This window comes from Toxorhynchites rutilus, chromosome 1 (genome assembly GCF_029784135.1).
Source record: "Toxorhynchites rutilus septentrionalis strain SRP chromosome 1, ASM2978413v1, whole genome shotgun sequence".
Lineage (NCBI taxonomy): Eukaryota > Metazoa > Arthropoda > Insecta > Diptera > Culicidae > Toxorhynchites > Toxorhynchites rutilus.
This window is the reverse complement of record NC_073744.1, coordinates 94,177,189-94,239,232: the sequence shown is the minus strand read 5'-3', so window position 1 is coordinate 94,239,232 and position 62,044 is coordinate 94,177,189. Positions and strand designations below refer to the sequence as shown.

The 62,044-nt window shown below is 39.3% G+C and overlaps 1 protein-coding gene and 1 long non-coding RNA gene across 3 annotated transcripts; both read right to left on the bottom strand.

Moving 5' to 3' along the window:
- Nucleotides 1-2,429: 2,429 nt before the first annotated feature.
- LOC129771523 (contactin) lies at nucleotides 2,430-54,451 on the bottom strand. Of its 2 annotated transcripts, none has more exons than XM_055775276.1 (6): nucleotides 54,228-54,451; nucleotides 53,124-54,160; nucleotides 39,234-41,500; nucleotides 38,765-39,167; nucleotides 3,228-3,321; nucleotides 2,430-3,079 (listed from the first exon to the last, which is right to left on the bottom strand). In XM_055775276.1, exons 2-5 carry the CDS (start codon nucleotides 54,148-54,150, stop codon nucleotides 3,230-3,232), a joined length of 3,789 nt encoding a protein of 1,262 aa, XP_055631251.1. In that variant the 5' UTR covers nucleotides 54,151-54,160; nucleotides 54,228-54,451; the 3' UTR covers nucleotides 2,430-3,079; nucleotides 3,228-3,229. The 2 variants fall into 2 exon arrangements, with proteins under 2 accessions (XP_055631251.1, XP_055631243.1); XM_055775268.1 differs by having other exon boundaries at nucleotides 3,238-3,321; nucleotides 54,228-54,450.
- A 5,652-nt stretch (nucleotides 54,452-60,103) lies between these two features.
- On the bottom strand, nucleotides 60,104-61,487 carry LOC129776301 (uncharacterized). The gene is made up of 3 exons (XR_008743086.1): nucleotides 60,968-61,487; nucleotides 60,646-60,901; nucleotides 60,104-60,585 (listed from the first exon to the last, which is right to left on the bottom strand). It is a non-coding gene; the product is annotated as an uncharacterized LOC129776301 (long non-coding RNA).
- Between the last annotated feature and the right edge of the window lie 557 nt (nucleotides 61,488-62,044).

Sequence of the window (62,044 nt, the reverse complement as noted above, 5' to 3'; positions counted from 1 at the left end):
ATCACTCATGCTATGTCATTCAAGTATCTTGGGGTCTGGTTCGACTCCAAATGTACTTGGGGGGCCCATATTAGGTATCTGAGTAAAAAATGCCAACAAAGAATAAATTTTCTCCGTACAATTACCGGCACCTGGTGGGGAGCCCATCCCGAAGATCTTATAATGTTGTATAGAACAACTATTCTCTCAGTGATGGAGTATGGCAGTTTCTGTTTTCAATCAGCTGCCAAAACACACTTAATTAAACTCGAGCGAATTCAGTATCTTTGTCTCCGTATTGCGTTGGGATGTATGCCCTCAACGCATACCATGAGTCTCGAGGTTTTGGCTGGCCTACTCCCACTAAAAGATCGCTTCAATTTATTATCTCTTCGGTTCTTCATCCGGTGTAAGGTCATGAACACATTGGTGATCGGAAATTTTGAGCGGCTGATCGAGCTAAATTTTCACTCCGGATTCATGAGTTCATATCATGAATTCATCTCCATGCAGGTTGATCCTTCTTCGTATATTCCCAACCGTGTTTGTTTCCCTGACTACATCAATTCCTCTGTGCATTTTGATCTGTCCATGAAGCAAGATATCCATGGATATTCAGATTACCAACGATCGAGGATCGCTCCAACGATCTTCGATGAAAAATATAGGGGTATCAATTGTGATAATATGTACTTTACTGATGGGTCCACTATAAATGAGTCCACAGGATTTGGAGTGTTCAACGAATTTTTTAGCACCTCACACAATCTTCAGAATCCTTGCTCAGTGTATATTGCTGAATTGGCAGCAATTCATTGGGCGCTGGACAGCGTCGCCTCACGACCTGTTGAACACTATTACATTGTAACGGATAGTCTTAGCTCTGTCGAAGCTATCCGTTCAGTGAGGCCGGAAAAGCACTCGCCGTACTTCCTTGAGAGAATACGAAAAATTTTGAGTGCTTTATCCAGACGCTGTTATGTCATTACCTTTGTGTGGGTCCCTTCTCATTGCTCAGTTCCGGGTAATGAGAGGGCTGACTCATTAGCAAAGGTAGGTGCGATTGAAGGCGATATTTATCAGCGTCAAATCGCCTTCAATGAATTTTACTCTTTAGTCCGCAAAAATACCATCGCTATCTGGCAACGCAAAAGGAACGAAGATGAATTGGGCCGGTGGCTTCACTCGATTATCCCTAAGGTTAGCCTCAAACCATGGTTCAAAAGTCTGGACTTGAGTCGGGACTTTATTCGCACCTTCTCCCGACTCATGTCCAATCACTGTTCGTTAGACGCGCTACTCTTTCGTTTCGGTCTGGCCGGCAGCAATATCTGCGTTTGTGGCCGAGGTTACCACGACATCGAACACGTTGTTTGGTCGTGTGAGGTGTATCTTGTTGCCAGATCGAATTTAGAGAACTCCCTTCGGGCTAGAGGAAGGCAGCCCAATGTGCCGGTGAGAGATGTGTTGGCTCGGTTAGACCTTGATTACATGTCCCAAATATATGTTTTCCTTAAATCTATCGATGTTCGTGTGTGATAATCCTTATATCCTTATACCCTCCATTTCTTCCTTTTGGGAAATTGGTCCGCTTGCTATAAACAGGAGAATGAAATGTAAATTCACAACAGATGTACGAATAGATTTAAGAATTGAGTGTGTGTGATTATCAACATTGTAATAATTTCCTTATACCCCATCCTTTTCCTGAGAAAAATATGTCACCCTTTTAATCTCGAGTCCACCGCGAGTAATCGGTTTCCCACATTACTAACCATAGATTTGAGAAAATTGTTCATATATATAGTTTTAAAAATGTATTTAAGATTTCGGCTCCTTTAAACTTATGTAACTGAGCCTGTAAAAATAAACGAATTTATAAAAAAAAAGATGACATATATAAGACTAATTGATCTATATGCTTTGGGAGTCGTCCTGTCACGTTTACCAGCATTGGGAATAAATAAAATGTAGATACTTACGATAAATAATAAAAGACAATAGTCGATTCAATTAATCTTATAATCACACCACTTACCTCATTGGATTCTAATAAACCCATTGATGATAATCGCAAAGAGAAGCGCACCATAAAAGCGAGCCTCCTGGCCGCGAATATCACACTAACATTTATTCCCTTCCCCTGGTGACTGTAAGAACATGACTAGCGGGGTTATTGACTATTAAAGCTCGAATCACCGAAAATTGCTCAATGAGAAAGATTTGTTAATCCTAAGCGACATTCAGTGTGTTCTGTGTGTAATTTCGCTGGTTCAAGTCTATCACGAAGAGCAACTACGAAGAGTATGGTCTACTCAAGCTCCAGCTCTAGCTCAAAAAACAGATGCAAAGTTGCATAGACGGACACATGCTTCGACAATGATACTTTTTTCCTTTTTTTCCTTCGAATAAATCAAGGGCATTCTTCTAATAAAGCAAAAGACAAATAATCAGGTCGTTTTTGTGTTTTGTACTATTAATCTTACGACGATTCATTTATGGTTACAAGATGTCAATGATTGAAAAAGATGTACAAAATATTTTGGACGAACGTAAATCGTAACAAATTGATCCCGCTATGTTTCGAAGCGAATGGTCAACTTAATAACCTAATTTATAATACTAAGCTCTCCTTCCCGGTTAACCTGTTAACAGGGTGAATAATACTTCAGTGGGTATGACGGTAATTTTAGTCACAATAATTATCTGTAATATTTTGACCGTATGACGTAGTATATTGAACGTACTCTGCGTGCAACAGGTTGAAAACGATTTCTTAAACACAAAATTGAGTTTTGATAACAACTTTACCATTTGAAGGAAGAAAAGCAGCATTATAAAAAAATATTCACTGCCCAGTTAACAGGTTAACTATATATAATAAAAATAAACTATTTCTACATTGCTTAAAATGGATGGAATGTATCTTGAGATTCTCTTCTTGAACAAAATTTCGGTAATAAATGTTGCTGCTGTTGAGATTCAAATCATGATCTTCTGGAGCGTACAAAAATAATTGTTGCTACCAATATGAGTATCCAATACAGTGCTGCTTCCGCTCTCAAGTTGTTCGATGCATTGTAAGGCGTTTGCGTGATGCCTGAAACGAAACGTAATTCGCGGTTTAATATTCGTAATAGAAGTAATTGTTTTTTTCTTGTTCTTATTTTACAATTTGCATAATATGACAACTTATATATGGTTGTGAGATGTCCAATCCTTAAACATAATGTTAACACATTACGTACATTTACATACCCATTTGAAATTTAATAGGTGGACTTGACATTCTTCCATCGCCGCCATTGCTGAAAGCTAGAACGCGAAGATTGTATAATTTTCCTGAAATGAGAAATGAAGAATGTGTCATTAAATAAACTAATAATTTTTCGGCGAATCTCTGTTGAAGATATATATGTAGATTTTTATTAAAATTTTTGATGAATTCAATTTACGTTTCCATTTTTTTCGGTGCGAAACCGCACGAAGTTTCATCACTAGGTCCGGCATATGCCGAGTAGCATATTTGACCACAAACCCGCCAGGACGAAACCATCGAAAATATTTTCCAAGATTGAACCGAATTTTGGAAGCGTGAGGTCTCGAAGCCATGCATTCCACCCCCTGCTAGCGAAACTGCAGAAACTTGAAGCGGATGGATGATTCTGTTCTGTTCCACTAGCGGATGTCTTCAAGATGAAAGCTGTTTTTCTTCTTCTTGAATGGCGTTAACGTTCCCTGTGGAACTTTTGCCGTCTCAACGTATGCATTAACTAGCGTCATTTATTAATACTTAGATGAGTTTTCTTAAGCCAAATAACACGCCTTGAATGTATTCCGAAGGGCAAGCTCTTGAATACGCGTGACCACAGTGCAAGTCGAAGTAAATTCCTTTCACGAAAAATCCTCCGGCCTGAACGGGAATCGAACCCGAACACCCGGCATGATAATGTGAGACGCTAACCACTCGGTCATGGGTGCACACAAAGCTGTTTTTGGAATGACAAAATTCAACACAGGTGTGGCAGCCAAATATTTAACAATGACAGCGGAAATACGCCCACCCAAACCATCAAGAAATAATTTCAGGAGATCAAGTGCTGTATAACCATTGCAAGTTCGTAAGAAAGGAAAAAATACTCGTGAAGCAAAAAGGAATTGCGCAGCTTGTAAATTTAAATCTTCCCGCTGAACCTTTTTAATTTTTTTTAAGTTGGTATTTCTGTCAGTGGTCCTAATGTCAATTTTCAGCGCGATACGCCATTTTGTTTGTTGACAGCGTCATTAAAGCGTCCCATAGACGTTCAATATTATTGCGCAATATATTTGGTTTGTGCAATATAATTGTTCGTCTAGGGGCTTCAATATTGCCAATATTGTTCTGAGGGGGCCCATAAGAATAAGTTAAGTGTGACTCAACTATGTCGAAAACACGGGTGTATGAATGGTATTAGACACTCAAAGGCGAAAGAATGAAGAAGAGATGAACGATTTGCCACGTCAAGGACGACCATCCACCTCTTCAACTTATGAAAACATCGACAAAATAAAAGAAATGGTGCTCGGAAATCGTTATTCAAGTTTGATAGAGCTAGCCCGTAAATTAAATATCTCTCTTAAGACCGTTCGTCGAATTTTGGTTGATGTTTTGGGCATGAGAAAAGTCACAGCACGAATAGTGCCAAAAGATTTCATCGCAATCAAGTGGCTGAAGACATGCTTGAGCGATCAAATTCTGATCCCACGTTCATCCAACACATGATTACTAGAGACAAGACATGGGTATGACTTTTTCCTATTTCCGAAACTCAAATTACCGCCCGTTTTGACAGCATTGAAGACATAGAAACGATTTCACTGCGTAAACGGAAAGCAATTGCTGAATTTAAAAAAAATATTCCTGAAAATTAAACGAGTTTCGAGTTTTGATCCGTCGCTTCATTCCTTTGCCTCAAAAATGCCGGCAACATCAACCGAGAAGACCTGGCCCGCGAATTTCTTGCTGGAAATCAGCCCATCATAAAGTTGTTCCAAAAGCTCTTACCATAAATAACAAAGTACCATGCCGAAGAGCTCGATTCGGTTTGTTCGATTTGATTAATTCATGGAAACTGACCGCTTTATTTTTTATACTCGGTTAATACAAAATATGCAATAGTGAAGATCCCAACATTTTTACTTCCCCCCTTTTATATAATGCTAATAATGATATAGAAAATAAAGAAAATACATTTTAGTTAAAGAAGGAATCCAAATATTCTTCTTCTTCTTCAATGGCACTAACGTTCCTAGAGGAACTTCGCCGTCTCAACGTAGTATTACTTGCGTCATTTTGACGTAGAACTACGTCTTTCATTTCTATACCGGGGTGTAAAATCAAAGTTTCGAAAACGAAAGCGTTACGCCGGAGACCGAGATTTTGAGCGTTAATAGCTCCAAAACAACTGAACGAAATGGTATGATAAACACTTCATTCGAAAGATAAAATGTCTACGGTTTTATACTTGTTACTTTCTGATCCAAAAACTTGTTTCAATAGTCTTAAAATTGCTTTCAAAACAGGCTATTGAAATCACCAATCGGTATATAAGCGAGGGCCGCTCAGAAATCCACTCAGTTCAAATTGAACAGCGATTGGAGCATGTTGAGGCTGTTGTGGTGAAGCTTTTCGTTTATCATGAAAGCGCGGATGAACGGTGTCACCAAGAGCCTGTTTGTGCACCTTAGGCCAGAAGGGAATCCATCAGGAGGAGAGTGATGCCACAAACGGTTCCCCGGGAAGATCTCGAAGCAGCCGCTACACACACACACATACACGCGCGGAATTCTTTCCGTTTGGATGCCATTCAGCATCGAGAAAGATCCGGAAAATAATCTGCCAGTTCCTCTGGGAATTTAAAAATACATTCATGTGAAAGAGTTTATTTCAATGTTTTCTATCCATATAACACTGTGACCAAATATGTTTCAATCAAGTGCTATTAACAGATGGTTATCGAGTTAGCATTAACCACTGGTGGGCTTCCAGTATCGAGGAAAATGTGGAAATATCTAATCGTTACTGAAAATAAACTGCCAGTTCCTCTGGGAATTCAAAATTACATTCATGTGAAAGAGTTTAGTTTAATGTTTTCTATCCATGTAACACTGTGACCAAATACATTTGGTTTTGTGATTTTTCAATCAATCGCAATTACCAGGATAGCTCCTGAAGATTATTCTTCCCCATCAGTAGGATATTTCCGTATCCAAATTTGTATGCGCCAGCAATCGATTATTGATCAGTCGCCGAAAATTCCGAGCTCAGAGAGTTCATTCCCCTCTAGTTTGCCTTCCAAATTGCCATCGTAAACCAAGCCTTCTCTCGATTCAATCACGCACAAAAAGCATACTTAAGCGATATTCTGGTGGTGAGACGCATTCATTTTTCGTGAGGACATCGACAAAACAACATCGTTGCTGAGGGTGCTGGTCGGCGAAGGATCGAGATCTGCCCTGAAACGCAAGCAGTTTGTTTGAAACTGTAAGAAGCACAGAGAAGCCGATCCTTCAGGAGAAGAGAAGGTGACCATCGAAGCAGCCGCTACACACACACATACACGCACGGAATTCTTTCCGTTTGGATGCCATTCAACATCGAGAAAGATCCGGAAAATAATCTGCCAGTTCCTCTGGGAATTTAAAAAGCCATTCATGTGAAAGAGTTTTTTTTTGAATGTTTTCTATCCATGTAACACTGTGACCAAATATGTTTCAATCAAGTGCTATTAACAGATGGTTATCGAGTTAGCATTAACCACTGGTGAGCTTCCAGTATCGAGGAAAATGTGGAAATATCTAATCGTTATTGAAAATAATCTGCCAGTTTCTCTGGGAATTTAAAATTACATTCATGTGAAAGAGTTTATTTTAATGTTTTCTATCCATGTAACACTGTGACCAAATACATTTGGTTTTGTGATTTTTCAATCAATCGCAATTAACAGGATAACTTCTGAAGATTATTCTTCCCCATCAGTAGGATATTTCCGTATCCAATATTGGATGCATAAAACCTTGTGCCTCCAACGTAACGCTCTCGTTGTCGAAGTCCCCCAAATATTCATTCATTCAGAATGAATCCAGATTCAACTTCAAACAAATGATCTCTAAATCAACGATAGTCCTACGTCACCTTTGCGGTTATACCATAGATATAACCCACTTCCTGTTTTTATTAGTACTAGGGGCTTAGTTGAGATTTCTATGCCAAATAACACAACACGCCTTGAATGCATTCTGAGTGGCAAGCTCTAGAATACGCGTGATCACAGTGCAAGTCGGAGGAAATTTCTTTGACGAAAAATTCCCCCGACCAGAACGGGAATCGAACCCGAACACCCGGCATGTTAGTTATGACGCTAACCACTCGGCCAAGGGAGCACCCCCAGGTATCCAAATATAGTAGAGTTATATTAAGAAGAGATAAGGCGAACATCTCACAAATCTAGTCTCTTGGGTGGTTTGATTTCACGATTCTTTGAGTTTTCGAAACTTGTAAAAACCGCTGAAGGAAGGAATTCTGGTATGTTCTTCAAAAATATTTCCTCCTCTTGCTCAGATTTCTGCGTTTGTTGACAAATCTTGCACTTTCCCACATAGTCGCAGATTGCTTTTGTCATTTCCGGCCAAACACAAAATCGCGAGCTCTTCTGATCGAAGCTTGAATTCCACAATGCATCTCGTGTATGACTTTTAGCATACACGAGATGCATTGTGGAATTTTTTTTTTCGGTCTCGGGAACAAGTTTTTCGCCTTCAAAGACCAAACCATCTAATTCCGACAACTGCTCACGAAACGAAAATTAATCGCGAATATTTTTTTACCTGTTAGTCATTACTGGGCCACCCACCGTATATATACCCTAAAAATTCCTGTAGAATACGATCTTCCGCAGTGGCTTTCTTGTAAATGCATCAGCAACAGGAATGTATTTGCCTCTTCGATACACAATCAAGGGTGCATAAGGTTTCACATCGTACAGAATTCATTTTAGTCTCGGAGGTACAGCTACCAAGATACTCTCCAAGGGTTTATGATATGTTCTCAATCGACAAAGAAGCAACCGACAGACTTCTCGTTGCATAAGCCACGGGAAGGTTATTCTGTAACAAAGCAGCTCCATATACTTTCAATGAACTGTCGACCGAAAGCTCTACTGGTTCTCCAACATTGAAATATTGCAGAACTGGAGCTTCAACCAATCTGCTTTCAATCAATTCAAATGTCTCCTGCTGGTTCGATTGTCATGGGTACACTACCTCCTTCTTCAGTAGTTGTTTTAGTAATTCCGTAAGTTGTGATAAATCTGGTATGAACTTGGCCAAATATGTAATCATTACGATGAATATTTGGAGATCTTGTTTGTTCCTCGGAGCGTTCATTCGCGTAAAAGCTTCGACTTTTTCCGGACAGACTTTTAATCCCTCGGATGTAATCAAATGTCCTAAAAAATGTACTTCTTTTCTGCTGAAATACACTTATCAGAATTCAACTTCATACCGTTTTCGTTCAATCTCCTGATGACCTCCTTCGTAGTATTCTGGAGCATTTCTTCATTTTTCGCATGGATAAGTATATCGTCCATGGAAATTTTCAACCCCGCAATGTTTGAGAGCAACCTCGTTATTATCTGTTGAAACATCTCAGGGGCAGATGCCAATCCGAACAGGAGACGTTTGCAGGAATAGCGACCCCACGATGTACTGAATATGCAAAGCTTTGCGAACCTCTTTGTCAAGGCCACCTGCCAGAAAACCTTTCTGCAGTTTAATATAGTGAAAAATTTGCTACCTGACAATCGACTGGCAATTTCTTCTAACGTCACTAATGGAAAACGTCGCCTTTTAACAGTTTTTAACGAGCGAACGTATGACGCGGAGCGTTCACCTTACAGTACATTACGCAGACTGTGAGACTCAACTTTCCACCACTCAGTGAACTCAATACAGCGTTTTTCTGCTCGGAGTGGTTTTCGTTCTTGCGATGCAGGCTTCGGCCGCCTCCATAATGGTTTTGTTGAAAGTGAAAATGGTCGGATTGTCTCTAGATTCCGGCAGACCGTTGAAGTTGATGGTTATCGGATGAAGATCATTGCCATGAAAGTCGTCGACATTGTTCCACCCTAGCCTACCCTCAAAATAGAGACTACCTGTTGAAATATCAATGGCTGTGTCACTGACACCTCTACGGAAAGTATCCGATATCCGTCATTTAAGACCGAGAGCTCCAGTATCTCCAAGAGATCGGCGACGATGTTCACCCCTGACGTTTGGAGTTTGCTTTCCCCAGTTGCGTCGTGAGCATTGAAGTCCCCCGGGATCGGTTCATCTGTCACCAGCCTATGTGTGGAGTTTCAAGACATTTCGTTTATTCATTCACAAACTACAGTTGTTGAGCATTCGTATAGAAAATGGAAAAAGAGGAAAATCTCCTCAACAATCAATGCAGTGGTTGAGGAAATATTATTCCATTTCTGCTCCTTCGAGAACAATAGTTTATCGGCGGTTTAGTGCATTCGAAATGGGCCGTACAAGCAACGTAGATGCACCTCGCTCTGTAAGGCCAAAAGAGGATACAAATCCAGAAATCGTAGAACAAGTGACTCATTTTGAACGATCGTAAAATGAAGTTACGCGAGTTAGCTGAGGCCATAGGTATTTTCAGAGAACGAGTGGAATACATTTTGCACAACATATTGGACATGAAAAAACTATCCGCGTGATGAGTACCGCATTTGCTGGCCGTCGACCAAAAATAGCGACACGTTGATGATTCAACAGCCGGTTTGGCGTTGTCGAAGCGTAATCGAGTGGACTTCTTCCAACATTTTGTAACAATGGATGGAACATGGATCCATTATCACACTCCCGAGTCCAATAGGCAGTCTGCAGAGTGGAACTGAGGCATATTTCAAAGATTTAGACATTTCGCACTATGTTGAGGAATAAATACAGCTTTGCCCAAAAAACGATTGTTTTCATTAAAAATCCCCGAACTTTTCAGCCCATGTATTATTGATGGGTGAACAGTAGAGATGGACAAAAAGTTCACGAAGGGTACGAAAGAACTAGTTCGCCGAAAAGAGTGAACGAACGGTCGATCTTTTTCAAAGAACGGTAGCTCTCCCCATGAAGGATGGTTTGCGAGTGAACTGTTTGAGGGTGAACTGATGGAGAGTGAACTATTTGTGAACGAAATGGTTCAGAACGAACTGTTTGCGAGTGAACATAATGGGAAAGAACTGATTGAGAGTGAACTATTTGGGAACTAACTGTTTGAGAACGAAATGTTTGTGGGCGAACTGTTTGCGAACAAACTATTGCAGCTGAACTGATTTGCGCTGGACGGAATGGATAAATATAACGAGAACGCTTGTAAGGAAAATAAAACGATATTGTCATTTATGAGCAAAATGCATGTAACGCAGGGTTTTGTTTGTTAATGTACACTCAATTTTGAGTTAAAAATTAAATAAGATTTTCGTAGTTTCAAAAGCAAAACTATATATTTTCGGGGGTCTCCGTAGCCAAATTGGTTGCGCGTTCGCTTGGTAAGCGATCGATCGTGATTTCAAAACTCAGGGCCCTCATTGACCATCTTTGTGTTGATACAGAATAACTACGTCAACGCAACAATCATCAGCGATGGAGATCGATCCACGGTCGAAATAAGATCGATTCATCCATACAACTACTCTGCTCTGCAAGACACATCGGGCTGCTGTTCTATAAATAACCCAACAATGATCAATCAACTGTCTCCGCTGTCCGGTCTAACTGGATAATGGAAGAACAGAAGGAAAACTCTTACGCCTAAATGGCTTCTGTCTAAATGTGTACCATATGCAATGGTATAGAAGAGAATACTCTAACGCCGAAAAATAGCAACTGTATAATGTGCTAATTATAGATATGATAAACATGTGACATGTACCCGATCAAAATTCGGCTCTGTTACAGCTAAAATGCTAATGAGCCTAAAATAAACAAAAAGGGATAAAAAAATATATATATTTTCAATTTCATGTATTCTTTCAATTCCGCGTAACATTTATATATTTCCTGATTATCAGACACAAATCTGAGGGAAGCTGGGGCGATTCATGGATTAGGTACACATCAAATCTTATAGTGAGGGCATGTTGAGAAAAAAGTTTTTTCGTTGCTTTCAATTCATTGTTTGGCATATTGCGTGTACGTGTTTTTTTTTTTTATCCAAAATATATATTTTATTAAGGCTCATATGGCGTCAGCCTAACGGGGCCGGGAGTTCAATATTTTGACAATGTTTACTTACAACTATGTTAGTAATATGTAACCGATTACTCGCGGTTGACTCGAGGTTAGTATTACAAGTGTTCTCATAATTGGTATGTCGCAGTCTTCGATGCTCTGTACGTGTGCCCGACACGGGATACTTCCTATTGGGATGCAGCTGACCATTAATCAGCAACGCCCCCCTAGTCTGTACCCCATATCTAGCGTGGTGCGTCTTTCTCGACTCGAGGAATCCAGGATAGAATGGTCACTAGCCGGCGCAATCATCAGCTCGTGTAGAGTTGTCATGAGCGGTACAACCTTTGGCTATTGTTGAATGATCAGTGGACTGCACAACCTTCGGCCCGTGCATCTGTAAAGAGTGTGTGTATGTATTGCCGCGACTAAGTAAAAGTTTATCGATCGGATAGGAGGGATATGAAACGAGGACATAACGAAGGAAACATCATTAAACGTTGACATCGGCGTTTCTGAGGAACAGGTATAGATGAAGCAGAAGATCAGGATCCCGGCTACCTAAGATATCCCGGACGGGAATATCCGATTGTCTGCCTTGTGCTCTCAGTGCTCTAGAGAGCTGAGAGCGAGCAGCATGGAACCGGATACACGACCAGACAGCATGCTCGATGTCGTGGTAGCCATCGCCACAATCACAAAGATTGTTTGCTGCGAGCCCAATGCGATAGAGATGCGCGTTTAGGCTGTAGTGATTGGACATAAGCCGAGATATCACGCGAATGAAATCACGACCTACATTCAATCCCTTGAACCATGCACTCGTCGAGACCTTAGGGATAATCGTGTGTAACCAACGACCGAACTCATCACCACTCCACATGCGTTGCCAACTTACGAGCGTATACTGACGAGGAATGTGGAAAAAATCATTATAAGCAATTTGCCTTTCAAAAAGTGTGCCTTCTAAAGTGCCCACCTTAGCTAGCGAGTCCGCTTTCTCATTCCCCGGAATCGAGCAATGAGAGGGAACCCATGCTAAGGTAATCTTGAATAATTTTTCGAACAAAACACTCAATAGTTGTCTTATTCTTGTTAGGAAATAAGATGAGCGTTTATCAACTTTCATTGAGCGGATTGCCTCTATTGAGCTTAGACTGTCTGAAAAAATAAAATAGTGGTCGATGGGCAATGTTTCAATGATCCCTTATGCGTAATATATCGCACCCAGTTCAGCGACATACACGGAACAAGGATCTTTGAGTTTGAAAGAGGCACAGGAATTTTCATTGAAGATGCCGAAGCCAGTGGACCCGTTTATGAATGAACCGTCAGTAAAGAACATTTTATCAGATCTAACTTTCCCATATTCTGCCGAAAATATCGGCGGAATAGAATCGGAGCGTAGGTGATCTGGGATTCCATGGATTTTTTGTCGCATGGACAGATCAAAAATGACAGAGGAATTGCAGAAGTATGGGAAGCAAACTTGGTTGGAAATGCCTGGTGAAGGGTGCACGTCGTGGGTAAGATACTCATGGTATAAAGACATAAAACTTGACTGAGGAGTCAATTGGAGTAGATTTTCGAAGTTATCAATCACCAATGGATTCATGATCTTGCAACGGATGAGAAATCTGTAGGATAATTCTATGAACCGAAGAGTAAGCGGGGGTACTCCTGCCAAAACTTCGAGACTCATCGTATGTGTCGAATGCAAACACCCCATGGCTATACGCAAGCAACGATATTGTATTCTCTCCAGCTTGAGAATATGAATCCTGGCAGCTGATCGGAAGCAAAAACTGCCATATTCTAACACTGATAATATCGTTGTTTTGTATAACTGAATGAGGTCTCCTGGATGGGCACCCCACCATGTTCCGGTAATTGTTTGGAGAAAACTGATTCTTTGCTGGCATTTCTGTTTCAAATACGCAATGTGTCTTCCCCAGGTACACTTAGAATCAAAATATACACCCAGGTATTTGAAAAACATAGAGTGTTGGATCGTTTTGCCGGATAGGTGAAGCTGGAATTGGGCGGGTTCGTGCTTCCTAGAAAAAACGACCATTTCACTTTTCTCCGTAGAGAATTCGATACCCAACTTGAGGGCCCACGTGAACAGATTGTTCAGGGTATCTTGCAACGACTTTTGCAGAACGACGGGATTAGTACCCGTGATGGAAATAACTCCATCGTCTGCAAGTTGTCTCAGCGTGCAATCATCCATATCATTGACGTAAAAACTGTACAAGAGGGGGCTTAGGCAGGAGCCTTGTGGTAGGCCCATAAAACTGTAACGAGAAGATTTCGAGCTGCCATGAGAGAAAATCATGTGTTTTTCTGACAGTAAATTGTACAGGAAATTGTTAAGAATTGGTGAAAGTCCACGATTATGAAGCTTCTCTGAGAGAATTTCCATGGAAACTGAATCAAATGCCCCTTTGATATTGAGAAAAACGGAAGCCATTTGTTCTTTGCGAGTAAATGCGATTCGGATTTCAGAAGATAGCAGCGCGAGACAATCATTTGTCCCTTTACCTCGGCGGAAGCCAAACTGCGTATTTGACAGCAAATTGTTCGTTTCGACCCACTTGTCCAAACGAAGTAGAATCATTTTCTCCAACAATTTACGAATACAGGATATCATTGCAATCGGCCTATACGAGCTGTGATCGCAAGCCGGCTTGTTGGGTTTCCGTATGGCTATCACTCTCACTTGTCTCCAGTCATGCGGGACAATATTCAGCTCCAGAAACTTGTTGAACAAGTTCAGCAAACGCTGTTTTGCCAAGTCGGGAAGATTCTTCAACAAGTTGAATTTAATCTTGTCCGACCCCGGAGCTGAATTGTTACATGAGAGAAGGGCAATTGAGAATTCCACCATCGAAAAATTCTCATAATCGCTTTGAAGTGGAATGTCGCGTACGACGTTTTGTGCAGGAACGGTGTCGGGGCAAACCTTCCTTGCAAAGTTAAAAATCCAACGGTCAGAGTATTCCTCACTTTCGTTTGTATGGTTCCAGCCACGCATTTTCCTAGCCGTATTCCAAAGAGTGCTCATAGCGGTCTCCCTTGACAAACCATTGACGAACTTCCGCGAATATCCACGCTTTTTTGCTTTAATCAAACCTTTTAGTTTGGCTTCTAGAGCTTGGTACTTCAGAAACCATTCCACTAATCCAGTTTTCCTGAATTTTTTGAAAGCAGATGATTTTTCAAGGTAGACCTTTGAACATTCCTTGTCCCACCAAAGTGATGGAGGACGACGTCGGAAAGTGGTAGCCGGTACACGTTTCTTTTGAGCTTGAAGTGCGCTTTCGTAAATCAAACTCGATATAAAGTTATACTCTTCGAGTGGAGGAAGTTCATGCATTGAAACAATTGCTTCAGATATTATTTCCGCAAATGTTCTCCAGTCAATATTCTTCGTGAGGTCATACGAAATATTGACTGACTCACGAGAGCTTGATTCATTAGCGATCGATAAAATTATTGGTAGGTGATCACTACCGTGGGGATCTTGGATTACCTTCCACATGCAATCCAGGGATAACGAAGAAGAGCATAGAGATATGTCTAGCATGCTTGCCCGTGCAGGAGGGTTGGCTATTCTGGTTGCTTCCCCAGTATTCAAAACTGTCAATTTGAAGTTGTCGCACAGATAATAAATCAAAGTGGCACGGTTGTCATCGTAGAGTGATCCCCATGCTGTTCCATGGGAGTTAAAATCACCTAAGATTACCCGCGGCTCCGGCATTGCCTCGATAGTATCAAAGAACTGATGGCGGCCTACCGTAGTTCTGGGAGGGATATATATCGAAGCAATGCAGAGGTCTTTGCCATTGATTTGTGTCTGGCAAGCAACAACTTCAATGCCTATTCTGTTTCAATAGAGGTTTTGTCAGACAAATTACACTCTCAGGGTCTGCCGCCTCTATTGAATAATATGTTATATAACTTGCTTTGTGATAAACATTTGAACTTTTCTCACGGAGATTCGGCAGTAAGTCGGGTCTCTTACATGGGCCTCCCCCAGGGCTCATGTTTAAGCCCCCTTTTGTAAAACTTCTACGTAAGCGACATTGACAATTGCCTTACACAAAATTGCAGCCTAAGACAACTTGCAGATGATGGAGTGGTGTCTGTCGTAGGATCAAACGAATCCGACCTGCAAGAACCCTTACAAGATACGTTGAACAATTTTTCAACCTGGGCCATTGGGCTAGGGATCGAATTCTCCACGGAGAAAACAGAGATGGTGGTTTTTTCTAGGAAGCATAAGCCAGCAAAACCAAAGCTTCAACTTTTGGGTAAACCGATCACTCATGCTATGTCATTCAAGTATCTTGGGGTCTGGTTCGACTCCAAATGTACTTGGGGGGCCCATATTAGGTATCTGAGTAAAAAATGTCAACAAAGAATAAACTTTCTCCGTACAATTACCGGCACCTGGTGGGGAGCCCATCCCGAAGATCTTATAATGTTGTATCGAACAACTATGATGGAGTGATGGAGTATGGCAGTTTCTGTTTTCAATCAGCTGCCAAAACACACCTCATTAAACTCGAGCGAATTCAGTATCTTTGTCTCCGTGTTGCGTTGGGATGTATGCCCTCAACTCATACCATGAGTCTCGAGGTTTTGGCAGGCGTACTCCCACTAAAAGATCGCTTCAAATTATTATCTCTTCGGTTCTTCATCCGGTGTAAGGTTATGAACCCATTGGTGATCGGAAATTTTGAGCGGCTGATCGAGCTAAATTTTCACTCCGGATTCATGAGTTCATATCATGAATTCATCTCCATGCAGGTTGATCCTTCTTCGTATATTCCCAACCGTGTTTGTTTTCCTGACTACATCAATTCCTCTGTGCATTTTGATCTGTCCATGAAGCAGGATATCCATGGATATTCAGATTATTAACGATCGAGGATCGCTCCAACGATCTTCGATTCAAAGTATGGGGGTATCAATTGTGATAATATGTACTTTACTGATGGGTCCTCTATGAATGAGTCCACAGGATTTGGAGTGTTCAACGAAATTTTTAGCACCTCCCACAGTCTTCAGAATCCTTGCTCAGTGTATATTGCTGAATTGGCAGCGATACACTGGACGCTGGACAGCGTCGCCTCACGACCTGTTGAACACTATTACATTGTAACGGATAGTCTTAGCTCTGTCGAAGCTATCCGTTCAGTGAGGCCGGAAAAGCACTCGCCGTACTTCCTTGAGAGAATACGAGAAATTTTGAGTGCTTTATCCAGACGCTGTTATGTCATTACCTTTGTCTGGGTCCCTTCACATTGCTCAATTCCGGGTAATGAGAGGGCTGACTCATTAGCAAAGGTAGATGCGATTGAAGGCGACATTTACCAGCGTCAAATCGCCTTCAATGAATTTTTTTCTTTAGTCCGTAAAAATACCATCGCTAACTGGCAACGCAAATGGAACGAAGATGAATTGGGCCGGTGGTTTCACTCGATTATCCCTAAGGTTAGCCTCAAACCGTGGTTCAAAAGTCTGGACTTGAGTCGGGACTTTATTCGCACCTTCTCCCGACTCATGTCCAATCACTGTTCGTTAGATGCGCTTCTCTTTCGTTTCAATCTTGCCAGCAACAATCTCTGCGTCTGTGGTCAAGGTTATCACGACATCGAGCATGTTGTTTGGTCGTGCGAGGTGTATCTTGTCGCCAGATCGAATTTAGAAAATTCCCTTCGGGCCCGAGGAAGACAGCCCAATGTGCCGGTGAGAGATGTGTTGGCTCGGTTAGACCTTGATTACATGACCCAAATATATGTTTTCCTTAAAGCTATCGATCTTCCGACACTGAACTTCACTCGTCAAGAGTTGGATAGCGAATGATTTTTTTTTTTATTTGGTTGTTGGGTATTGTTTGTTCACTCCACCAGTGTTTACCGAGTGATGATGATAGAAGGATGGTAAACAGTCGTTGGATGATGCGTATCAAATAAAAGATACAGAAGTAGAACGAGATATGATGAAAAACCGCCCTCTGTGTGTGATTGTACCTATGTCCTTATACCCTCCTTTTCATCCATTGCGAGCGATTGGCCCCCTTGGTATAAACAGTAAAATAAGTTGAAATGTAAATATACAATAGATATACGAATAGATTTAAGAATCGAGTGTGATCGTCAACATTGTAACAATTCCCTTATATCCCATCCCTTTCCTGAAAGATGTCACCCTCTAAACTCGAGTAAACCGCGAGTAATCGGTTTTCCACCTTACTAACCATAGTGTTAGGAAAATTATTTATATATAGTTTTAAAACATATATTTAAGAATTCGGCTCCTTTAAACTAATGTAACTGAGCCTGTAAAAATAAACGATTTATATAAAAAAAAAAAACTTCAATGCCTGTCATCGGTGGGAGAGTGACTCTATAGAAGGAGTGACATTTTGACGTAGGATTACGTCTTTCGGGAACATATTGGGGTACAAATTGAAAATCGAAAATCGAGCACATCGTGAAAATTGTCCAATTTCAAACGCTTATTGCTCAGCCATTTCATGATGGATTGATGAAATTTTTGCGGCAATCGAATTCGGTACTCCATAACAATTTTTTATATTGAAGAAAATAATATATGTCATGAAACTAACTTTCGAAAAATTGAATAATCTCAACCCCTATCCTAATGGGAATACCCACTTCCGATTGGTCGAAATTGACGACAAATGCGGCGGGTCCCTAACAGAGACATTAAAACCAAGCTAACTGGGAGAAATCGACATTGCAAATCAATGGATGTAGGGGAACTTCTGCTCCAACCGAAATGTGTTTCCTAACAGAGACATCTAAACCAAGCTACCTGGGGGAAATCGACACTGAAAATACATGAAAGTAGGGGGAACTTTTGCTCTCACCGAAATGTGTTCCCTAACAGAAACTCAAAACCAAGGTGCCCGGGGGAAATCGGCATTGCAAGTAGATGAAAGTCGGGGGCATTTTTATATTGCAAGAGTGAATTAAATTTGAATTTGGAACTTAAATGTCTGTTTTGTTGTGTTCATTTTCTTCCAAGGAAAGTTTATACGGCGAGAGAAATTGGAAAAGTGAACAAATATTAGAAAAAGTGATTTCCCATATGCGCTAAATATAGTATTAGTTGCTGTTAGTCCAATTAAAATTCGCATTAGGTTGAATAAACATTTAGAAAGTAAAAATTATAAAAGAAAATTACCTTTTCCATTTCAAATATGTTTTCTCTATATTGAAGTAACATGTTTTCACTGATGAGAATAATTGATAATTGTGTTTGGTATTGGTAATTATCTTATATTACATTGGTGAGTGTTTTTTTCTTTAGTTCATCCATAAATAATAAAGGAGGCATCTCGTCTAGTATCACAGAGGGCGGTTTTTCATCATATCTCGTTCTACTTCTGTATCTTTTATTTGATACGCATCATCCAACGACTGTTTACCATCCTTCTATCATCATCACTCGGTAAACACTGGTGGAGTGAACAAACAATACCCAACAACCAAATAAAAAAAAAAAATCATTCGCTATCCAACTCTTGACGAGTGAAGTTCAGTGTCGGTATTGTGCGTTGCCACTTTTGCTATTGTACTATCGGTACGAGTGAATCGTGTACGAGTGAAGGTCATTGCTGTCCGCTTTCGACCTGACCATTTGTTAAGTGGAACGAAGGAACAAAGGAACCAGCGCTCTTGCAGCGAGCCGGATTGCGGCTGTTGAACTGATTCGGCATAACGGGATCGACATCGCGTGACTGTCGCAAACGGGATTCATCACCACGTGGCTCCGTAAGCTATTCTTGCGCTATTGTGTTGTCTCCGTAGCGCGTAGCCTATGTCTCTCCCTGATTAGGGCAGTAGAGCGCATTATTGGAACAACTTTTATATTAAGGTACACATATTTATTATTAATATTATTATTCAATTCATTTGTTCATTGTTTAATATTATTATCAATTATTATCATTTTTTTTTTTTTTGCTATTTTTTTTTGAGATTATTGTTAAAATCAATAATAAATTAAAAATAAGACAGAAATCTTTGTAAAATGGAGTATAGTGGAGGATCTCCAGAGATGGAGATCTCCGATAATGAATCTCATACAAGAACTGGGAAAAAACATAAACGAGTCCCTCATAAGGAAGATAATTCTTCTGGGGACGAATCCGCTCATCCTACCAAGCCCCCCTCTAAGAAAATTGCAAGCCTCCCTTCTCAACCCACTGTTACTTCCACTCCCCCTCTCCCATCATCGATTTCGCTTCCCCCTTCTGATGCTTCCGATCCAACCCAATCGTCGTCCTCGTCCTCATCCTCATCCTCGTCCTCGTCCTCGTCCTCGTCTTCCCCCTCTGTTGTCGCCGCTCCACGTGTCAGAGTTTATCCAGAAGATGCACCTGGAACTGGCCCGTGGGTTGTTTTCCTCCGGCCAAAACCGAAAGGAAAAAACCTTAACGTGATTCAGATCATGAAAGATCTGGCCAGATACACTTCTGTATCTGAAATTCGCAGGGTTAGACCGAACAAATTGCGAGTTGTCGTGAATGACCGGAAACACGCAAACGAGATTGTTGCTGATCAACATTTCACTCTCGAATATCGAACATTTATACCCTCCCATAACGTAGAAATTGAGGGGGTGATAACTGAAACGGGTCTGACGAGCGAACAAATAAAAGCAGAAGGAAAAGGCAAGTTCAAGAAGCTCCCCTCAATGGAAGTGAAAATCTTAGACTGTCGCCAACTCGGGAAACTTTCCCATGATGGGGACCAAACTAAATTTACGCCGTCCGACTCGTTTCGAGTCACCTTTGCTGGTGCCGCCCTCCCTGACTACGTTATGGTGGACAAATTGAGACTACCTGTGCGACTCTTCGTGCCAAAGCCCATGACTTGCAACAAATGCAAGTCAGTTGGTCACACTTCGGATTATTGTGCCAACAAGGAGCGCTGTGCCACTTGCGGAGAGCAACATGAGGGGAAATCCTGCAGTGCGACTGAGCATAAATGTCCATATTGCGGGGGATCCCCACACGAGCTCTCAGTTTGTGAAACTTACAAGAGTCGCTGGAAGAAACAGAAGCGCTCTTTAAAGGAACGCTCGAAGCGCACATTTGCGGAAATTTTAAAGGGCGCTTCGCCACTGACCCAACAACAAGAACAACCAATCTCAACACACAATACCTTTTCCACGTTGCCAGTTGATGAAATGGAAGCGGACACAGCTAGCGGGGGCACACCGTTTATTTTCAAAGGGAATCCCCGGCGCAAAAATGTGACCACTCCCAAAGTTCAAGAACAAGTCCCCACGGTTATATCCTCTGTTAGCTTGCCTAAAAAATCGAGTGCAGCGGACAAGCAAAACCAGGTTCCTCCTGGCTTCCGTGGGAATATTTCATCTTCGAACGACCCAGCACTCGAGGGGACATCAAAAACCCCAACTGTCCCTATTTTTCCGTCCAGTTCAACTTCCCAATCGGGATTTATAAAGTTGTCTGACCTTTTGGATCAAATCTTCAAGTGTTTTAATGTTTCCGACTCCATCAGAACCCTTGTCATCTCAATGCTTCCAGTATTAAAGACAATTTTGCAACAATTGATGCAAACATGGCCCCTCCTTGCAATGATTATCTCTCTTGATGTCTAATTCAAATAGAGAGGTCGGAGATATCACTGTTTTACAGTGGAATTGTCGTAGTCTTATCCCTAAATTGGATACATTCAAATTTTTAATTCATAACTTCAATTGTGATGTTATTGCTCTGTCCGAAACTTGGCTTTCTTCGCGAGATGATATCTCTTTCCACGATTTTAATATTATACGCTTGGACCGTGATGATAGATACGGAGGGGTGCTATTGGGGATCAATAAGTGCCACTCATTTTTTAGAATTGACCTTCCACCTATTGGAGGGATCGAAGCTGTTGCTTGTCATGCAAACATCAGAGGCAAAGACCTCTGTATTGTCAGCTTGTATTGGCCTCCGAGAGCTGCGGTTAGCCGCAAACAACTTGATGACATGTGCTCACTCTTTCCTGAGCCACGATTGATCTTGGGAGACTTCAACTCTCACGGAACTGCCTGGGGGGAACAGTACGACGACAATCGTTCATTGTTGATATATGACCTTTGTAACAGCTTCAATATGACCGTTTTGAACACTGGGGAAACAACACGTGTACCTAAACCTCCTGCTAACCCAAGTGCTCTTGACCTCTCGCTTTGCTCGAATTCACTATCGTTAGATTGCAAGTGGAATGTAATCCAGGACCCCAACGGTAGTGATCACTTGCCAATCAAAATTTCCATCACCATTGGGTCGAATTCTTCTGAATCTATAAACATGGCATATGACCTCACAAGACACATTGACTGGAAAAAATATGCGGACGCGATTGCTCTAGCCATCAATTCCAGAGATGGTTTACCTCCATTGGAGGAGTATAACTTCCTTTCTCGTTTGATCTATGACAGCGCGGTTCGCGCTCAAACGAAACCCATCCCAGGTTCCACCATTTCCCGAAGGCCTCCCAATCTATGGTGGGATAGCCAATGTTCCAAGCTTTATGTAGAAAAATCTAATGCATTTAAAGCTTTTCGGAAACGTGGAACCCCTGACAATTTTCAAACGTATTTAGCCCTTGAAGATCAATTTAAAAACTTAATCAAAGGGAAAAAACGTGCTTATTGGCGAAATTTCGTGGGAGGTTTGTCACGAGAAACGTCAATGAAAAAATTATGGAAAGTGGCTCGAAACATGAGAAATCGCTCTTCAACGAATGAAAGCGAAGAATATTCACATCGATGGATTTTTAATTTTGCACGGAAGGTTTGTCCTGATTCCGCTCCTGTGCAAAAAATTGTTCGAGATATACCACAAGGTAGGTGCGATCTTGATTCCGAGTTTTCGATGGTAGAATTCTCTCTTGCTCATTTGAACTTTTCTCACGGAGATTCGGCAGTAAGTCGGGTCTCTTACATGGGCCTCCCCCAGGGCTCATGTTTAAGCCCCCTTTTGTACAACTTCTATGTAAGCGACATCGACAATTGCCTTACACAAAATTGCAGCCTAAGACAACTTGCAGATGATGGAGTGGTGTCTGTCGTAGGATCAAACGAATCCGACCTGCAAGGACCCTTACAAGATACTTTGAACAATTTTTCAACCTGGGCCATTGGGCTAGGGATCGAATTCTCCACGGAGAAAACAGAGATGGTGGTTTTTTCTAGGAAGCATAGACCAGCAAAACCAAAGCTTCAACTTTTGGGTAAACCGATCACTCATGCTATGTCATTCAAGTATCTTGGGGTCTGGTTCGACTCCAAATGTACTTGGGGGGCCCATATTAGGTATCTGAGTAAAAAATGCCAACAAAGAATAAACTTTCTCCGTACAATTACCGGCACCTGGTGGGGAGCCCATCCCGAAGATCTTATAATGTTGTATCGAACAACTATTCTCTCAGTGATGGAGTATGGCAGTTTCTGTTTTCAATCAGCTGCCAAAACACACCTCATTAAACTCGAGCGAATTCAGTATCTTTGTCTCCGTATCGCGTTGGGATGTATGCCCTCAACGCATACCATGAGTCTCGAGGTTTTGGCAGGCCTACTCCCACTAAAAGATCGCTTCAAATTATTATCTCTTCGGTTCTTCATCCGGTGTAAGGTCATGAACCCTTTGGTGATCGGAAATTTTGAGCAGCTGATCGAGCAAAATTTTCACTCCGTATTCATGAGTTCATATCATGAATTCATCTCCATGCAGGTTGATCCTTCTTCGTATATTCCCAACCGTGTTTGTTTCTCTGACTACATCAATTCCTCTGTGCATTTTGATCTGTCCATGAAGCAAGATATCCATGGATATTCAGATTACCAACGATCGAGGATCGCTCCAACGATCTTCGATGAAAAGTATGGGGGTATCAATTATGATAATATGTACTTTACTGATGGGTCCACTATAAACGAGTCCACAGGATTTGGAGTGTTCAACGAATTTTTTAGCACCTCACACAGTCTTCAGAATCCTTGCTCAGTGTATATTGCTGAATTGGCAGCAATTCATTGGGCGCTGGACAGCGTCGCCTCACGACCTGTTGAACACTATTACATTGTAACGGATAGTCTTAGCTCTGTCGAAGCTATCCGTTCAGTGAGGCCGGAAAAACACTCGCCGTACTTCCTTGAGAGAATACGAGAAATTTTGAGTGCTTTATCCAGACGCTGTTATGTCATTACCTTTATCTGGGTCCCTTCACATTGCTCCATTCCGGGTAATGAGAGGGCTGACTCATTAGCAAAGGTAGGTGCAATTGAAGGCGATATTTATCAGCGTCAAATCGCCTTCAATGAATTTTATTCTTTAGTCCGCAAAAATACCATCGCTAACTGGCAACGCAAGTGGAATGAAGATGAATTGGGCCGGTGGTTTCACTCGATTATCCCTAAGGTTAGCCTCAAACCGTGGTTCAAAAGTCTAGACTTGAGTCGGGACTTTATTCGCACCTTCTGCCGACTCATGTCCAATCACTGTTCGTTAGATGCACTACTCTTTCGTTTCAATCTTGCCAGCAGCAATCTCTGCGTTTGTGGCCAAGGTTATCACGACATCGAGCACATTGTTTGGTCGTGCGAGGTGTATCTGGTCGCCAGATCGAATTTAGAAAACTCCCTTCTGGCCCGAGGAAGACAGCCCAATGTGCCGGTGAGAGATGTGTTGGCTCGGTTAGACCTTGATTACATGTCCCATATATATGTTTTCCTTAAAGCTATAGATCTTCGTGTGTGATTGTCCCTACATCCTTATACCCTCCTTTCCATCCTTTGCGGGTAATTCGTCCCCTTGCTATAAATAGTAGAATAAGTTGAAATGTAAATACACTATAGATATACGAATAGATTTATGAAATGAGTGTTCATCAACATTGTTACAATTTCCTTATATCCCATCCTTCTCCTAAAAATATGTCACCCTCCTAAACTCGAGTACACCGCGAGTAATCGGTTTTCCACCTTACTAACCATAGATGTAAGAAAATTGATTATATATATAGTTTTAAAATTATATTTAAGAATTCGGCTCCTTTAAACTTAAGTAACTGAGCCTGTAAAAATAAACGAAATAAAAAAAAAAATAAACCAAATAAAATGACTCTCCACAATCTGCGCAACGTTTTTTGTTGCAACAATAGGCGGCCGTGTGACCGAGTTGCATACATTTGTTGCATTTCATTACCCGGGGTACAAACAACCGAACAGGTAAACGAAGTGCACCTATTGCAACGTAGTTTGGAAGGGCGGAACCCTCAAATGTCACACGAAAAGAATTTGTCCGATTGAGAACTCTTTTGTTATTTTGAAGTGACACAAATTTCAGTCGATCGCATGCAAGAATCTTCACACTTTTAAGTGAAGAGTTCTTGAAGCGACCGACACCATCGAGTATCTCTTTTCGAGTCAAACCCTTTTCGTTTATTACACCGTCTATTTCAACGTTGCAACAGGGTATTCGATATGAACAGAATATAATAATTTGAAAAATATAAATTAGTAAAAGAAATTATATTTCTATATTAGTTATTGTTGAAAATTTTATTTATTTCAATTTTTGTTATTATGTGTAATTTGAAAATGAAAAAAGTTCCAATAATAGTTCAACGGTGATGTATCAATATGGACACCCCTAATGCCAACGCTTGCCGATTTGGTAAACATAAAGTTTAAACAATGGTGTAAATCGTGCACAGAAGCTATACAGAATGATGGAAGAAAAAAGAGGAAAATAAACTTCTACTTGCCGCCGCTGTGTAGCGTGTGTGATGTTCTGTCTTGCTGCCGGATTGTCTCGATAGCGCACCACTTTTTATGAGCTTTACTTCGCTCGCAGCGCACCAGATGAAATAATACACACTAGAAACGGATGTAAAAAAAACACCTGTATCGGATCAAATATAGGTTCGACCGATCTGCTTGCGAGTTGTCGAAGCAATGACGTGTTATCGTAATAGTTTGTATGATTGATTGTTAGTGAAAATCGCTGCTGATTTTTTCCCAATATTATGAAATATGATCTTACATGGAATCTGTGTGTTGTCCAAAAAGAGAATATGAAAAATTGCACATATTTTGTGCGCATCAAATTATTACATAAACTTTTGTCGATCGATAAATATATTTTCACTGTTTGCGACTTGTAAAGAAGAAGCAGCTTATCTTTCCCCACTAAATTTCAAAAATATAAATCCCATACGTACACTATCCAATCCAACGATATCAATTAATAGGCGTCTATTGATGTTGGCTTCCAGCTAACATTCTATGTTGTTCTTAATACCGCTGAACGAAAGAGCGAAAGAACGGTTCAAAAGAATAAATCAAAAATATAAATCTGATATAAACAGATAATAACTTTAGAAGGAGCTTCGATCGAATTTGTTTACTTCATCTTGGATGGCACAAACGTTCTCCGTGAAACTTTGGCCTTCTCAACGTAGGGATTACTTGCGTCATTTTTATTAGTAGTACAGTAGAACCCCGATTATCCGCGAGCAGATTATCCGCGAAAGCAAGTTCCATAGTAATTGTATAAAGCTTCCCGAAATTTGTCAGTAAGAGGTACGCACTTGCTCTTTGTTTTGGTCATGGCTCTCACATTATCTGACCACCTGGTGTATACGACCTTACAGAAGGATAATTTAATGATTCCTATATTGATAAAACATAGTTTTCATGCTGAAATATCTTCATTTTGTGTTTGCACCTCATTTTTAATCCTTTATCGCGTTATCCGCTATTTTCGTTATGCGCGGTGGCCTTGCCAGACTTTTTCGCGGATAATCGGGGTCTACTGTACTTAGTTGTGATTTCTATGCGCCTTGAATGTTTTCTGGAATGACAAGTTCTAGAATATGCGTGACCACAGTGCAAGCCGGAAGAAATTTCATTGACGAAAAATCTCCCGGCCAGAACGGGAATCGAACCCGAACCCCCGGCATGATAATGTGGGACGCTAACCACTCGACCACGGGATCACAGAATTTGTTTACTATGAATGTTTTTTCTTAGGTCTGAAAGTCACGCATGATTCTCTGGCCAATGAGTTGGTTCGTCGCATGGTGATTTTTTCTCACTCACTCCTAACCAGGGCACGGCATAGTCATAGTCAACTGAGGATAGTCGGCTGGCTAACCGACTGACTATATCCGTAGTCAGTCAGTGATGGCTTTTGGCTTCTTCACGCAGTTTCTTCGCCAAAACGACTGAACAGTCGGGCGTTTAGTCGCTATCTCCCTCTACCGGCTCGACTATATCATTTCATTCCTCCCAGCCAAATTGTCGTCATTGCATTTTGAAGTGACTTCCCCCAAAACGAATTCGTTCCTCTCTCTCTTTCCCATGTATCTTTATGCATGCATCGATGTTTGAGTTACTCGAAAATTACTCACACGTATAAAATAGCGTGCTGTGTGTGAGCTATTTTGCACACCTAATACTAACTAATACTAGCGCGAGGACCTTTATAGCATACTTGATAAATGTCTAAGTTCGTTGGTTTGAGTTCACGATGGGTAGAAAATAAACCGTCCATTGATGGGGTAACTACTTTTTTGCATCAGGAGTCAAGTTTTCGTTCCTCTTTATATGGACGTACAATAAGATTGCATACGGGGTACAAAATTAGTGTCAGGGGGAAATAGAAATGTGGTTTGAAGTCAGTTGAATGAAGAGGCACATTTGTATTCATTAGTCGAGTCAGTTAAAATAACCACTGACTGGACTAGTTCACCAGTCCTCCTCGCTAGTCAACGCTGGTCAATTCATTTTCTAGTCAAGTCATTTTTTTGTTGGCGGTGACTGCCAAAGCAGCTCTAGTCGAAGCGGAGCTAAAAAAGAGTGCGAACGCGTATACGCAACGAACAAAGACTCAAGAGATTATAGACAAAGTATGAATGGATCTCTTGAGAAATTACTATGTAAGAAATTGGAATATATGACTAGTTCAGTTTTCTCGGTCCTAATAATTAAATCAAACCTCGTGTCCCGTATATCAAATTACTAGGAAGGATAAATGGATTGAAATTCGGAATCCCATATGGGAGTAACTCAGATTAGACTCATCGTAAGGTGGATAAATTCTAGTCTTCTATGAGTTAAAGAAGGTATTATTATTCAACAGAATTGTAGGAATGGCTCTTACAAAAAGTATTCTAATATTGACCTATACTAAATAATTCTAACTGTTCAAACGAGAAAGACAGAGATGTTCATTATTATACATAATAGTCATGTTTTTTTCTCTAGAGTAATTTATAGAAAGAGAAAATAAAATTACATTCCCATATGTTCAACAATTATGTTATTCACGAGCAACTAAGTATTTCTCCTCTTTGAATCAACATTTGATTCAGCAAACTAACGCACCAAACAAATGAATAACGCGGTTATACCAGAATAGTTGACATTGAAATATCGAATCATCGAGGTATAATCGCAAACTTGTCATTCTAAAACATACGCTTAACACATTGCGTACCGCTCACGAGTTTTCTCGTGATTCGCGTTCCGTCTGTTAGGGATGGATCACGAAATAACCCGTGTTTTTTTTACACTGTGTTTTTTCTACACATGATGGTGAAATTCTTGGTTTGCCAAGAATCTAACTAGGTCTACCGATGGATCGCCTTCGTCTCATCCACATCGAAGGAAACGGTCTCATTCGTGGAATCCGAACAAATGAAGCGTTCAAGTTTGCCCCAAAACGTGCGGTCCTTAATGTGTTAATTAAATGGAATATTATCTCATACACTGTATTAATTTAACCTAACGTTCAAACGTCCGAAATTCTGCAACCGATATAACGTTCAAACGCCCGAAATTATGCAACTGACATGCCTCTTATAAACGGGAATGAACTCTTTCACTTCACGGAGTTTATTTTTACACGCAACTGTCCGTGACAATGATGATAGACACAAAAAGATTAAGTGAAGTGTAAGTGACGTGAAAGCGTACGTGGCAGTGAAGGCGCGTCCACATTATGCTGAATGATGCCGATCGGCCTGTACCAAGCGGCATATTCGGTGCGTTATGTATTGTGGACGCCACATCGGGTGCACGAAGTCGAGGCCCCATGGGATGTACGAAGCCGTCACGAACACACGAAGTACAATGTCGTCAACGCTAATTTACTTCGTTTTGTTTTTGTTCGACTTTCTCGAACCGGACCCACTTGTTTCGGGTTGGGTTCGGTTTGTTTCGAGTCGGTTTTCGGCACGTCTGCAAGCCCGGGCGGTACGTCCACATTTAGTTGGCTTTCCCGGGCGGCCAAAGCCGATTGGCGTAATGTGGACGCGTCTTGATGTTCGTGATCGGGCCCAATGTACATCAAAATAAAATGAGTTAAGCGGATGTTTTTAACCCTCTGCGGTCGTTTGTCTGCTCGCAGCCACCAGAGCAAGAATGTATACTAATCTTATACATTACGTAACAATATATCAATTTGAACTTTTCTAAATGAATTTCAATGTTTAGTGAACTTGTTCACAAATCAAAATGGTGCTTCTATAAATCATAGATAACGGTACTCAATATAAACAAAAGTTGTCACCCATGATCGAGGAAAGGGATAATTGAAAGCTCCATTTATTGTGACACTGTGTAAATATAAAGAGCATTATTCTGTATGTTCAAACAGAAAAATAATAATCATAATCTTCATAATCTCATATTGTCTACTGCATATAATCTGACAAAGTTATAGACAAGTAAAAATAATTCCGACCAGTACGACACCCATGTCCAAATTTAATACGACCGCAAAGGGTTAAAAGTGCGGACACTTTTAATGACAATAAGGTAACGTGTAATAGTACGAGTATCAAACAAAGTAATCGTGAGACTCATCCGGTTATTGTAATCAAACCTAATAAGTCCAAACAAGCTTGCGAGGATACTCGGAAGCATTTAAAGACAAAACTAGATCCAAGAACACACAAAATTAGCAATTTTAGAAATGGAAGGGACAGCTCCATCATTGTTGAGTGTACAATTGGAGCAAATATAGACGATGTGAAAAATGATATATATGAAATTTGGATTTTAACTTTTTTTTTTTTATCCAAAATATATATTTTATTAAGGCTCATATGGCGTCAGCCTAACGGGGCCGGGAGTTCAATACTTTGACAATGTTTGCTTAGACTATGTTAGTAATATGTAACCGATTACTCGCGGTTGACTCGAGGTTAGTATTACAAGTGTTCTCATAATTGGTATGTCGCAGTCTTCGATGCTCTGTACGTGTGCCCGACACGGGATACTTCCTTTTGGGATGCAGCTGACCATTAATCACCAATTTTAACTTTGCTCAGAGTGTTTTCAGGGAAAGAGTTTGTCTGCCAATTGTGTGTTAATGTAGAATAATTGAAGTGTTTTTGCGACTTCGTCGGTGAACATTATGCAAAATTACTTGAACATGGTAACGCACTATTCCTTTCTCTTGGACTTTCTATCGAAAGGATTCTCAATATTTTTGACCGATTACCTTCCTATTTTCATTCACAAGAAGAACGTCTTGTTGTACAGCGCGATTAATTTGAAAACCAGAGTCTCAAACTACGGTTACTTTTCAACGCAAATCGTTAGTGTTCTTTGTCACATAACAATGTTGCTGAAATTGCTGTTAATTTTGATTATTTTGATAGAATTTTACAACATAAAAGGGAAGAAATGTTTATGACTAATGAGGTGCAAACTATTCTCAAATGTCTAGTTGATTCAGGTGAAATACTGTAGGCAAAATTTTTTAAAACTGTTTCAAAGTGTCATTAGTAAATACCTTCCTATTCAGATAGATGAAAACATTTTGTTTGATGAGCGGAATAATGAATTAATCGAATAAATTAAGGAATAATGATTAATGAGATAAAAAGATAGGACAAAGATCCGTGCCCGTTGTAATTATTGAACTTTGATCTGGAATTTGACAAATTTTATGATAAAATTTTCAAAAATCATATTCTCTTTCGTAACGTTGCTTCTTTATCTGAATATACTTTCGTTGTAGAGAACAAAAGAGTTACATCCAAGAATTTTGATTGTTTGTTTCTTCCCCAGTTTCATTCACTCAATAAAGTTGGGTGTACAACTTAATTCGTTTCGTTTTAATAAATAGTCGACGGTGACAGATGTTTTTGTCGAATCGCGAAGTATCGACGTCCGTCAACCAAATATTGTTTACAAGTCATTGAGTTTTGTACAACTAGTTCATTTTTTACTGAGTTGAAAATGTCGAGTTCCGTTGCAAATAAGCACCACAAGTTGGAAATTTTGATTTTCTGTTTCCATAGGAAGAAAAGGACATATAAGGGGACTCAGATATATTTTGTAGGGAATGCTTTGGACGATGTAAAAGTTGTGATTTTTATGTTAAAGTCAAAATGTGCCCGGATTCGTTTATCCGTTTAAAGCGAGCTATTGCATAAAAACGTCCAGATTATGCGACCAGACACGAGTCGATTATGTTCCATCAGGATAACGCTCGGCCTCATGTTGCTGTTTATGTTAAAAACTATTTGGAAAATAATGGGTGGGAGACCTTGCCCCTTCCGACTATCATTTGTTTCAATGGACGCAGAACGCATTGAGTGAAATTCGCCTTAATTCAGAGCAGTGTATCAAAAATTAGTGCTCCCGTGGCCGAGTGGCTAGCGTCCCACATTATCATGCCGGGGGTTCGGGTTCGATTCCCGTTCTGGCCGGGAGATTTTTCGTCAAAGAAATATCTTTCGACTTGCACTGTAATCGCGCGTAATCTAGAGCTTGCCACTCCAGAATACATTCAAGGCGTTATATCCGGCATAGAAATCTAAACTTTCAGAAGGCAAAAGTTCCACTGGGAACGTTAGTGCCTTCCAAGAAGAAGAAGAAGATCAAAAATTGTCTGGATTCGTTCTTGGATTAAAAAATTGAACGCTTTTTTCGCGATGGATCACGCAGAATTCGGACATAAGAGCACGGATTGCAATAAAAAGCAAAGCTCTTGTTCCTGCAACATGGCCAGAAGGACTAATGTTTCGAGAATTTGAAGACAAAGTATCAGAAAAATTTCGTCACCCGCTTTCTCTTCGGGGCGCAATAAACTAAGCACAACGGAAGCCCCTTATTCCCCCTTTCATAGTCGAGCTCCTCCCGTCTACGATCATCAGTCGTCCCGGACCTGTGTTTGGGTGTGGAAACGGAGACTTCCACAGTGCTCCAACAGGCAAGTACCTACTCAATTTGGACAATTCACTACCGATATAGCCGATTTTAGCGTTTCTACGTTAGAGAGATGCCGCAACGAAGTTCACAGCTCGTCGAACCTCACAACATTGTCGATCACATCAATTTCAGCGGGATGCACGCCTGCAAACCTTGTGGAAGCCCCAAATCCTTTCGTCACAGTCGAGACATTTCAGCCATTGATCTTCAGCCATCCCGGTCCTGTGTACGAAAGTAGAGAGGGGTCTTCCAGTCCTCTTCAGCAGGCAATTATGCATTTGATTTGTACGTATCCCCTCCGGTAACGCACCTTGCCTTCAGCCATCAAAGGCCGGGAGTTTCTAATATATCCAGTCGAGCGACTCAATTTGTAGAAGATGCAAACCCAGCCGTCGCTCTCAATCCACTTACAAGACCTGAGCAACAATAAAGCGTTGACCTTTCAGCTGCTCCTGGATACGATTCATCCCGACGAATCTTTCCTCTGTACTGTCAGAATGTACGAGGGATACGTACCAAAATTGTGCAACTGCGATTGATGCTTTTTAGTTGTGACTATGAAGTGCTTGTCTTCACGGAAACATGGCTTCGTGCAGATATCGATAATCGATGGTGTGGTTTCGGAAAAATCTCTCCAACTAAAAGATTTCGAAAAATCGAAAGGTTTTTATGCCTTTTTGAGAAAGAACATTTGCATAGTTCTACTCACAAGGGCTTTTCCCTATTCATAAACACGGCTCATTGATGCTTAACGTTGCTGAGCCAATTGAAAATAAATGATTTAAAAAAAAAATGCCGAAATATCACCTGAGTATAAAATTTACTGTTGTGATCGTAGCGCCAAATCCAGTCAACACTCTCGTGGCGGAGGTATTGATTGCAGTAAAATCTCACCTCAACAGTGGGGTAGTTATATTGTCAAATTGTGAAAATCTTGAGCAAGTAGCAGTTTGTATACGATTGAAATGTCGATGCATCTATCTCGTCACTGTCTACCTTCCGCCTAACTCAAGTGTTTAGAGATGTGCCATCCGCTCATGAGCTGTTCCGAAGAATCGACTCTTTGAAGTGAGTTGACGCGGAACAGCTCGCAAAAAAAATCAAACAGCTCTTCAGCTCACTTTGATGATGATGAAGGAGAGAAAAGAGCTGTAGAATTGAAGAGAGTGTGTGAGCTGTAAGATTCAAATGAACTGACCGTCTCTCGCTCTTCGTGTTAAGACATCAGTTTAGTTTCATTTGTCCCTCGTCTTTTCAACTGTTATATTCGCGTTGACGGCATTGAGCTTTGTTTACCAGTTTAGGGGGCGCCAAAAATAATAATTGGCTCTCAGGCAGAATGAACAAATTATTAATGAAAATTAACTTCTGTGTATCAAATGAGTATTCTATTTCAATGAAAAACACCTTGTTTGCAGGCGGTGCAAAAATCTCATAAGATTATTTTTTTTTGAAGAAAACTTTCTATTGTAATGTAAAGCCTCAGTAAAAATGTCGGAAATGTTGTACTCGCCGAGTCTGTTGTAAATAATAGTCTGGAATACGTGTTTCAAGTAATTAATAATATGGTGTGAAAAATTTCATTTGAATTTTAACATTTTCAAACTGGCTTCGTGGCTATCGAGTTTGGGACCCAAATTGAAAGTCGGCACTGACAACTGAGCTGAAAAGCTGTTCATAAAGAACAGCTCATTTAGATGAGCTGATATGATCAGAGCTGTTCATCATGATGAGCTGATTTGCACACCTCTACAAGTGTTGACTCTTATTCTGCACATGCCAGTGCAGTTCACCAAATCGCCGACCGTGCTTCTGCAGTGGACATCATTGTCTCTTTAGGTGACTTCAACCTCCCACATTTACGGTGGCAATCGGATGAAGATATAAACGGACTTATTTCCTCGAATGTTTCTACTGAGCACGAGCAGGTTCTTATTGAAACTATGTTTACCATCGAATTACAGCAGTTTCATCGCTATTCGATGTGAACGATAAACTTCTTGACCTCATATTCGTATGTCACCCAGAGCAGCTCGATATTATAGAGCCGACTGCACCACTACTGCCCATCGACAATCATCATCTATCTGGTTGTCGTGCTTTTCGATGAGAGAAGTGATGTTCTTGTGGAACAGAAACGGTAGATAAAGAACTTCAATTTGACTTTCACTCTTGCGATTTTGGGCGGCTCAAAGTGGTATGTAATGACATTGACTGGGACATCTTATTGCTCCTTATTGTTTCTAAATTTTATGACAAGCTTTTTTCAGTGCTTGAAGGCAATGTCCCACGAGCAATTCACAACTCCAACGAACCCTGGTGGACGTCAGAACTTCGGCATCTCCGTAACGTCCTAAGAAACGCCCGTCTTCGTTTCTTCCGATCAAAAAACCGAGAGCATCCGCGTAAATCTCCGTGATATTGAAGCTCACACAAGTCAGTACTAAAATCCACCTACGATAACTGTCTGTCCAAGATTCAGGCCAGTGTTAAGCAAAACCCATCGTGCTTTTGGGACTTCGTGAAGAGTCGGCAAAATTCAACTCGCATCCCACGCAATGTTATCTTCGAAGATGTCCAGGCCAACACGGACACAGACGCTGCTAACCTGTTTGCCTCATTCTTTGAGAGTGTGTTCAGTGTAGCATATCCAGTATCGAAACGTGACTGTTTTGCTCATATTCAGTCTCACACCATCAATCTACCCGTCATTCACTTTTCAGTTGATGATGTTGCAAACGCCATGGACGATCTTGAAATCAAAAAAGGATGTGGTACAGATGGCATACCATCCCTGTTACTACAAAAATGCTCCACTGAACTTGCAAACCCTATTGCTCGCCTCTTCAACAAATCGCTTCAGGAGATAACTTTTCCAATGGCTTGGAAAAATTGCTCTCGTTGTTCCTATACACAAATCGAGAAACTGCAATCAGGTTACAAATTATCGTGGTATATCTATGCTGTACTGCCTAAGCAAGGTAATTGAACGGCTAATGTACAATGTTTTATACAATGTGGCATCTCCAATAATTTTCAATGGGCAACATGGGTTTATGAGGCACCGTTCAGCCACATTGAATTTAATGTGTAATATGTCACCGCACTATCACGTGAGATAGAAGAGAGACGGCAAGTTGATGCGGCGTATGTCGACTTAGCGAAAGCTTTCGACACAGTCCCACACTTCCTAGTAACGGAGAAAATGAAATGTATGGGCTTCCCTGACTGGATAATGGAGTGGATTTCATCATATCTTTGTGGTCGCACAGCACATGTCGTCGTCAATGCAGCTAAATCCCGCAGCTTTTATATCACGTCCGGCGTACCACAAGGAAACGTTCTGGGCCCACTGCTGTTCAACATATTCATGAACGATTTGTACTCACTGCTTTCATCGCTCAAACTCTCTCTTTTGCCGATGATCTTAAAATATACCGGGTGATTTCATCTCTGTTGAACTGTGTAGTTCTTCAAGAAGACATTAATTCAATGCTAGAGTGGTGCTGTGATAATGGATCAATGAAGGGGAATGTAAGACTATATCCTTCGGTCGCTCTAATAGCACCATAGTCTTCCAATATCAAATGGAATTGTCGCTATTGGATCGCACAACGGCCATCTGCGATCTTGGAGTCACGATAGACTCAAAACTGAGATTCAATGACTACGTAGGCATTATGACTGCCAAAGCTTTCTCAGTACTAGGTTTCATACGCCGCCACGCGTACGAGTTCAGCGATATCCATGTTCTGAAAATCATGTACTGTTTGTTGATCCGTAGTATTCTTGAGTACGCTGCTCCTGTCTGGTCCTCCTTCTACGTAGTTCACAACCTAAGGATTGAACGGGTGCAGAAAAAGTTTATCCGTTTTGCACTAAGACAGATACCATGGAATGACCCACTGAATCTCCCCCCTTATGTCGACCGATGCAAGCTCATAGGACTGGATACACTATCTCCCATGCGTACAACAATACAAAGATTGTTCATTTTTGATGTACTGCAAGGAGATATCGACTGCCCTGAGCTTCTAGCTCAGGTTTCTCTAAATATTCCTAATCGACGCTTGAGGAATTCATCTCGACTATCGGTTCCATTCCATAGGACAAACTACGGCTACAAGAACCCGCTAGATTCATGTATTCGTCTGTTCAATGTTGTATGTGATGTTTTCGACTTCAACTTAACGAAAATTTGCCTTTAAAAATAGAATTAACAATTACATTTAGTCTATGAGTAAATAATGCAGTCTGTACTAATAGAAGACGGTGTTAAAATAAATAAAATAAAATAAAAATGAATGAAGAACGGAAATTGAATTTGGACGTAAATCATGCCGCATTCAGTTCTGAATGTTTAGTATATCAGAGACTTTTTTATTTGAAAAAAGCACCTTGAACGTCAATAAATAGCAACCAGGTTCCAGAAGAATTGTGAACCAATGTTATGTTTTGTAGTTGAGTATTGCGGGCTGTCAACAAACTACGTAGCTTTACGTCAGATTGTTGAAGAAAAGCGTCCACTTTCAGTTCTCTGGTCAGAAACACACATTGTTGAAATTGAGTCATTTGATCAGTATAGTATTCCGGGATATAATGTTCCTGCTTGTTTATCACATTCTAGGCATACTGGCGGTGTTGCTATTTATGTCAGAAAATCAGTTCAGTTCAATCTTCGCCTCAACGAATTTATTGATGGAAACGGGTTTTTAGGCATTACAGTGGAACGTGACATAAAGATGGGTAACTATTGTGTTTTGTATCATTCTCCAAGCTCAAGCAACCAACGTTTCATTGAAATTTTAGAAAACTGGCTTGAAATGTTCCTTGATTTTAGCAAATTAAATATATCGGCTGGGGATTTCGATATTAATTGGCATGATGACTACAATTCGAACCATTTTGAAACAAACAGTACACGAATTAACATGCATTTCCAGGGTCAGTAAAACTATAATTGATCATGTTTATTCTAATTTTGATACTATATATACAGTCTCGGATACCAGTTTAAAAATAACCGATCATGAGACCTTAATTATCAATATTGTAGATAATCTCGTTGTAAACGATGATTTTGTGAAATTAAAGTGCTGGAGGAAATATTCGAAACATGCTGTTTCGAATCTCGTAGTGTGAAGCCTGAATTTTCCATACGGTCGGTAATTTAGATGAATCAGCGGCTGTTCTAACTAATTGTAGATTCGGAAGTTTTCGCCCAATTACCTTGAACAAACTTATTTTTGCTTTCTTTATTGTTTTGATATGAATTCTTTAGAAAAACATTTCTAAACTTTTTCTCATCATAACATTGTTCAATGGGCAGAATACAACAAATCCAACAAAATAAAGACGGTCCTTATAAATTAAAATAAAGAAAGGACCTTTCTTTTTTCGGGTTTTGTGATTAGCAACACATTTGGCCTTCAATTTTTATTTATATAGATAAATATAGAAGATATAGGAGTGCGTTATTTCACCTGAAAATCCATTTCCATTTTCAAACAAAGAAACAAAGATCAATCCCAATAGCGCAAACATCGAATGGGCCGACAACGCTTATCATGATGTAATTTTAAAACATATGGGAAATCAATTTTACGAATTTTCCGACCTTCCTTCAGAGTTTAACGAAAATTTTCCTCTCCATAACATTGATCTACGGGCAGAGACGAATACATCAAAATAAAGATGGCTCAAATCGGACGATTCCTTCTTCGGGTTTCGCGCGTAGAAACACACCTTACAACCTTACATTTTTATTTATATAGAATGTTCATCAATGACATGCGACGAGTTTTACGATTTTGTGATATCAATCTCTTTGCAGATAATACTATGTTATTCATTGCAGTTAATGATTCGGATCAGGTCGTTTTACATTTGAAGAGAGATTTACATTCTTATGGCGGGTTTACACTAGGGAGATCTATAGCTATAGATGGATTTATTCACCTGAAAATAGGTGTAAACGGGTGAGAATAAATATGATACACTTATTCGAGGTATATATAACTTGAATAAATTCAGCATATGTAAACGCTTGTGAATTTCTCACTGGTGAGAAATCACTAAAGTTGGATGCAGTTCTACTTCAGGTGAATAAATTCACCGAAAATATGAATATATTCATTATAGAAGTTTACGCTTGTGTAAACGGCTGATGCGATTTCTATAAATCTCATCATATTTCTCCACATGAATATATCACTAGTCTAAACCCACCCTTAGAGTAGATGGTTGAAGTATAAGCAATTGAAATTGAACATAAGTGAAACTAAATATATGGTAATCTCGCGAAATGAGACAATTGATCGCGTTCGGAACATTAAATATCTTGGTGTGATTATTGATGACAAACTCAAGTTCACTCACATTGACAATGTCATCAAGAAAATTGCCAAAAAGTATGGAATCTTATGCCGACTGAAAAACGATCTAACTATTTGCAGCAAAATACAGCTATATAAGTCAATCATCTCTCCTCATTTAGACTTTTGCTCTTCCATTTTATTTTTAGCCAATAATACACAAATATCGAGATTATAGCGCTTGCAAAACAAAATAATGCGGTTGATATTAAAATGTTACAGATTCACTTTCTCATCTTTAATGTTGGACGCTCTGCATGGTTATCAGTGAAGAAAAAAATCGTTTATTTGTATATGGTGTTCATTTTCAAAGTAGTTAACGGTTTGCTGCCTCGATATTTGTGTGATCGAGTTGAAAGAGAAAGTGACAGTCACAGTTACAACACTACAAACGCGAATGAATTAAGAACACCCCATTTCTTGACATGTGCTTCACAAAATTCATTGTATTTTAAAGGAATAAATATGTTCAACTAGATGCCAAGACAAAACAAGGCTGGCGGTTGGACTTGTGCTCTGGTGGACCATGTGGTTGCAAGGGCCTCGTCGGGACCATTTCGGCTCTTTGGCGGACATGACTGAGTATTGGCTTGTTTTTTGACATTGCATTTTTTTGAACTCATATCTGTCAATAAAATCAGTTCGTTTTTTGTGTTTGCTAAACTGATTTCAATGTTGATTTCTTTTAGATAACTCGTCTTCCTCAAACCTTTGTAGGGGAATGACTTGAAATGCATCGAGTCACTTATGTTATTCGACTCTTGAAGGCGAATTCGATGAAATAAATCTACTTGAATGAATAAGAAGCAAAATCTAGGGGGGTATACACATCGCATAATAGTACTCACCCGGTGTTAAGTTGTCGACATATTTCTCAAGTTTGCTACCAACCCACACTACCGTATCATTCGCAGTCACCATGTCTTGATCTGTTTCCCATATTCGTATCTTATAACCTTGCACAGGTTCCTCATCTTGTGAGGGAGCAATATATCGCCAAACAACACGAATAGTAGATGGATTGATGCCAAAAATGTTAACAGCTGATGGCGGCTTTTGGGGAGCTTTTCGGTATGTCCTTTCCATGTAGCGTTCACTCTCTGGCCCTTCTCCTGCTGCATTGTACGCCATTACTTTAACAAAATAGTACGTATCTGGCTCAAGACCGACGATCAACGCCCATGGTCGTGTAGTTCTCGATAAATAGTATACAGCGTTTTCTTCTTTGTGTTCCTTCTTCCAATACTTTAACTGGAAAATGATCAAAGAAAAAATGTTAAAAATGTCGTCATAATGAATTAGAACGGAATAACTCACTCTGTGGCCAATAAGTTTGCCTCTGATTGATTCTCTGGTTTGTGACACCGGTACCCAGCTTACGTTAAGAGCCGTCGAGTTATAACCCCTAGCAAGGGTTTGCTGTGGAGCCACTTGTGGCATGTCTTCAGCTGAGTATATAACAGCCATATCGCTGATTGGTCCCTCGCCGAGATCATTGATAGCCTGCACTTTCACTTCGTATTTTGTATAGTATTTATCGAACGGAATGTGCACAACCGCTCTACCAACGTTTCCTTGACGTTTCAAAACTTCCGTAGCCCATTCACGTTGACCAAGCAAACGATAGTATACTTTGTAGTGAATGTCAATGCTGTTTTGCTCTTGCGGGAGAAGTGGATCCCATGCAATCGTTAAATCGCCTATTTTACCTCCACCGCCACCCACGTTTCTTGGTGCTATATACGGTTTATCTTTTTGTGTATTATAAACAGGAGATGGAAGACTAGGCATTCCGGCACCCAAATCGTTCACTGCTAACACACTGAATTCATAACCACAACCTGGCGTCAAATTATTCACCATAGCACGTCTCCTGTTGTTATAACGGTCGACCTCTTGAGCAAGAACATTTTCAGAAATGTTAGTCCATGTTTTATTCCAATTGGTTCTTCCCAATATATTATAGAACATAATTTGTCTTCCATTATCGTTTCCGTCTATCCACTCCAATACAGCGGCTGTTTTCTTTATGTCTATGACTTTTATGGCACCGGGAGCTCCAGGGGGACCCTGAATGTATACATTCGTTTTTGACACTATTCTGTTCACCGCTGACTTTGCAATGCATTCGTATTCTCCCGCATCCAATAGCGTCAAATTATGAACTTCCAGACTGTTATAGTTTACTACAATTCTTGGATCAACCGATTGCAGATCATTGTTCGCATCGATAATGCGACCGTTTTGGGCCCAAAGAAAAGCAACATCAAGCAACTCGTCATAACTAACATCACACTTGAGGTACAACATTTCATTGATCTGTTTGATGACCTTCGGTGGCAGTTGTTCGATAAACCGGAGCTCCTGGAGTACAATCAGTCGTGATTTAGACTCCTCAACTCCCTGAGAATTGCTCGCCACACATGTATAAACACCTTCATCATCCCGCGAAGTGGAAGATATATAGAGTGTACCTGTTGGCATGATTCTCCGATGCCCGCCGCTACCCACTACATTACCATCTTTTTTCCAAACAATTTTCGGGCGCGGCGCCGCCTCCGGTTCACACTCTATAGTTGTATTCCCGTTATATATCGAATATATTTCGGGTTCTAAAGGTTTTTTCTTGAACGATGGTTTTATCGAAAGAACACGTAACTGCGCAGAGCTGTACACACCTTTCAGTTGATTAGTAGCCTTGCACTGGTACATGCCGTCATCCTCTTCGGGATCGAGATTATTAATCTTGAGCACATTGTCTTGTATTATGTATTTGTCTCTGTTTATTTTATTTTTAGAATAATCCAACAACTCTGCATTTTTGTACCAAGTGTAATTAACATCAGGAATAGCAAAAGCTTCGCATAAAAATGTTACCGAACTTTGATAATCCTTAATTTTATCTCTCAACGGTATCGTAAAATTTGGTTGCATTTGTACGTTTACAAGAACGCTTTTCGAAATTGATTTTCTATCGTTCTTCGCGGTGCAAATGTACTCTCCATTATCATTCACGGTGGAATTTTTTATAACCAGCACTCTATTGTAACTCTCTGTATATGAATAGCGCGGAAGATTCCCATTCCTGCGTGTCCAATTATAAGAAGGCACCGGGTAGCCAAAGGCCATACACTCTAATCTTAAATCCTTGCCTGCAAGCGGAGCTTCAGGAAAGTTTTTTGGGAAGTTATTTGCAAATATCAAATCCTTGAAATGCGGATGCGAAACAACTTGCAAATTAAAGAACGGTCCGTTTCTTCCCGTATCGCTGACAGTGCTTTGTACGTTGCACGAGTAATTTGCACGATCTTTGATTTCCAGGGATGAGAAGTACAGGGATCCATCGTAACTCACAAATACCCGTTGATCTTCTTCAACGAAGTTCGGGAAGAAATCTCGCGACCAATAGTAGCGCACATCAGGGTAATGTTGCGGAGGGTCGCAATACAGTGCTTTACCCCAGTTCATTTCCCCAACCTCCGACGAACGTTGCAGATTAAATTCCAGTATATACCCAAAATTCAACTCAACACTCTCCGATATCACTCTTCCATAAACATTTTCTGCCACACAATGGTAAGTTCCTGTGAAAAAAAAACCGTTGCTTCATCAAGCAAATTGGACCGAACAACATTCTATACGACGGATTTCACGCCAACTTGTCTATGGGATTGGCATGACCCTCTCAGAACTTAATGAAACATTCTGGGCGTAAAGACTTTACCTAATTAAGCAACTTGGCATACTTAGTTTTCCGAAAATTTATCTAGACTAACATATGGAAAGGGCTAAATATTTTCGATCATTTTGACGTAGGACTACGTCTTTCATTTCTATACCGGGGTGTAAAATCAAAGTTTCGAAAACGAAAGCGTTACGCCGGAGACCGAGATTTTGAGCGTTAATAGCTCCTAAACAACTGAACGAAATGGTATGATAAACACTTCATTCGAAAGATAAAATGTCTACGCGTTCTATACTTGTTACTTTTTGATCCAAAAACTTGTTTCAATAGTCTTAAAATTGCTTTCAAAACAGGCTATTGAAATCACCAATCGGTATATAAGCGAGCGCCGCTCGGAAATCTACTCAGTTCTAATTGAACAGCGATTGGAGCATGTTGTGGTGTTGTGGTGAAGCTCTTCGTTTATCATGAAAGCGCTGATGAACGGTGTCACCAAGAGCCTGTTTGTGCACCTAGACATGAATCCATCAGGAGGAGAGTGATGCCACAAACAGTTCCCCGGGAAGATCTCGAAGCAGCCGCTACACACACACACACATACACGCGCGGAATTCTTTCCGTTTGGATGCCATTCAGCATCGAGAAAGATCCGGAAAATAATCTGCCAGTTCCTCTGGGAATTTAAAAATACATTCATGTGAAAGAGTTTATTTGAATGTTTTCTATCCATGTAACACTGTGATCAAATATGTTTCAATCAAGTACTATTAACAGATGGTTATCGAGTTAGCATAAACCACTGGTGGGCTTCCAGTATCGAGGAAAATGTGGAAATATCTAATCGTTACTGAAAATAATCTGCCAGTTCCTCTGGGAATTTAAAAATACATTCATGTGAAAGAGTTTATTTGAATGTTTTCTATCCATGTAACACTGTGACCAAATACATTTGGTTTTGTGGTTTTTCAATCAATCGCAATTAACAGGATGGCTTCTGAAGATTTTTCTTCCCCATCAGTAGGATATTTCCGTATCCAATATTGTATGCGCCTGCAATCGATTCTTGCTCTGTCGCTGAAAGTTCCGAGCTCAGAGAGTTCATTCCCCTCTAGTTTGCCTTCCAAATTGCCATCCTAAACCACACCTTTTTCGATTCAATCACACACAAAAAGCATACCTAAGCGATATTCTGGTGGTGAGACACATTCATTTTTCGTGAGGACATCGACAAGACAACATCGTTGCCTAACGTGCTGGAAGAGGTGGACGGCGAAGGATCGACACATACACGCGCAGAATTCTTTCCGTTTGGATGCCATTCAGCATCGAGAAAGTTCCGGAAAGATCTAATCATTGCTGGGAAATAATCTGCCAGTTCCTCTGGGAATTTAAAAATACATTCATGTGAAAGAGTTTATTTGAATGTTTTCTATTCATGTAACACTGTGACCAAATATTTTTCAATCAAGTACTATTAACAGGTGGTTATCGAGTTAGTATTAACCACTGGTGGGCTTCCAGTATCGAGGAAAATGTGGAAATATCTAATCGTTACTGAAAATAATCTGCCAGTTCCTCTGGGAATTTAAAATTACATTCATGTGAAAGAGTTAATTTTAATGTTTTCTATCCATAAAATATCCATATAATACATTTAGGTTTGTGATTTGTCAATCAAGTACAGTTAGCAGGTTAGCTTCTGAAGATTATTCTTCAGAACAAGGTTTTTCGTATCCTATATTGGATGCATAAAACCTTGTGCCTCCAACGTAACGCTCTCGTTTTCGAAGTCTCCCAAATATTCATTTATTCATTAATTCAGAATGGATTTAGATTCAACTTCAAACAAATGATCTCTAAATCAACGATAGTCCTACGTCACCCTTGCGGTTATACCATAGATAAAACCCACTTCCTGTTTTTTTATAATTTTTTTTCCTCGATGTAAAAAGTGATCAGTGGAAAAGTTTTAGGAAAATAATTGAATTTTTAGAAAACAAATTCTGAAAAAAAATATTTTTTAGAATCCTACATCGAAAAAAAACGATTTCAAAAACTAAAAGTCGATTTTCTCAAAATAGTCATTTCAGACTTTGATGAAATGGTAGATAAATATGTGCCCTACAATATGTGCAAAAAACAGAGAAAAAAAAATTCTAACAAAAACTTTTTTGAGATTTTTTCTTGAAAATGTTCAATTTTTTTTTTGGTGCACAGTAATAGAAAAAAAATTGGTCTGGGCCTAGGTGCACGGACGGGATCTTGACATAGGACTGTGTTTGTGCGTGATAATTGCATTTGAATTGAGTTTATTTGTTGTTCAAAATCTTTTCTCTTTGGATACATTGAATGAGAGCCCTGAAAAACCGTTTCCTGTATGAACTTTATCCTTTATCCTTTAAACTGGCTAGATGAGATAACTTGGTAGAATCCGAAACCACATTCTATTCAAACATATACACAAAAATACCATTAAAGCCATTACCGTCGTGCAGGGCTACTTTTGAAATGCGGGACTGCTTTGGACAATTTAGGTTATCACAAATTTCTTATAAAATTAGATTTTTTCAAAATGTATTATCTGTGATAATTCATTCATACAATACCTTTCTACCATTTCACGTTGACAGTTTTTTTAAACGCAACTACTCCTTTTCAGATAGTTAAAAAACCTCGAAGCGTCGAGCGGTAGTGATTTGAAGCTCCAGAAAAATTGTTTCCGTATACATTGTTCTTACAATTTTAGATACTGATAAGTGTGTAAATCAGTAAATCAGAGATTTCATTCGCGTGATATCTCGGCTCATGTCCAATCACTACAACCTAAACGCGCATCTCTATCGCATTGGGCTCGCAGCAAACAATCTTTGTGATTGTGGCGACGGCTACCACGACATCGAGCATGTTGTCTGGTCGTGTATCCGGTTCCATGCTGCTCACTCTCAACTCTCTAGAGCACTGAGAGCACAAGGCAGACAATCGGATATCCCCGTCCGGGATATCTTAGGTAGCCGTGATCCTAATCTTCTGCTTCATCTATACCTGTTCCTCAGAAACGCCGATGTCAACGTTTAATGATGTTTCCTTCGTTGCGTCCCTGTTTCATATCCCTCTTATCCGATCTATAAACTTTTACTTAGTCGCGGCAATACATACACACACTCTTTACAGATACACGGGCCAAAGGTTGTGCAGTCCACTGATGATTCAACAAGAGCCAAAGATTGTACCGCTCATGACAACTCTACACGAGCTGATGATTGCGCCGGCTAGTGACCATTCTATCCTGGATTCCTCGAGTCGAGAAGACGCACCACGCTAGATATGGGGTTCATACTAGGGGGGCGTTGCTGATTAATGGTCAGCTGCATCCCAATAGGAAGTATCCCGTGTCGGGCACACGTACAGAGCTTTGGAGACAGCAACATCCCAATTACGAGAACACTTGTAATACTGACCTCGAGCCCACCGCGAGTAATCGGTTACATATTACTAACATAGATAATAAGAAAAACTGTCAAAATATTGAACTCCGGCCCCGTCAGGCTAACGCCATATGAGCCTTGATCAAAATATATATTTTGAAAAAAAAAAGTGTGTAAACCTATCAGAGAACTATTCGTTTGTCATATATCAGCAGCAGCAACGTTATTTTATCGTTGAAATCAGTTATTTTTTTAAAAAAAAATGAGAGCGATAAATTTTCTACCGTTAGCCATATTGTAAGGTTATGTTTGTTTACTATTTTGTAGGTACAAGAATGGTGAGGAACTATCGGAAGGATAATAATGCTCGGAAATATACTGTAGTTTCCACTGCAGATTCAATGCAGTGCCTTGAAAAAGTCAAATTCGGATAAATGTCCCACGCAGAAGCCGCTAGGTAACTCCATTGCAGCCGATAAACAATATACAACAAGCTATGCGAATCGCACCAGAAACAGCCCGGACATCAGAAAGTTTTTACTGAGGCGGAAGAATTATCGTTTTCAGACCATCTCAGCTGCTTGTCCGAGTGGGGCTTCCCCGTTGGAACCGATGATCTGCGGGAAATAGTTCGAATTTATTTGACGAAGCAAGAAAGAAAAGTGCCAGCTTTTGTAAATAACAAACCTTCACGGGACTGGGTGGCACGATTCCTACGCGATCACCAGCAACTAAACAAACGTTTTGCACAAAATATAAAGTTAAAACGCGCAGCAATAACACGAGAAACAATCGCAGAGTACATGGCCAATTTAAAGGAATCTCTGGAAGGTGTTCCGGCTTCCAATATTTTTGATTACGACGAGACGAATTTGTCAGATGATCCGGGTAAGAAGCTTGCTATCTGTAAGCGTGGTTTAAGTATTTTGAAAACGTGAGGAACTTCAGTAAATCTGCTACTTCCATTATGTTTTGCGGAAGTGCAACTGGAGAACTGTTGCCACCATACGTGGTTGCCACCATAGGCAGAACATTTATGGGATTCTTGGACACTTAATGGCCCTCGAGGAACACGCTACAATCGAAGTGCTTCTGGCTGGTTCGACGAAAGAATTTTCGAGGACTTGTTCAAGACACTTTTTCTTCCAGCTATAACGTCCGTTCAAATGCCTTATCCGCTGATCGGAGACGAAAGCCCAAAATCACCTCGTTGTAAAATACATTGATGTAATAAATTTATTTTGAAAAATTCGTTCAAATGCACATTTGTATAGCCATCCATAACTCCTTGTTCCAAAAAATGTTAATCAGCATTATCCTATGTAATTGATGTAATTGATGATGATTTTAAATTTTCAAATGACTATGTCAAAAGTAGCCCTCAACGTGTGCAACGGAGCTATTTTTGATCGCTCTATGAACAAAAGTTTTATTTCTCAATTAATTCAGATCATATTTTGCACAAATGTCATCTATACATCCAGGTTAAATATATGTCAAGATTGTTAAAATCCACCCACAATAATCGGAGTTAAAAAACAGGAAGTGGGTTATATCTATGGTATAACCGCAAGGGTGACGTAGGACTATCGTTGATTTAGAGATCATTTGTTTGAAGTTGAATCTAAATAGATTCTGAATGAATGAATAAATGAATATTTGGGAGACTTCGAAAACGAGAGCGTTACGTTGGAGGCACCAGGTTTTATGCATCCAATATAGGATACGAAAAACCTTGTTCTGAAGAATAATCTTCAGAAGCTAACCTGCTAACTGTACTTGATTGACAAATCACAAACCTAAATGTATTATATGGATATTTTATGGATAGAAAACATTTAAATAAACTTTTTCACATGAATGTATTTTTAAATTCCCAGAGGAACTGGCAGATTATTTACAGTAACGATTAGATATTTCCACATTTTCCTCGATACTGGAAGCCCACCAGTGGTTAATACTAACTCGATCACCACCTGTTAATAGTACTTGATTGAAAAATATTTGGTCACAGTGTTACATGAATAGAAAACATTCAAATAAACTCTTTCACATGAATGTATTTTTAAATTCCCAGAGGAACTGGCTGATTATTTCCCAGCAATGATTAGCTCTTTCCGGAACTTTCTCGATGCTGAATGGCATCCAAACGGAAAGAATTCTGCGCGTGTATGTGTCGATCCTTCGCCGTCCACCTCCTCCAGCACGTTAGGCAACGATGTTGTCTTGTCGATGTCCTCACGAAAAATAAATGTGTCTCACCACCAGAATATCGCTTAAGTATGCTTTTTGTGTGTGATTGAATCGAGAGAAGGTGTGGTTTAGGATGGCAATTTGGAAGGCAAACTAGAGGGGAATGAACTCTCTGAGCTCGGAACTTTCGGCGACAGAGCAAGAATCGATTGCGGGCGCATACAATATTGGATACGGAAATATCCTACTGATGGGGAAAAATAATCTTCAGAAGCTATCCTGTTAATTGCGATTGATTGAAAAATCACAAAACCAAATGTATTTGGTCACAGTGTTACATGAATAGAAAACATTCAAATAAACTCTTTCACATGAATGTAATTTTATATTCCCAGAGGAACTGGCAGATTATTTTCAGTAACGATTAGATATTTCCACATTTTCCTCGATACTGGAAGCCCACCAGTGGTTTATGCTAACTCGATAACCACCTGTTAATAGTACTTGATTGAAACATATTTGATCACAGTGTTACATGGATAGAAAACATTCAAATAAACTCTTTCACATGAATGTATTTTTAAATTCCCAGAGGAACTGGCAGATTATTTTCCGGATCTTTCTCGATGCTGAATGGCATCCAAACGGAAAGAATTCCGCGCGTGTATGTGTGTGTGTGTGTGTGTGTAGCGGCTGCTTCGAGATCTTCCCGGGGAACCGTTTGTGGCATCACTCTCCTCCTGATGGATTCATGTCTAGGTGCACAAACAGGCTCTTGGTGACACCGTTCATCAGCGCTTTCATGATAAACGAAGAGCTTCACCACAACACCACAACATGCTCCAATCGCTGTTCAATTAGAACTGAGTAGATTTCCGAGCGGCGCTCGCTTATATACCGATTGGTGATTTCAATAGCCTGTTTTGAAAGCAATTTTAAGACTATTGAAACAAGTTTTTGGATCAAAAAGTAACAAGTATAGAACGCGTAGACATTTTATCTTTCGAATGAAGTGTTTATCATACCATTTCGTTCAGTTGTTTAGGAGCTATTAACGCTCAAAATCTCGGTCTCCGGCGCAACGCTTTCGTTTTCGAAACTTTGATTTTACACCCCGGTATAGAAATGAAAGACGTAGTACTACGTCAACAATTTTAAATGATGAAAATGAAGAAAAGTGTCAAAAGAAGCCCCGCACGACGGTACTACCCTTTTCTTCTGTTTATTCAATTATGCAGAAAAAAACAGAAGAAAAGGAGTCATCATTTATCATTTTGAAACACAAATCTAGATAGTTAAGGTCTACATGAATATAAGCCTAAGTCAAATAAATCTATGACTACAGAAATATATTATAGATAACAATAGCATTTTCTCCTTCGTTGCCACGTTGTCCGGCATTGTTTGTTATAACAACTATACTGACGTTTTACGCATAGTTGTCCCATGTTAATTTTCGACGATTTTAACCTTTCTTCATAAAACGTTGTTTTATGCATCTTGTTTTTATCAATCTTACGGAAAAACACAAAAAAATATATAGTTTATTCCCAACTTTAAAAAAACAACATCAAGCTCAATTGTCCCATGTTGATATTTTATTCATAACTGTCGCACCATGTATTTTTTGTAGATCCATGTCGAATAAGTCGGTTCAAGTACAAGCATTTCATGTCACACTTTCAGCAGGCCTCATGCACTCTTTTCTGGTTTGAAAGAACGAACTAATTCTCAAACAAATAAGAAAAAGTTTAACAGAACACTTGTACACCTTATTAGCGAATTCCTAATAACAATCAGATTTATATTCTGCGAAGGTCTTGCAGATCACTCATTTCTTCATAAAACGATGTTTCTATGCAAATCTTTCGGAAAAACAGAAGAAAAATATTGTTTGTTCCCAGTATATCAAAAAACAACATTAAGTTCAATTGTCCCATGTTGATATTCTAGGCATAACAGTCCCACCATAAATTTTTAAACCCGTAATCAAACTTGATTGATTCAGTGAGAGGATCTCATCACATTTCATTAAACAATAGTATAGTGCTTATAAAAAACCCGGTGTATTGCTAAATTGAAATGCTTAAAGCTTTTGGTAGACAAATATGCGAGAAAACTTTGATTGCGTTTTTCTCAGTTGCTGATTTTGAAACATGGGACAACTACGCGTAGAACGGCAGTATATAGCCCGGTGATGTATATTGATTAATATTATGAATTCATTCTATGGCCATGGGAAGTCCGTGTGGCTGCTGTAGTGAATTGATCTCATTGGGTGCTAAGTTCTGCTTATGTATAAGAAAGGGGAAGGAGAATGGGCATGTGCATTCGGGGAAGTGAAGCGGGTTCCTTAGGAAGACATATATGGGAACTCCTCATTGGGGAGCTTGATATTAAGATCGCGACTACTCAAGCTATCATAATTTGATATGCGTGAGTATACCCTTTCGATCTTCTGAATCAGCAGCCAGTTAAATTCATTAATTGGATTTTTACATAACCAAACAACATGCTCGATATTATGACATCTATACCACAATTACATAAATTGTTAGTAACAAGACCTACTCGATAAAATCATGAATTGAGCACGAATTGATTTTAATCGTCCAATTGTTATCTTTTATTCACTATATTCACTGCAAAAAAAAAAGCTGGATATATTTCCTGTCTAATGGTATATAACCGAACATATGTCGCAATAACGATTTTGAGTAATATGCATTTGAAAACTCTTAATGCATCGTTACATTTTTCATAGTGACCCCCCTATATAGATATCAAAGACATATTCCTATGTCAAAAATCAATAACAGGTACAGGTGGATTTATGGTGACCCTTGGATGATTTCAGCTTGTTTTTGTAGTCAAATAGCCATATGTAGTCATACAAGCCATAGAATGGCATACTTTATTAAACAGCGAACGAGATGTCAACTTATCCGTACATATTCGTCACGAAGTTCTGAATAACATAATATCAGAATTTGTGCCGAAGAAAAGAAGACGAAGAAATTCAACCTGCAAAAATCCTATTTGGTATAGCGCTCAAAAAATCAATTTGAAGAATAGAAAACAAAAACACACAAAAAATACAAAATAAACAAAAGTAATCAAAATTTGCTGGAATATCAGAATATGTCCCAAGAACTAAATTTTGCCATCAAAAGTGCACACGAAGAGTACTCGTATAATAGAAAGGTCGAAACTGAAGTCAAATCATGCCCGAAGAAATTCTTTACTTACATAAAGCCTAAGCTCAAAAACTTTCCATCGCAGATGCATCTCGATGAAGATGTAGGGCGTTCTTCGAACGAAATTTGTAATCTCTTTGCAAATTTCTTTAAGGAATGTTGTATATACATTTTCCGAAGAAAATCGCGATCGGGACTATTTTTCATTTTTACCGGAATATATAAATGACATAACGGTAAACTATCTTTCACAACAAGAAACATGCCATGCATTACAGAAATTAGAAGAAACGAAAAGACCAGGACCTGACGGAATAGCACCAGGAATACCTGAAGAACCTGGCTGAGGAACTCACCCTTCCCTTATATTGCATTTTCAATATGTCACTACAAACTGTAATATTCCCAGAAAAATGGAAACAATGTTTTTGGTACCTATCTTTAAATCAGGCGTTAAACCTAACGAACGTAATTATCGTGGAACTGCCATTATCTCTTGCATTCAAAAACGATTCGAAGCAATAGTGAATGAAAGTCTTCTAACAAGCAAAGAATAGAATAACGTGTATGCAACATGGCTTTTTCAAAGGCCGCTCAACTGCAACTAATCTGGTGGCATTTGTGACTTTTATTTTGAACTAGCTGACCCGGCAAACTTCGTCCCGCCCAAAATTTGTTTTTTGTTTTCAATATCTTCAAACATTCACATTTTCTTACTATGAGCAAGTTCATGGGTCCAATAGCAGAACTGTTCATTGATTGATCTTCTAATCGACCCCGTTAAATTTACCTTTTGCTATAAAATTTACTATAAATTAATTCTTGTGTTATGCATAAATTTGTGTTTCATTTGCAATATTGTAATACGTCTTGGAAATCAAAATGTAGAGAAATGTGAAATAGTTAGAGATCTAGGCGTCGTCCTGGACTACAAACTCACATTCATAGAACGCTACGACTCTGTAATCAATAAGGCAAATAGTGTGTTAAGCTTTGTCCAGAAACAGTTTCTCTTATTTGCACTTCGTAAGTTGAACTGGACCTCATTTCCACTTCCTTCATACGAAGCACGCTGCATGCTTATAAACATCCAAGCACTAAAAGAACGCCGTAAATTTGCAATGATAGTGAGAAAATGCATCAGTTTTGGCTGAGTATAAATAGAGCAGAGCCAAAACTGATACCATTGTACTTATAACAATGGTGCCAATGATGTTGCACTTGCCAACACTACCGCACCTATCCTATATTGATTTTACTTTCTAACAGTAGCCTACAACTCAATATAACTTACTTATCATTCAATATTATATTTCAGAAGTGGTATTGTCGAAGCAAAGTCTCCAAAACCCGCAAACATCGACAAGTAACCGTGTAAATACACAGACCGTTTGATGGAGCTTGTGAATCTTCAATATTTTGGTTAGTGTTATTCTTATCTATACGTCGTTTTTTTCTTTGAAACACACCTATTGTGCCAAATCACTGCAAAATAAGATTCACAAATTCGCATTGTAGCATCCAACGGATGGGTATATCCCAGTAAACGTATTTTCTCTATTACTGTTGATGTTAACCGACGTAGTTTATTACGGTTACACTTGGGGTTGTTGATACCAGCACTGCATTTGTAATCCTTGCAATTCCTGGAGATCACGGCTTGACTCATGTTGCTAAATAATGTCACACTTTTCTTTGTTGAATTCTGATGATTACGCAGAAACAAAATAATGCTATTTCTTTTCCGTCACTTTACATTTGCTGTTGGTCACAACTGGTAATTTTCAAACAACTGCAGAGCCATTTTATTCATTCATTAGGTATCTATACAATCCATTTATTATACAGTGACTCTTAATCCCTTCCCGTACGATTTAATTTCCAAAACAGAGGAACCAAATGCAAACGCTTCGATGGGTCACGCATCGAGTAATTTCACTACTCTGCTGAGCGTCTGAACGCCTTGTGATATGCAAGCGCACCACGAGAGAGACTCGATATTGTACGTTTTGGCACAATCATTCCACATCGAGTAAGATTCGATGTTGTACGTGAAAGGGTTAAAAGAAACCTAAATATACAACTATTCGATACCTGACCGACCGATCAAGAGATTTTTGGCTACTGTTTGAGAGCTGTCGTTGCTCTCTGAATTGAGACATATTGTATTTGACCACAAAAACAAGCTGAAAACTGAAAACTTTAGCATTCAAGGGTCACCATAAATCCATTTCTACCTGTTATACAGCCAAAAAAAAATAGAACATTTTCGATAAAAAATATTGAAAAAAAATTTGTTAGAAAAACCTTCTTGCCTTAAATATGCAGAACACATATTTATTTACTATTTCATCAAAATCTGAGATGACCATTTTGAGAAAATCAACTTTTAATTTTTGAAGCGATTTTTTCGATGTAGGGTTCCAGAAAACATTTTTTTTCTGAAAATTCAATTATTTTCCTAAAACTCTTCCATAGATCGCCTTTTTGTAGGACTTACCATTTTCGAGTAAAAACATTTTATAAAAAATGATCAAAAATTTTTAGCCCTTTCCATATGTTAGTCTAGATAAATTTTCGGAAAACTAAGAATGTCAAGTTGCTTAATTATGTAAGGTCATCACGCCCAGAAAGTTTCATTAAGTTCTGAGAGGGTCATGCCAATCCCATAGACGAGTTGTCGCGAAATCCGTCAAATGTAACTTACCTTGATCTTGAATTTGTTGTGGAGTATGAATTATCAAATTGCCACCACTAGTGGTATATCTTGCATTTTCCAATGGATCTATTTTGATAACAGTTACATTGTCGTTCGAGTAAAGTTCTTTGTACCATGTGTAGGTCGGCGTCGGATATCCTCCTGCCAGGCAACTCATCATGACATCCCTGGTGATCTTAACTTTACCGGTATCGTAAGTAGTTTCACGGGGTTGTCTGATGAAGTACGGACCCCTCGGTACTTTATTTATATCAGTAATTTCGACACCATAACCATAGTCCCGTCGATCATCCGCTAATTCGTTCACATTATCCACAGTATATAGCTGTTGAGATTCGCATATAAATAGGTTGAAATTTGTTCCATCCACAGGCGTAAATTGCCACTTCTCAATAACGGGATTAAAAGCATACACCAGGCTGTTCCGATCTCTATTATAATTCAATCCATACTTTTTTTGCGAATCCAACTGCGTTTGCGTAATTTTGTTCCCGTAGAAACCAACATCGATATTACTCTCGTCAATTGGATTGAAGTTAAATGAATCCTCTATAGACACTAGCTGTGATTTGTCGGCATTGGTCCAACTTCCAGGTGATGTCTGTCTTGCAGATACATAATACTGATTGCCTTTACTATTTTCAGTATTTAATAGTTTCAAAATAAAGGTATGTTTGTCTAGACTATCGATGCTTATTAAATCACCCCGATATGCCTGACAAATTTTTTGCGCACTGAGGTAGTCTTTACGTGGGGATTTATGTATACGAATGCAGGTATTGCGAAAAGATGTCCAGTACTCCGGGCAGTAGTTTTCCATCGAATTGATAGAATCCAGCTTTTCAGACTGCTTGTAACGGCTTACACTGTTGTAAAACGAGTCACCTGTGTTGCCGATAGCATTGAATGTTTGATATTGTGTAGGTGAATTTGGATTGTTTACTTGATTGTACTTTGTATTTTGGGAACATCCAATGCCCAGCATTGAAACCAGGAAGAATAAATGATACAGCATTGTAGAATATCTATAAAATCAAAATGAAACAATTTTAGGGTGTGTCGACAGTGATTATATCTGATGACAAATCTTACCTGTATGCAGGCACATATGTATAAATTAAATAATACAACAGAATATCTAATTCAACGCAAAACAACTGCCTTAGATTGTAAGCACATAAAGGGAATAAATGTTCGAAGAAAACAACTCTGAAATCACTAATTTATTCAGATAGCGGAGATTCTAAATTTTCCCATCACATATTTTGCAGCAACTCCCTTATTGAAAGCTAACACAAAATTTGATCGATTTGAAAAGGCGTGATAATACAACGTCAACATGCAGGTGTGAGTCAGTACCAGAGATGCCAGTTATGAAGAAATGAATTTATTCTACGCTACACTGAGAAAAATACTTAGTAAATACTAGCTGACCCAGCAAGCGTTGTTCTGCCATTTAAATTATTTCAAGAGATGATTATATAATATTACTTATTATAAACTAAAGCATTTTAAGCGTGTTTGAATGTTTTAACGATCTACGAAATTATTTGAATGTGCTCGATAAAAAGAACGAATGAAACGATTTCAAAGGAAGTTGGTAAGATGTTTCATGATACAATGTACAGTAATTTACATTTCATGCGACATTTTTTCAATTGGACATACATGTAATGCGACACGTTTAATTGGACATGTTTACATCTAATTGGACAGAGGTGATTCGCACTGGCAGTGGTGTAATCTCTATCAGAATAGAAGGCACGAACCCAGTTTTAAAATAATAAAATATGAATGAAATTTGAATTGTTTAACCATTTGTCTATACATTTCTGATATTTTGACTCAGGGTACGTATATGGAAAGGTAGTCTGGACCGACTAGTGCATCAATAGTAGTGAGCCTGTGACGTATTAGCTTTGCAAGTATCATGGAGCGGTATGATAAATTTGTCCAAATTAGTTTATATCTATTGTATTTTAGCTTAATGTATATATATTTATTCATTGCAGCGTAAAGATAATCTATTTAGATTCAAAACCTAATCAAAACATAGGGTAAATTGTGTTTCGGTAATTCGAATTTTAGCTTCCTGAAGCTCTCTGTAGCTCTTCGATATCTCCTGCCGCAGTGCTTGAATTAAGCCATCAGAACCTGCAGAATCGCTAGGTTTTTCATTAGAGATGTTGATGATGCTGCACTCGATATCCTTTGACGGAATATCCCTCTCAGTATATTCTTGTTTAGTCCCATTAGAAAGCTAGGCCGATTCTGCGGATGTTTTTACTGGATTCAACTCTTGCATGATGTCAATCAAAACCATTCAGCGAGGCGTCCGGTTTTGATTTCCCGAGGCATGAGAATCGTTGGCCTTTCTGACAGTAGGAACAGCTAAAAACGGTGGATGGGTTATACCTATGATATAACCGCAAGGTTGACGTAGGACTGTCGTTGGTAATCATTTGTGTTTTTTCAATTAGTAATAATCGCACTTCGAATGTTCCTCATTGGGTGAATTATTGATTAAACTAGTGAATGAATGAAACAATTTACGAATTTAATTGCAAACAAATTCCTATTTAGATCAATTCATGCATTATAGTAGTGGTTATCGCCGCAAATAGTTATCAACATTTTGCCTAATCATCTAACGGTATGCGAAGAAGTTCAGTGAGCTGGCGACATGAAGAGGCATACAGTCCTGAATAACCGAGCCAAAGGGTTGTATTTCTACCCGCTTTTGTAGACCGTGTTAGCAAAACGTATTCCGGAGTGTAAAAATGCATGGGGATATAAAAAGTACTGCCGAGATTTGGAATGCCGGTTTTCCAAACTTTTTGGTTTCTGAATCTGTGTTGGAAAAATATGTTTATTTACTCGCAGCTTGCATCTCATTTGCAATGCCAATTTCCCCAGGCTCCATGGTTTTAAAGTCTGTGTTAGGGAAGCATTCCGATTTGCAAAAACGCAAACGAGTACAAAAATACTCACTGCTTGTATCTATTTTGAAATGCCGATTTCCCTTGGCTCCATGGTTTTGAAGTCTGTGTTAAGGAAACATTCCGATTTGCAAAAGTGCAAACGAGTACGAAAGTATCCGCTGCTCGCATCTATTTTGCAATGCCGATTTCCCCAGGCTTTTAGTAGTCTGTGTTGGGGAACAATCCGATTTGCAGAAACGCAAACGAGTACAAAAGTACCCGCTGCTTGTATCTATTTTGCAATGCCGATTTACCCAGGCTCCATGGTTTTGAAATCTGTGTTAGAGAAACATTCCGATTTGCAAAAGTGCAAACGAGTACGAAAGTACCCGCTGCTTGTATCTATTTTGAAATGCCGATTTCCCTTGGCTCCATGGTTTTGAAGTCTGTATTGGGGAAATATTCCGATTTGCAAAAGCGCAAACGAGTACGAAAGTACCCGCTGCTTGTATCCATTTTGCAATGCCGATTTACCCAGGCTCCATGGTTTTGAAGTCTGTGTTAGGGAAACATCCATTCATTCCTGCGATGGTACCTCAATCGCTGTTCAATTATAACTGAGTGGATCTCCGGCGCTCGCTTATATACCGATTGATGATTTCAATAGCCTGTTTTGAAAGCAATTTTGAGGCTATTGAAACAAAAAGTAACAAGTATATAATGCGTAGACATTTTATCTTTCGAATGAAGTGTTTATCATACAATTTCGTTCAGTTGTTTTGGAGCTATTGACGCTCAAAATCTCGGTTTCCGGCGTAACGCTTTCGTCTTCGAAACTTTGATTTTACACCCCGGTATAGAAATGAAAGACGTAGTCCTACGTCAAAATAAACTATTTTGCGTATCAATTGCATAATCTGGATTTGTTTAAATTTACCTGTTGGTATCAGTTTTTGACGATATTGATTTTCCAAGCACGAAACAATCTGGACTGAAATAAAGCGAGCAAATGTACATGTTTTTAGTATTGCTGTTTAGATCCTGTCCGAAAAATCGGAGCCATTTCTTTCGGATGGTCATATCCATCGGGAATCGATGAAGTGATAATTTGTGGGATATGTTTTCATAATTCGTGTTGGACTCGAGCCGGGAGCCACTCATCGAACCATAGAGTTGTCTGAGAATGGAAATATTATATAAATATATTCCTTCGCAGTGGAGCCGCCGTATAAAGAGCAGTTTCAAAAAGCTGCACAGAAACAACACATTCAGGGTATTAATTCCGAAAAGCCTTTAACGTTAATGGTTCACTAACTTTTCTATCTCACGTATTATTGACGTATTTAAAAAAAAGATAGCGAAACACGTAATATTTGCAGCAACAAAAAAACACTTGTTATGAATTGCTTTGCGATCGCTGCTTTTCGTCAAAGCTAAGATGTCATAGTTGAGAGTGTATAAGTGAATCGTGTCCTACACACGTCGAGTTCGACGTCTGGTGGCGATATCAGTGCTTGGGAGGTAAATTATTCTCTATCAGATCGGAAGGGCCAAGTGCAGTGTAAAAATATAAAAGTTTGGATGAAAATTTTTACTTCATATTGTTTGATTACCTAACACGTGTATTCCTGACACTCATTATGCAAACACCCGAGTGCAAACCCGTAAAACATCTCAGTGCGAAACTAACAGTTTTCGGAGTGAACCTAGTACGAAACTGGGTTGGAACTGAGTGAATAAAAAAAAGTTTTTTATAAAATATGTTCTTTATCTAATAGAGTAATACATTCTTTTGTAAGTGGGCAAACCTCCCTGAACAAGAATTATGTTTGATGATGATTTATAATGATAAGTTATAGTAAAAATATCAAGAAAATTATATGTAAATGGTTAACTAAGAGTCAGTATTACGTGTCTTAAATAATCAAATAACATGAAGTAAAAATTTTCATTGAAAATTCGAACAACTTACACTGTTTTAAGGCCTGATAATATTATAGAGAATGATTTGCTTTCCCTGTTGGGAACGTGGAAACCTTGCTCCCATAAAAAGCTCACTGATGGCAGTTCAGCTGTCATCACGTAGACGCTGATATAAAGGAAGCTGTACGTCAGACTGTTGCCGTTTGTAAACAATACCGATAACAATTCCAATATGGCTGAAAGTGCATTTCATATGATTGTTTCACCTGGTATATATAGAGGCGCCTTGGTTGCAACAACACAGCCACCTCTTAAACCGCGAACGTAACAAGTAGCGACGAGTTATCAGTTTTTCGGTTATGAAAACATCGGAAAATAGCATCATCCCACGAGCTTAAGAATGGAGGACGAACATAACCTGTCGGGACATCTCTCAACAGGAGCCGGTCGACAAACGCCTATTGTGTTCCCGCCGCATTCTGGAATCCTTCAGAATCCCCTCCCGCAGCATTTAACGAGCCTGCCTCCACCACAGAAGACTCCGCAACAAGCACACACGTCCACCGAAGCCACCTACGTCCAGCTCATAAGACAACAACAGGAATTTATGCAGCATCAGCATCGGGCCTGATTCTCGAATACACTTCGAATACACTTCACGGTGGAAACGAAATGAAACGTATCCGCGATGACAACGGTACGGTGTCGACATCTGGATACGAGATTAGTTTCCCACTAAACTTATCATTACCCAGGTAACCATAAGCATTAATTCATAGCTCTGTTATAGCACTAATTCAGCATTTCTAATGCCAAATGGCAGTATATCTGCTTTTTTGATGCTTATAAGCGTTATATCAACATTAATAATGCGTATAAACATTAATGAAAATAAGCATTAAAGAAATCCCTATATGCGTATTTAGTGCTACCATATAATGCTTACAAGCATCAAGGTGGCCGTACACTGTTTGCCCGGAGGTCAAATATTTGATATTTTTTGACAGATAAGGTTTGATTTGATATTTGTACAAACACTATTTTGTTTGCCACTCTTCAATTTTAAACAGTAGTAAACAATATCAAACACCGAACATGGAAAAAAATCAACTGAAATTTCCAAGGTAACCTAACCATGTACCGACAGGTTCGAAGAACAGACTGAAAAAATATTTTAGGCATCCAATAATTGAATATTTGCTTGTCGTGTTTTGTGTAGAATATATTTGATCAGTACACGTTGACCAAATTTTATCTGTCAAAAAGAGTCAAATATTTGGCTTCGGTCAAACAGTGTATGAGCACCCTTAGGATGAAACATTGATACAATTGGTATTGGGCATCTAGCTGCAAGTGGATGTCTCCAAGTAAACAAAACATGTGGAAATTCGAAGTTGAACGAGAAAATGACTTGGAAGAGCCAGAGTCCAGTCTTCTAGTGTTTCAAGATTCTGAACGGCCAATGACATCTGCGCATGATGATTCTCCTGATCCCGTAAATTCTCAGACTGCATCTCTGTGTAATTCTTGTGAAGGTTACGGTCCCGATAAAGATTCCGAAGAAGAGAGGACTTCCAAAACCTTTCCGGAGGAATCTATTGATCGGAGTAGTTCTGAGGAAAATCTAGCTTCATTCTGGTGTAACTGGAGTGTACAGTTCAATATATCGCATCAAGCTCTGAAATCACATTTGAGAAAAAAAAATCTATGAACAAACGCTTCCGGAAAACCCGAGACGATTGCTCCGCACTCCTAAGAAGGAAGGTAGGAAGGTATTGAATTAGAGAGACTTTAAACTCTGAGAGTTCATTCGTCTCTACTCCTAGGAAAATTTGTAGTGTTTCTTATATTGAAGACGGACAATATTGACATCAAGGTCTAGGTAAATTTTATAGTTAGAAGCGCATAAAACCATAAGTGATATTTAATTGCTTCATAGAAAATTGTCTCCGATTGGCTTTTCGGAATTAGATGAACCTTTGAATATATGCATCAACAATAATATTGTTGACCTTTCTTAGTTGCAGTAGTTATTTATGAAGAGACTATGTTTTTACACACTTTGCCATCAAACAAGAAAATATAAAGCTATGGGATACATTGTGAATGATTTTATTGAAATAAAACGTATCATTTTTATATATAATACACAGAGTTTTGCGTTAGATATCAGTGATAATAGGGACTAAGTGGATCTATAAGACATAAAGAATTAAGAATGACTCGAGAAGATATTCTGCGGCAATAAAGTTTCACTTTGAGTAATATTCATTTCATCCAGTAAAATCATCATCAGAATTCAACATATTCATCGATGGATTCTGCCCAGATACTGGGAATAGATTTTTATCACTTCCGTTCATCTTCAACTGTGATAAACTGTTGCATTCCATTTCGCTTTGTGAATCATTTATTGATTCAGACGACGGACTTTCTGCTATTTCGACGCCTTGGTTTGAAGCTGCAGATTCTCGATATGGCCCTGGGCTTGAATGTTGGATATGCTTGAAAAAGTCAGCTGCCGTTGAGGCTGGTCTTATTTTCATCATTGTGTTGTTTTCTTCCGTATCGGAATTCATTTCCATAATCCTAAGCTCACAGAACACCTTAAATAAAAACAAGTAAATTGCATCATTTCCAACACTTAGGGATTCATGTCTTCTTACATCAGAACAGCTCAAGAATTTGATCTTGCGCCGAAAAGCGCGCAACACTTTTAGATCTGGTTTGATGGGGGGGCCTTTTCTTCGATTTTTCGAGCAGACGGTAGCCGTCTTTTGGCCAAAAGCACAGATCATTGCCGTTATCGTCATTATATGAATCGTCCGGTCCATAGGATCTCCATCCGTTTTTTAATATCCACAACGAAGGCAACACAGATAGGAATGTTCGGACGTCTAAACGAGTTTTCGGGCATGTTTTCTGCAACTCATATATTGATTAGTTTGACTTTCGAAACATGATTACAATTAGTTAAAATCAACTTACCTGTTAATCATTCAAAACGACAAGGACAAATCGATTACAAGTGGGGAACAGACCGAACACGTATTTTGTTTTGATTTTTGGAAACGTCAAACGCGTACGAGTAATGCGATCAATAACAACCGACGTCGTGTAGAACAGACCAGAAAATTTTTACCCTTCCAATTATTATTGAATTGCGATAGGTTTGTCTTGTTCATTTCCAGAACCGCTCATATATGATCTTTGTGAGCAGATATCTGAGCGGTTGTTTAAATAGGACAATTTTCAATTCATTTATATATTTCAACAGTGGTCCAGATAGCAAATGCACAACAGAGAAACACACATGTTGGAGAAGTACCCCGGTTCGAATCTCATAAGGTAATTGCCATAGCATAATATAATATAATTATAATATAATTATTTCTCATTCCCAACAGTATGCCGCAAATCTAAATAACAAAGAAACCTGAAATAATATAACAGAAACCTAATTAACATCCATAAAAAGAATTGCAATAAATCTGTGTTGACCCACATACTGTATATATATGGGTATTTTTTTTTCTTTGTTTTTCTGTCGGGTCCCAATTGATTCGAAGGCGTTTTCCTAGAAAAGAAAAAAACGGTAGAAAAACAACTTGACGTTTCTATGCAACCTTATATAAGCACACGATAGATACAATACGATAGCGCAACTTATGAAAAAGGCCTTTCAGCCATCTTGGAATTTGTATGTAAACAATCTGCAATATTTTGCAATATCTTTTTTTTGCTCTTTGTGTGTGGAATTGTATTGGTGGGAATAAGAGCATTGAAAAGTTGAAAGGTAAGTCTTTTACGGTTAAAGTTAGGTTTGTAATATACTCTATCTTATTATATGTTTCAGCTCAAGAGAATAAATCAACTTTCGGGGTCAGTCGGTGATGGAGGTATTTTTTCCGCGTTTTGGAGTTAGAGACGTCGGTTAATTGTTCGATTGTAAGGTTTCTGGAATTTCAAGTTTTCCTATATCTAATATTCTTTGTTTCTGGATTTCTAGGAACTCCCTGCGACTTGTTTTATCGTCGATATTGTTCAGCTCATATATAATAGAAA

What these genes read in the sequence shown, in the direction of transcription:
- LOC129771523 (XM_055775268.1), bottom strand. Translation starts at nt 54,150, where the DNA reads ATGCTGTATCATTTATTCTTCCTGGTTTCAATGCTGGGCATTGGATGT. An exon ending in ACAACAAATTCAAGATCAAG is followed by an intron (nt 41,501 to 53,123) that starts GTAAGTTACATT and finishes TTTTTTTCACAG; the next exon opens with GAACTTACCATTGTGTGGCA. An exon ending in ACCTATTAAATTTCAAATGG is followed by an intron (nt 3,080 to 3,237) that starts GTATGTAAATGT and finishes GTTTCGTTTCAG; the next exon opens with GCATCACGCAAACGCCTTAC.